The sequence below is a fragment of the Erpetoichthys calabaricus genome, chromosome 4, assembly GCF_900747795.2.
Source record: "Erpetoichthys calabaricus chromosome 4, fErpCal1.3, whole genome shotgun sequence".
In the NCBI taxonomy this organism is placed as follows: Eukaryota; Metazoa; Chordata; class Cladistia; order Polypteriformes; family Polypteridae; genus Erpetoichthys; species Erpetoichthys calabaricus.
In genome coordinates this window covers 111,524,767-111,596,855 of record NC_041397.2, presented here as the reverse complement: position 1 = coordinate 111,596,855, position 72,089 = coordinate 111,524,767, and positions in this window count along the sequence as shown.

Below are 72,089 nucleotides of genomic sequence, written 5' to 3'. Positions count from 1 at the left end.
TACCTCTCTGACCTTTTACATTTATACATTCCACGAGGTCACTCAGGTCTACCGATCAGTTGCTTCTGGTGGTTACTAAATCAAGACTAAAGGGTAGAGGAGATCGTGCCTTTGCAGTAGTAGCCCCCAGACTCTGGAATGGGTTACTACTTCATGTTGGGTTGGCCTGTACTTTGCCTATTTTTAAATCACTTCTTAATGTACATTTAAATTCCTTGCCTTTTAACGCTAGAATTACCAAAGCCTACGAAAAAACTCGTAAATCCGGCCCACCTTAAATCCGTTCGCACCACTCCGTCAGCGTCTTTTGTCCTGTAAATGTGCCGAAAAATAGCAAGCAGCCTGCTATTCCATCCCCCCACCGCCGCAGAATGTGCACAAAGTTCTTCCAGCTCATTCCTTGATTATCTGAGAGTGAGGTGCTGGAGTTTTAGAGTGGAAATAACAGATCTTTATTTGGAACAAATTAATTTCATGTGTGTTCCGTTTCTACAATAATCTGTGTAAAAACAGAGATGTGTTGTCTATATCATTGTCTTATTGCCTATTGTTTTTTGTACTGTATTATTCTTGGTTATACAGCACTTTAGTCAGCTATTGTTGTTTTTAAATTTGCTAAGTGAATAAATTTGATATTGTTAATTTGAATATAAACACATTTTGCAAAGCTTATATCAATATCATATTTCCCAAAATGTCTTCTCCATTCTCTTCATAAGAATTGTTGGTCTTGCCCAGTGATTTGTGCTTTTAATGAAGAAATACATAAAGAAATGGGAGCCATACTGAGGAGGCTAAAATGGAGCCATTGATTGATATTGGAATTAGAGTCAATACTGCTTTTGACAATCATGTGAATAAACATAATCACTGAATGGCATGAGTGGAACTCCTTAATGCAGAACTAATATCAGAGGTAATATCAGAGATTCTCAGTCCAGAAGCAGAATATTTCTGGTTTAATTTCAAAAGCATTGATTTATTCAATGTAGACAGATTTTGAGCATATAGTAGGCAACATGCCATACTAAACTCTGCTGCAAAGTATTTTGTCAGTTATATTTGATTTACTGTTTTTGAAAATATGACAAAAATAGATATATTTTTATTACACAAGAATTACCAATATAGAGGAATTCTCTGAAGAGACTTCATTTGAATCATTTGAATTAAAATAAGCAGGGTAAATGTGCTTGTGAATGTGACTCTACAAATCCGAAATGTATTTTTTACTATCATGTCAATATATTATATTATATTATATTATATTATATTATATTATATTATATTATATTATATTATATTATATTATATTATATTATATTATATTATATTATATTATTCCTTATATATAAATATCTACGCATGGAAGAGTGTGTGTGTGTGTCTGTCTGTCTGTCTGGTCCGGAAGTGTGAGGTGGCCCAGAAGTACGAGGCTACAGCATCAAGCTTAAAGAGCCGTCAAGGCGGCCCCAAGATAACCAGTTGGAGACAAACTCGCTTAACCGTTAATACACAAGAGAGGCAAGCACACCGGCAAAACAAAACCTTCGAGGAGAGAGAAACTCGCTTACCCACTGATCGACAAGGGGGACGAGCATGGCCGCAAAACGAAACTGCTGACTCGGCATTTCAATTTTTTTTTTGACAATTTCAATAGTTTCTAGGACAGGGATGGGCTAAGTTGTTCCTGGAGGGCTGCAGGGGCTGCAGGCATTTGTTCCAACCGAATTGCTTAATAAGAAGCATTTATTACTCAAGTAACACTTCTACTCCATTTTAGTTTTGGACCCCTATTGCTTATTTTAGTCTTTAACAGCCGTATTCTTGGTTTTTAATTGTTCCTTATTAGCAATAAGATGCAAATGACAAAAGAAACCAGCATTTATCCATTTAGCTTGTTTCCATTTATATCTGTGTGTATGAATCTTGCACTAATTGGTTTAATGAAATATTTGTAAGGAAAGCGAAGAGAAAAAAGTGAAGGACTGAGAATTACTCATCCGTTGTAGACTTCAAATTATTTGGATGATATCCTTAGAAAGGAAAAAAAAATCTTGGATATGAGAATGACCTGACATGGAAGAATTAAAGCATTAACAAGCCATGAAATTAAATTATTGATGAGGATTGTTTTTTAATTAAGCAACTGGGTTGGAACAAAAACCTGCAACCACTGTGGCCCTCCAGGACTGACTTTGCCCACCCCTGTTCTAGATGCCCGGGCTTACACAGCTAGTTATAATATAATATAATATAATATAATATAATATAATATAATATAATATAATATAATATAATATAATATAATATAATATAATATAATTGGGATGACGAAATTTGTACTTCTGTAAGTGTTATTCATCATGGCTTAAGCCATGCAAGGTGAAAGAGCGTCCACCTTGCCATTTAGCAAAACTCCTATTATAACAGAGTCAAATGTGTCAGAAACAGACAGTGATGCACATTCTCCCTGACTGAAAATCTTAACAGTGACCAGCATACATCTGTTGTAGATACCTTATACAGGCAAGCTCTCTGCCATTTCAAGCAGGACAAAAAATTCGTGACTTTTTCTTAAAATTTTAAGAACTTTATTACATTACTTATACAAAATAACAAATAATAAACCTAACCTAAATGGTTAACATTTTCTATGTACAATACAAATTAAACTAACCTGACAACCTTTCCTGCTGTAACAATAAATGTTACAGAGTTAAAGCTTGTTGCAGGATCAATGAAGCACAAATCAAATTCATTTAAAAGAATGACGAATCAGTCAATGAATCCTATACTTAATAGTCTTCCTACTTAAAAAAACTATACATTTATATTATTTAAACATATACACTACATACGATTCCGTTCATAATATAAACAATTATATACTATATATCTTAACACAAATGGCTCTTACATGCCTCTGGTTTTTGTCTGAGCTGTATTTTTTCATTTTATTAGTGTTGCTATTTTTGATGTGTATTATATGGATTGATTTGCAGTATTGTAATCTTATTGGGTCCCTATAGTGTATGCCGATTGTGCACGATGTTGCTGGTGCTATATAAAATACCATTGATTTATTAGTGACAAATCTGAATGACAGATTAGTCTCATTCTTGTCACTGCATAGCTTCTACTGCTGCAATGTTTTTATTGTGCTGTGGTGATTAGATTTTAACACTGTACTCCACATATGGTCTCATTTGCACATTATAGAATCTAAGTGAAATATTCTTTGATTTATGTTGATTAGATTTTATAACATAACATCTAGTTTGAGAATTATAACTGCTTACCTGAAGGATGAGAAAGCTGTCTCAATGTAAATATTCAAATCCTGTTTAGTTTGTTTCCTGTAGCTCATATTTTCCTATGTAACATTTGCAATTCATTTGCCTGTTGCCTGCATGTATCACTTTTCAATTGTCTATATTAAATTGGATTTTTCAAAGTATAATGCCCCTATTGGAATATTGTCCATGTAATTTTCAATACTTCTTGCTTCCCTCTCAGTACCTGCAAATTTGACAAGTTTATTAGAGAGACAGAGAGGGGGGGATTGGGAGCATGCACTGATACAGCATGTTGTTGCACTCACCACAAGTTTATTATCTATATAAAAATGATTGTGGTGACACCAGCAGTCCCATATAATTGTATTCAGAATGAAGGAAAAAAAATAAACAAAAAGAGTGTTTCATCTTCTGAAAGTCTGCATTATACCCCTCTGGGAATGTTGCTAGTACCATGTGTGTCTGCTGCACTGTTTGGTACAGATTGACACCATTGCCTTGTCAGATTGATGGATGAATAGTGCTGTAGGAGGGGCTTAGTGGCTTTATGGCTAATCTGATCGGTTGAGATCATGTGTACTACTTTAGTAGGAAAAGAGAGTGCTGTGCCACCTTAAATCTCTTCCCCCTTGTAGCCCCAGAAGAGACAGATCTTTCCTTCTTGTGTGACAATCACTATATACATAACAAAGTGTAACAATTCAAGTACTAGGGATACAATTATGAGCTCACCCCATGTTGAGGATTCTTCTCTTATCTACAGCATAGTCTTCTCTGATACATTATTAGTGAGTGCTGATAAGGGTTTTTGCAAATAGCCCAAAGTCTTTAATTTCTCGCACAAAAACCTCAAAAAATGCCCATCTGAGGATGGTTAGAATAAATTATCTTTAAAAATCTTTCTCAACTTCTCCTATGTTCTTTTATCTAATTTTTAATACGTTTCAAAAAATAACACAAAAGTGTTAACTTTAAGACAACAGTTCTCAAATTCAGTCCTGGTGACCCACTGTAGCTGCAGGTTTGTGTTGCAATCAACTTTTGTTTAAATCCCAGCCTAAGTATCTCCTAGTTTATTGTATGTCTGGGGTCATAAAAAATGACAAGAGTTGTTAGCTAATAGGGATAATTTAGTGCTTTTTAAAAACTCTGCTTTTAAGATTTTCATTCAGCTTTTCCAAATATTCTGGTTGTTTAATTCATTATTTACTGTTGAGAACCTCAGTGGGTCTGATGCTGAAGCATTTACAGCCTTTCAGCATTTAGTGACATTTGCCTGGGTGTCTACTCCTCTCATTGTTAATTGTCATTATTAGGGTATAATCAAGAGAGCAAACTACACAGAAAAAAATAACAATTAAATTAATAGGAGAACAACAAAAGAGGGTTAAGAATGTAATGCTATAGCAAAAATACAAATATTTGTAAATGTAAATGCTACACCGATCCCTCTCTCACTTGGACAGAGGAAGTGGTGCTGTAAGAATTATGTTTCTAGACTTCTCTAGCGCTTTCAACACAATCCAACCTCTGCTCCTTAGGGACAAGCTGACAGAGATGGGATTAGAGTCATACCTAGTGACATGGATCGTGGACTATCTTAAAGACAGACCTCAGTATGTGCATCTTGGGAACTGCACCTCTGACATTGTGGTCAGCAACACAGGAGCGCCACAGGGGACTGTACTTTCTCCGGTCCTGTTCAGCCTATATACATCAGACTTCCAATACAACTCGGAGTCCTGTCATGTGCAAAAGTTCGCTGATGACACTGCTATCGTGGGCTGCATCAGGAATGGGCTGGAGGAGGAGTATAGGGACCTAATCAATGACTTTGTTAAATGGTGCGACTCAAACTACCTACACCTGAACACCAGCAAAACCAAAGAGCTGGTGGTGGATTTTAGGAGGCCCAGACCCCTCATAGACCCAGTGATCACCAAAGGTGACTGTGTGCAGATGGTGCAGACCTATAAATATCTGGGAGTGCAGCTGGATGATAAATTAGACTGGACTGCCAATACTGATGCGCTGTGCAAGAAAGGACAGAGCCGGTTATACTTCCTTAGAAGGCTGGCTTCCTTCAACATCTGCAATAAGATGCTGCAGATGTTCTATCAAACAGTTGTGGCGAGCGCCCTCTTCTACGCAGTGGTGTGCTGGGGAGGCAGCATTAAGAGGAAAGACGCCTCACGCCTGGACAAACTGGTGAGGAAGGCAGGCTCTATTGTTGGCATGGAGCTGGACAGTTTAACATCTGTGGCAGAGCGAAGGGCGCTCAGCAGGCTCCTATCAATTATGGAGAATCCACTGCATCCACTAAATAGTATCATCTCCAGACAGAAGAGCAGCTTCAGCGACAGACTGCTGTCACGGTCCTGCTCCACAGACAGATTGAGGAGATCGTTCCTCTCCCAAACTATGCGACTCTTTAATTCCACCCGGGGGGGTAAACGTTAATATTTAACATTATACATAGTTATTGTCTGTTTTTCACCTGCATTATTATCATTCTTTAATTTAATATTATTTATTGTATCAGTATGCTGCTGCTGAAGAATGTGAATTTCCCATTGGGATTAATAAAGTATCTATCTATCTATCTATCTATCTATCTATCTATCTATCTATCTATCTATCTATCTATCTATCTATCTATCTATCTATCTATCTATCTATCTATCTATCTATCTATCTATCTATCTATCTATCTAAAAGTCACACTGCTGTGCATTTGTAAATGCAAAATAAAAAAGAGAAATAAGACCAGCTAATTAAATGAGATAAGTTAGAGTTAAAATGTCTCTCTGAAAACGAAACTGGCTGGAACAAAAACCTGTAGCCACACTGAGTCCCCAGGACTGATTATTAGGGCCACTGCTTTAAGATGATGTTAATTTATCCACAGACGGATGATGGAGAGGCACTTGAAAGTCTGTGCTGTGAGGAGTATATAGAGAGAATGAAATCAAACATAGATGTAGGCATCATATGGTAGGCATGGAAGAGAACAGAAGAGAGAAGATGGCTTGGCACAGTTCCTAGAGAAACATCTATAGAGAGCTTCAGATGACAGGACCAGTACACATGATTATTATTTTTACGAAAAGAAGAGATAGGCAGGAAGTAGTTAACACTTCATCAAATGAAAAGCTAAATAAAAGAAGGACAGGATAAATAAGAAGAAGATTGAAAAGAGACAAGAGCATTTGATTTTGAAGGTAGGAAGGTCTCAGTAAAATGAATACTGGTGTCCTATGTAAACCTCATAGCTTTTCCTTAACCTGCACATCTCTCATTATTTCTAATCTGAATATGATCTCTCAGCACTTGATATCAAGTCCAGTGCAATTAAATTAACCACACAGGGGAGGCTTATTGAATATTTCTAGGGTTTTTTTTTATAGTTTTTCACCTCTATAATGTAGAAAGCGAGTCAACATTACACACATTTAAAGGTACTTTGTGTTGTTTAGAAATCAGAACTCAAAAGGAAGAACAGTAACTAAGCAACAGTGTGTCAATGTCAGCTGGCCAGTCTCCTTATGTATAAAAGGCATTTATTCTTCTTTTTCTCTTGCTATATTTCAGTTTCAGACCAGTAATATGGGGCAAATGCATTATACATTCAAATTTGTCTTTCTCTTTAAATTCACATTTCAATTTGTTTTGCTGAATGGTTATGTTTTGAAAGAAATTTAATGTAATTGGCAGCTCAATGTTTAGATGCGTATCACTATAATGCAGAAAGGGATTAGAAATAACCATAGCATGAATCTAACAATAAAAGGCAAAAGCATATTGCACAGGTAAATGTCAATTTCACGTTTTTCTTCTAGGTTACAAACAGAAGTGGTATGATAACTCTCTATCTGCACAGCTGCTGATGTGCAAAATATATCAGAATATGAAATCTTAATGGTACATTACCTCAGCCTAAAATGCTAAAACTAATCCTAGAACTTGAATAAAATGTAAAATTTTTATACCTAGGTGCATTACATTCCCTGGTTAGATGAATGTTAAATTAGTCGAATCATATCTGAAATTCCTGTTGTGAATATTAAGAAAATGTAATTCTTACAACTATATTACATAGAAAATTCAGCTGAGGAATGTGTTTTTAATCTGCAATAAGAGGGTAAACATTTTTTTTACTTAATATTTGAAAATAAAAATAAAGTACATCCTATAAACAAAACAAGTAGTGTTCGTCAAACAGTAAGAAGCAAAAAAAGTGAACCGAATAGCATCTGTTAGAGATTCTTTTATTAAATACTAGGGGGCTTCGCTCGCCAACCCCCATGTTTGGTTTTCCGGATACACACTTTTAAGATTTTTTTTTCTTTGAATTGTTGCTATTTCATTAGTTTCACTTTTATTTCAGAACTTATGTAAAAACAATATTTGGAATCTTTTGAGTCCCAATATGCTGAATATTTTAAATGAGGTCAGTGAGACATGTGTTTAATGACTTTGTACCATAATTCAGGATAGGTTTCTCTGAATTATCATCAGCAGATAATAATTTTTTTGCAAAGTAACCAATAAATACATGTGAGGTAAACCCCGTTTTTGAAATTCTCTGACTTAAACTTCAAAACCTTACAATATTTACATACTTCTGACAGATCACCTGTGTCCATATATTTGATCTCTATTTGCCTTTTAGTTATTTCTCCAAGCAATAATTTCTCTTTTTTTGCGCTAATGTGATGTTTACTTTCTTTTTTTGACACTGTCGTTTTTTTCTGCTTTCATATTCTGAATCTCGCTCTGCATGCGTTTCGCGCCTATGTTTTTTTTGAGTCTTTTGAATTCCAGTTTTCATTATCTCTAACCTGCTCTGCATGTGTTTGGCCCCCTTGTTTTGCAACCTCTTTATGATGTTTTACTTTGTTTTCTACTGTCTTTTATTTCTGACCTCGCTTTGTCCTGCTTTTTTTTCCAATGACACCTGGTCTGTGGTGATTATTTTCCCTTTTTTGAATAATAATTTCCGTTTGTTTGCACTACTGTGATCTTTACTTTCTTTTTTTTATACTTTCTAATTTTCCTACTTTCATATTTTTTAACTTTCTCCACATTTGTATCGCACATACATTTTTTTTTTGGAGCCTTTCAAATTCCACTGCTTTCATAATCTGCTCTGTATGTGTAAAGCGGCAACGTTTGTGAACGTGTTTATGAAGTTGTACTTTGTCTTGTACTCTGTCTTTTAATTCTGAGCCCGATTGGACGTGCTTTGTTTCAATTCCACTTGTTACGAGCTGATAATTACTTTCCTTATTTTCTGAATTTGCACCTAGATTATTTTTTCTTTTTTGCTCTTTTTTCTCTCCAACGCTTTGGAGTCTCTTTTCTCCGTGCTGCTTTCTTCTTCGCTTATTCGTTGATGTTTCATTTATAACGTATTGTCCTTTGTAGCAGATATAGCGTGGAGCCACCTCTCGAACCCTCAGGTACCACTCTTGAGACCAGGTGAAAATATAACTACTATTATTTTTATTATTATACGGTGCACCAAGCACTCTCCACACTACACTCATATATCCAATAAACTCTTTTCTATAAACAATCCTCCTCGCCCAGACACATCGCCACCCTACCTCCCAGCTCAGCTCAGTGTTCTGGGCTTCCCCTAGTCCTTTTATAGCTTCTGACCCAGAAGTGGTTCCAAGCACAACCCACAAGTCCATTTCCTTCCGGGTCAGGGCAAACAGTCCTCTTCTTCATCCCGGGAGCACGTCGCTTCCTCCAGTCACGTGACTGTGACGCACTCCCGGGTTATAGGGCACGCAAGAGCCCACTAGCCCCCCTACATCGACTCCTGGCGGCCCCCAAGGTATCCAGCAGGGCTGTGTCACAACACTACAAAGTCCATCAGGCCCTGCTGGAACTCGGGGCATGAATATGCTGTCCGGAGGGCTCCTCCTAGCGGCCTGGGGGTGGCGACCAGAGTCCATAGCCGGTCGTCCATCACAGTCCCTCCCCCTTAGCGACGACCAGTGGGGCGGAGCGTTGATTCCCGCGAGGGACGTCCTCCTCCAGGAGGACGCGAGATCCGGGCCGTGGTTCCGCTGTCTAGATCCCCCAGCGAACCTTGGGGGAACGGTGTATCTGCTATCCCACCGCTCCCCTGTCCTCCGGGGACAACTACGCCACACGTGGCCCGGTTGCTGGCAGTTGTAGCACCGCCGACGTCCTCCTGTTGGCTTCTCTTCCCAAGACCTGAAACACCTCGGGAATTCAGTCAGCTCCAGCCTGTCCTCTGCCAAGGAGGGTTTAACAGCCGCTTTGCTGCTCTCCGCCCTTTTCTTTAATTTGTCAGGAGACCCTCGTTTTAATTCAGGGATCTCCTGCTTTCTCTGGGGCTTGTGCACAGCGTGAGGCTCTCTATGGAAAAGAGAGAGCCTCTTTGCTGTTTGCACGCCCGTTGTCCTATGCAAACTCGGAGGCGGCGTCATTAGTACCGTATCGCTCCGGATAACAGCACTATTCAGCTACACCGGGGTGATCGGTACTTCCCCCGCCCCTTCAGTAACAAGCGACAACCCCTTTATCACGCGGGTCGGGCTCTTAAGGTCCGCATCGGTCCAGAGCGGCGTCTGATACCGCCGCCCCGGTTCTATCGGACAATTGCCCGACCACTCCGTCATTGTGCCACACTCCAATGTCGGGTTCACAGCGCTTTGGCAACCGCTACTTTTTAAACGCGGTGCCGGTTCACACTGTGTCCCCTTATTATATACGGTACAGAGGGCACCTACCTGCACCGCCGCATTAATCGAGGCCGGGGCTTCATGGCCTAAGCGCCGAAGGTATTCTTCCAGTCTTATCAACGGCGCTTTGACTGTAGCTCCCAGCTCCTCCAGACGTTCTCTCAAGTCCGCAATCCCCTGCAAGAAAACCAGTACGGGCTCGAGTACCTCCTTGAGATCGCGTACCATATATTCAGTTAATTCGGCCGTAGGTATGTACATTTCGTTATTTTGATTACCTGCCGACCGGGAACCAATGAGCACGTCCACTCCTGGCACGTGCTCTGCTGGGCTTCGCAAGGTCTCCTGGGAGTTGGAGTCTTCTGAGGGACGGGTGGTTGCAACAAGCCGACTGAGGTCTGCCTTTTTACCATTAACGGCAGATCCTTCAGTCACATCCCGCCCCTCTTTCTCTTTATTTAATATTGGCGCTGCTTCGCTCGCCGCCCCCTTCCCCTTCAAGGAGCGCAGACGCGTTGGGGAATTATTTACCTCACTGACGGCTCCAAACAGACCTTCTTCCTGGTCGCCGTCGCGCGAGGTCACGTGGACATCATCCGCCAATGGGCTTCCTTTCCGCGGACGCCTAGACTGGCTTGCTTCCTTTCCTTCGCGGCCATCTTGTCTAGGTGTGAGTCGGGCGTGCTCTTTGTCTGCTTCGTGCAGACAAGCCTCTGCAAATAGAGAAAAACAAGCTCCCGGCGGTTCGCGTGCTTCCCCAGCTCTTACCTCAGAATGTATGCGGTCTCGCTCCAACTCCCTGTAATAATCTTCGGGAGTTGCAATCCTGCAACGTTCCGGCTGTCGTCCCGCTCGGGTTTGCTTAGCGTTGAGCTGCTCCCGATCTTCCTCACTGCCCGTCAGGTGAGTCCACAGCGTCTCCATCGGATCTGGGACAGAAGTCTTCTGGGCAATTCCAGCCTTCTTCCCAGTTTTCTTCCCCATAATTGTCTGCTGTAGAGGATGGCTCACAGCTGCAGCGCTCTTGGTCGCAGGTGGAGTTTTCACCTCCGCGGTTTCACGAGGGACCTTCGTAGGGTTCTCTGCCACAACGAAATTTATATTTAAATGCAGGTTTCTGCCAACGGACGGCCAGATAATCCTGCCGACTACGCCAGTGTAGCAGATATAGCGTGGAGCCACTCTCGAACCCTCAGGTACCACTCTTGAGACCAGGTGAAAGTATAACTACTATTATTTTTATTATTATACGGTGCACCAAGCACTCTCCACACTACACTCATATATCCAATAAACTCTTTTCTATAAACAATCCTCCTCGCCCAGACACGTCGCCACCCTACCTCCCAGCTCAGCTCAGTGTTCTGGGCTTCCCCTAGTCCTTTTATAGCTCCTGACCCGGAAGTGGTTCCAAGCACAACCCACAAGTCCATTTCCTTCCGGGTCAGGGCAAACAGTCCTCTTCTTCATCCCGGGAGCATGTCGCTTCCTCCAGTCACGTGACTGTGACGCACTCCCAGGTTATAGGGCACGCAAGAGCCCACTAGCCCCCCTACAGCGACTCCTGGCAGCCCCCAAGGTATCCAGCAGGGCTGTGTCACAACACTACAAAGTCCATCAGGCCCTGCTGGAACTCGGGGCATGAATATGCTGTCCGGAGGGCTCCTCCTAGCGGCCTGGGGGTGGCGACCGGAGTCCATAGCCGGTCGTCCATCACACCTTATATGCCTTATATGCACTGAGACCCTGGATCTGTGTGCGCTCAAATACTTCACAAGACTGAATGTTTTGCTGTCCCGTTGTCTTATTTGATAGATCGTAAGTAGGGCTGTGATGATGTGGGTTCGATACATGCTCCCATCATCTGTCCAGGAGCCCTTGAACCCTACACCATCGGTAATGTTACCGATGAGCTTAGCAGTGAGGCACAACGTAGCAAGGGGATGGTGCAAAAGTGCAAGATGCTTTTATTTAAAACAAAACAAAAACAAGATGTTCAAAATAAAGTGCAGTGCATTCAAAAAACATCTTCAAATAAATAATCCATAAAAACAATTGTGAAAACGTGGAGGTTAAAAACAAATAGAAAAAATTCTTAAAAACAACGAGGTTAAAATAACACAGGAAGCAATCCTTTAAAAACACAAAGCCTGGTGTCTTCTTTTTACTATGGCAGCTCCCCTGATACTCCCATCTAGGCTTCTCAACAGGAGAGTTGCCTACATGCAGGAACAGCTGCCTTTCACTCTGGTCCGGTAGCCCTCCGATCCCTGGCTACGTCGGGCTCCAAACCGGACCGAGACGGGTTATTTCCCCAGTGGCCAAGGCACTCACGCTGGGGCTAACTCAGCCCAAAGCCTCCTCGACTCCCGCTCCTTTCAATGGTCAGTCGTCTCCTCTACTGATCACTCCAGCTACTTAATCGCTCAGCTGGAGCGACCGCTTCCTTCAGCCCCACCGAGTGTCAGCCAAACACTCCCCTCGTGGGCTCACCTCCCAGCTGCCTGCTTTCTCTCATGCGAGCCTGCTCTTGCTCGCTCGCTCACTCTCCTTCTTCCTCACACCGGCTCTCTCCACTTGCTTCCTGCCTTCTCTTACTACCTCCCGTTCTCTTCTTTCTTTCCTTTTCTTCTCCTCTAGCTGACTCGTGCTTCTATATATCCAGAGGGCATAGCAGCTGCAGCAAATTAGCAGCCCAGGAACAATCACGGATGCGGGCAGTCTCTCACCTGTGCACTTAGGTGAGAAACGCTCACATCACAAATCGCCCTGAAAACTGCTGCAGCCACACAACCACCACATCCCCTCGCTAAGCCGCGAGCACGGTGATTATCTAAAACTGGCCTTAGAATGGGAGCTGGGAACCCGCTATACCACAAGGGTGTGTCTTGCAAGAATCTCATGTTCTACGTCATCGCGTCAATCTCTTGGCACAATGTCTCATGTTTAAGGTCCTTGCAGGTGTTTTAACTGTCTTCCGTGACCTTAACGTGAAGATCATATCTCAGTGCCACTACTTTTTCTCCCCAGGATTTTTTTTATAATAGAGAGATGTTTGTTTTAACATATTACATTACAATAAGTACATTACATATCTTTAAGACATATTCTTATTTAGAGATCTTTAAATTGATTTCTTTATATCTTAATTGATATACTGTTTAATGTTTGGATCAACAGCATTCCTGTTGTATTAAAAAATATTAGAGAATAATTTTTACTATGAGTAAATTTTGTGGGGTAATTAACCAAGCAATGAAACAAAAGGCTTAAGACATGGTTGAGTGTGCCAAGGAGAATGACAGAAATGACAAAAACAAGGGGCAAAAATGAATTTGAAATCAAAGAACAAAATCAAGTTTGAAGAAGAGATTGAGGATCCTAATGCTAGGCCTAACTGAAACAGAAAACTAAAACCGAGAAGATTTTTAATTGCAGAGTTCATCCACCAACGGATACTGACCACGTCAGGACCACCAAATTTATACAGCAGAACAGAATGACATCACTGATTGTGGTGGCCACAAGATGTGATTGGGTACAATGACAAAAACAGAATCCCATTAAGAATATAATTAAAATGTTAAAATGATTCAAAACAAAATGAGAGAAAAATAAATGATAAAAATATAATATATACATTCCAAAATCTGAAACTATAACAGAAAGACATACAAAAACCTATTTTAAGTAACAAAATAAACAGATAAAACAATACAATCAGAACAGCAACAAATCTTGTATAAGTAACTTATTTTTCTGTGTACTACAACTTTGTTGTCAAATGCATTGCTGATGTTTGCAATAGCATGTCTCTAAACTGCTTTCTTATATATTTACCAAACTATCACTTTGTTAGCCTTTTTCCATGTTCATAATAAGAATTTAATTATGTTTGCAAAGCCAGTGTTTTTTTGTAGAGCTCTTGCATTTTCATTGTCAGTTTTGTAGATGTGACCAAATAATTTTGTTTCCCTTCTGGTTTGAAATTTATATGAAATGTAAAAAACTACTAGTCTCTGCAAATATTATATTTATTAAAAAATTCTAGCAGATAGCACAGGAGGCACAGCAGTTTAAACAAAAAAATTCAGTTTGCATGAAGATATAGTGAATTTAGTAAAATATATATGCGCTAGAAGTAATGTATTAAATCACCAACTGTATGAAATAACAAAGTAAATATTTCATCTATTAGCACATTACTTCATTTTGGGCTACTTTTACTTTTACCCCACAATATTTTAGATCAAATATCTTACTTTTTACTTTCTCGTATACGAAGTGTGTGTATGTAAACACGATATCTTGACTACGCTTTCACTTAGGGCAACCAAATTTTACATACAAGTATTAGGTACAAAAACGAAGATTTCTAATAGAATATGAGTTCAGGGAAAGCAAAGAGATTACTGCCTTATTGACCAGAACCTACAGTACTAGAGTAACAATTACTAAGGAAAATATAGATGGCTTATTAAATGAATATTACAGTTTTGTATGTAAAGGTGAACTTTGAACAGTTATATATTGTGTCTTGATGAATTACAACACACCTATGTTTCTGTTTCTCCTGAATTGCAAAGTATGTGACTTTAAATTTCTCAGAGCTGTCCTTTTTAGTAGTCGTTTATGTGATTCAGCAGAAAGCATTTGGATATAACAGAAGTGATCCATGTCCAGAGCATTTTTCACGAGAACATTAACTCTCACATTTGTAATTGCCATTTTATTATGTTTTACTGAAGTTAAATTATTGTAGTGTAATATTAATGCAACATGGTGTGACATGTGAGTTCCTGTCTTACACCCCAAAACAGTAGGCTGACTATCAGTATTTTAGAAAAACCAGCTTTATTCAACTTGAAACAGGAACAGCACAGTTATTTATTGTATAGGGATCTACCACTCTCCTATACACAGACACAACAATCAGCAGGGTAATACTCTTCCCTGCATTTACAATATTCCTTGCATCAACTTTAAAAATAAAAATAAATTAACAAACAATGAAGACTCACTAATGTGCTTGTCTTGCGGTGTTGTATATATGTTATCATCCAGTTGATGCTCGGAACCAGCCAGCTCTATTTAATGTCAAAAGCAACAGGGGCGCGGTGGTGCTCAGACATAAAGAATGCTGGCAGTCACCTCCAGTTCGCCCTCTGGTGGTCATTCAGAGTGTCAACTGGATGATAATGTGCATACAAGACCGTAAGATTACCCCCACCCTGCCCAGAAGGGGGTGAGTTAGGGTTGATTTCACCCTACAGTATATATATATATATATATTGTAGCAGTAGAGGCGTGGAGCCACCTCTAACACCCTCAGGTACCACTCTAGACACCAGGTGAAAGTATAAGCAGTATTCTTTTTATTATTATAATGTGCACAAATCACCCTCCACTCCACACTCATAAACACAATAAACTCTTCTCTGTAAATCACCAATCCTCCTCACCCAGACACGTCGCCACCCTACCTCCCAGCTCAGCTCAGTGTTCTGGGCTTCCCATAGTCCTTTTATAGCCCCTGACCCGGAAGTGGTTCTTGGCCAAACCCACAAGTCCGTTTTGCTTCCGGGTCAGGGCAAACCGTCCTCTTCTTCATCCCGGGAGCACGTCGTTCCTTCCGGACATGTGATGCTGACGCACTCCCGGGTTATAGGGCATACAAGAGCCCACTTGCCCCCCTACAGCGACTCCCGGTGGCCCCCAAGGTATCCAGCAGGGCTGTGTGTATAAACTACAGAGTCCATGAGGCCCTGCTGGAAGTCGGGGCACCATCCTGCTGTCCGGAGGGCTCCTCCTAGCGGCCTGGGGGTGACGACCGGAGTCCATACCCGGGCGTCCATCACAATATATATACACACACACACATACACATACATATATATATACACACATCCACATATATATATATATATATATATATATACATATACACATCCACATATATATACATATATATATATATACACATATCAAAATATATATACACATACATATACACACATACATACACACACATATATATATACATATAAACATACATACACATACATATATATATATAGACACATACACACACATATATATATATATACAGACATACATATATACATACACTAGCAAAATACTCGCGCTTCGCAGCGGCGAAGTACTGCTTTAAAATTTTAAATAATAAACTGAGGGAAATTATACCAATAATTATTTGTTAAGGATCTCTTTGTATACCATGTTGTCAGTTCACCCCTCCGGTTGTAATATGACCAAGCTGTGCGCTGAGCTTACTCTTGAGCATGCAACATATAGTTGGCCATGTGAAAAGCAAATCAAGAACAGCAAGACCGCGCCAGCTGCGGAGCTCAGCTCGGAGCGAAATGAAGTGAATGAAATGAGGTGAATGGGAGGGGAGATGATCACGTGACTCCAACACCCGCCTTAACTCTCCATCCCTCCACAAACACACAAACACAGTCTCTCGGATCCCAACTCTCCTTTATATATATAGATAAATGTGTGTATGTATGTATGTATGTGTGTATATATATATGTATGTGTATGTATGTATGTGTATATGTATATATGTATGTGTGTGTGTATGTATGTGTGTATATGTATGTGTATATATATGTTGATATGTGTATATATATATATATGTATATATATGTGGATGTGTATATGTATATATATATATATATATATGTATATATATATGTATATGTAGATGTGGTGGGCTGGCACCCTGCCCAGGATTGGTTCCTGCCTTGTGCCCTGTGTTGGCTGGGATTGGCTCCAGCAGACCCCCGTGACCCTGTGTTCGGATTCAGTTGGTTGGAAAATGGATGGATGGATGTATATGTAGATATGTGTATATGTAGATATACAGTATATGTATATGTAGATATGTGTATATGTAGATATGTATATATATTTATATATGTTTATGTATATATATATATATGTTTACATAACCTCTTTAACACACTACTTCTCCGCTGCGAAGCGCGGGTATTTTGCTAGTATAGATATCTATCTATCTATCTATCTATCTATCTATCTATCTATCTATCTATCTATCTATCTATCTATCTATCTATCTATCTATCTATCTATCTATCTATCTATCTATCTATCTATATCTGTATGTATCTATTGTCAGTTCAGCACTCCGGTTGGAATATGACCAAGCCGTGCAAGCATACTGTTAAGAATGCAACATATTGTTGTACAGGAGAAAAGCAATCTTGCCTCAAATCAATGGCAACCTTTTGTAGGTCTATGAACTTAATTTAAACTTTAGGTTTACACGGTGCTCTGTTTCCATAGTACCTGCACTCATGAATATATCTGTATGTGTCAGTCGCTGAAATCACCGCGCTTGGCACCGGCGAAGTACTGCTTTTAAATTTTTATTAAGAAGAAAAGAAAACCTTTTTAAATTGAGGTAAAATATACCACTAACAATTTGTTAAGGATCTGTTTTTTTGTGTAGCTGACTTCACACAGCCTCTCCGCTGTTTTATAAACGAACATCATATAAGGTGTTCCTTTTTCGTTGCTTCGCCAACGGAAGCAGCCTTTTTATTTAATCCTGTTTTTACGATTGTTCTGTTTGTATACCAGTTTGTCAGTTCAGCACTCCGGTTGTAATATGACGAAGCTGTGCAAGCACACTCTTGAGAATGCAACGTATAGTTGTACAGGAGAAAAGCAATCTTGCCTGAAATCAATGGCAACCTTTTGTAGGTCTATGAACTTAATTTAAACTTTAGGTTTACACGGTGCTCTGTTTCCATAATACCTGCACTCATGAATATATCTGTATGTGTCAGTCGCTGAAATCCCCGCGGTTGGCACCGGCGAAGTTCTGCTTTTAAATTTTTATTAAGAAGAAAAGAAAACCTTTTAAAATTGAGGTAAAATATACCAATAACAGTTTGTTAAGGATCTGTTTTTTTGTGAAGCTGCCTTCACTCGAGTGATCACTTCGAGCTTTAAGCCTGAGAAATCACCCCGTAAATGCACACGTTTAATTGCACATCTGTTAATATGTATGCTTACACAGTATTAAAAGACACTCAACAATTACACAGTATTAAAAGACACTCAACAATTAATGTCATTTACCTTCGTTCCCGCGTTTGACTTGTGCTGTAAATCTCTTCCTTGTTTTCACTTCACGTGATTACGTAGGAGGCGTAATACGTGATGACGCGATACGTGACTCTGCCTCCTCCATTACAGTATATGGACAAAAAACAGGTTCTAGTTATGACCATTATGCGCAGAATTTCGAAATGAAACCTGCCTAACTTTTGTAAGTAAGCTGTAAGGAATGAGCCTGCCAAATTTCAGCCTTCCACCTACACGGGAAGTTGGAGAATTAGTGATGAGTGAGTCAGTCAGTCAGTCAGCCAGTCAGTGAGTCAGTGAGGGCTTTGCCTTTTATTAATTAGTATAGATATAGATTCAATAAACTGAATAAAAAGTAGCTAAATTATTCCTAAAATGTATTTACCCTCTGTATTTTATATGCAGGATAAAATACATTTTGATGAGTAATTTGATGAACTGTCCCTTTTTAAATGTTTAATGCTACCACCTGATATATTGCACGGAATGTCTACATGCTGCCTCAGTATTTTGATATTTTGTGGTGTTCTTAAAGATCTCAGTGCTCCTCCAAACATGTCCTTCACACTGCCAGATGACTGAAATTAATCTATGCAGTTTGGAAGAGTGTGATGAGTTGGTATTCTTCCTCATTTTGTCACATTAACCTTAATACAGAATCATCCTTACACTCCTGCATCAGATTTTCATTCAATGTATGCCTGAATTACAAGCACACAAAGAGCTATTGACCGTGGCCAGTGTAATTGCCTTTAGTATACAGTATATATACCCCAATCCTGTTTACTTGCCCTTCAACACTCCAAAAATTATCACATTCTTTTGCCGCATCAATTAATTTCATTTTGACATTTTAAACTAGATCCATGGTTCAGTCACCTTACAATCTCATTTGTTATTGCCTTCTCTTGTCCTCTTTCTTATTTTTATCTCTGCTTGTCAGTCATTTCAGTTTAATTGTTTCACTGGTTGTGACATTGAAGGTGGTGCCGTGCAGAATATTTTTTGTGCCATAGACACAAAAACTCTCTGTGATGAGTTAACAATGAAGTTTCACATGCTAAATACAGGAAAGTATGTAATTCACACTTGGACTAACTCGGCTAACTTTACTACATGGTTATATATATGTTTACATACCCAGGGAGAATTTGTAAGATGTGTACAATACTTTAAAGAAAAGATGACTGATCAGGCAAAATACATTTCATTTACTTTTAATGGATTCCAAATTAAACTATAAGGCATCACAGAATAGCACAACCATTAAACAAAACATAGTAATGTGAAACATAGTGAGAAGGTCCCTGTCCAAAAGTATGCATACACTTATTTCATATTACTTTTTATTGCCCCCTTTAGCATCAATGACATCATGCAGTCTTTCGTGATAGTTGTGGATGAGGCCAATGATTTTCTTAGGTGGTAGAGCTGCCCATTCTCCTTTGATGAAAACCCTCCCGGTCCTATAAATTCTAGGGCTGCCTTGCATGAACTGCACGTTTGAGATCTCACCAAAGTGGCTCGATGAAATTGAGGTCAGGAGACTGTGTTGGCCACTTCAGCACCTTCACTTTTTTCTGCTGTAGCCACTGAAGGGTCACCATGGCCTTGTGTTTTGGACCATCTGTCTTGTTGGTAGATCCAAGTGCATACCATGCGCAGCTTCCGGACTGATAAATGCAAGATGTCTTCCAATATTTTCTGGGCATTCATCTTGCCATTAATTTTCACTAGGTGACCTGTGCCGTAGTAGCTCAGACACTCCCAGAATATCAAAGATCCACCTGCATTCTTCAAAGTATGGATGGTGTACTTTTCATCATGGTCCTTGTTGTGTCCTCTTCAAACATAGCGTTTATGCTTGTGACCATAAAATTAAATTTTGGTCTCATCACTCCAAAGGATTTTGTTCCAGAAGTTTTGAGGCTTATCTAGATGCTGTTTGGCATATTACAAGAGGGCTGTTTTGTGGCTTATTTTTTCTTGCAGTCCAATTTTGTTTAAGTATCTCCTTATGGTGCATCTTGAGACAGCAACACCACTTATTTGCAGAGAAGCCTCTATCTCAGCTGAAGCAGCTTGTGGGTTTTTCTTGGCAGCTCAACAAATGATCCTGGCAGTTGTGGCTGAAATCTTGGTTGGTCTACCTGACTCTGGCCTGGTCACAACAGAACCCCTAACTTTGATAAAAGTGGTGTAAAAGGCGCTATATAGCGCCTGACCCGGCACAGACTCAGGCAGAGGCACGTACTTAAATACTTTTTTATTTCTCTTCAGCTGTGGGGCATGCCTTCCCCGTGTCCCACAGGCCCAACACAGTCCCAAATACACTCCCAAATAGCACAACAAACCACACTTCTTCTCTCCCACCACTCCACCACAAGCTTCGTCCTCCTTCCTCCCAACTCTGGCTCTCTGAGTGGTGGTGGCTGGCCCTTTTTATAGCCCACCCGGAAGCGGTCCAGGTGCTTGGCCACCTGGTCCTAATTGCCCTTCCGGGTGGGGCTGAAGGTATGACCAGCCAGGCTGCTGACTCCACGCAGCTCCCCCTGGCGGCCATCCGAGCCCCCAACCAGGCTGTGGAGGACTCCATCTCCCATGGAGCCATGCGCCGGGTTGGGGAATCATTGGCTGCCAGGGAGGCTGCCACCAAGCGTCCCGGGGGAGGTATTGAACAGTCCATGGCTGCTCCCCCGGAACAGATGTAGCAGAGGCGTCCCTGCCGGGCATGGGACCCGGCTGTCCTTTACAGTGGAGAGTTTGAACACTACTGACAGGCATTTTCAGAACTCCGGATATCTTTTCATATCTTTAACCTAATTTATACAGACTTTTCCGTATGTCTTTTGACAGTTCTTTTGCTTTCCCCATGGCTTGGTATCCAGCAAAGTCAGTGCAGCTCTGCATGAATTTAAATTGACTATTTATACACAGACACTGATTACAATGGAAGAGGTTACAAGTTTGGACTCTCTCCCTAAATTACCCTTAATTTGAACTTGTGTGTGTCAGCTTGTGTGTATATTATCAGCTCCAACATTCAAGGGTATGATAAGGCCAATTTGAGTGATTTCGGCTCTCATTATCATTTAAAAAGGGCACACACAATTATTATGCGATAATAAATTGACATGCCTGAGCACACTCCCTAATTAAAAGGAAAGCTTTCTGCATGATTACTTATATTTTCCAAACAATGGCCAGTATTTCACAAATTCTGTCAGGGTTTGTAAACTTATGAGCACAACTGTATATTATGAGACAACCAACTGGCATACATCTGGTTATGCTGAAAAGTTAATAATACAGTATGCCCTGAGTTTAATTGTGGTAAACTCTTTAGTTTACATGTGTGCTTGAGGAGGTCATTTTAAACATAAAATTGGATATCAAACTGAGCAAAAAAAAAAAACCCACAGGTTTCTTTAAAGAATTCTTCTTAAAGATTAACTATAATTGGGAAATTGTATTACTGTTTATTGTAATAATTGCCCTTCTAAACCCCATCTTTACTTTAGTGAAGTATAAAAAAATCCAATCTGTGTTGATTTCCACTCATGTTTTTGTATTGTATATGTATTCAAGTGACAAGGTTGAGAGATTTTTTATTCTTATTGTTATGTTTTATATTTTATTATTCTTCCCACTACAGTAGGGATGCCTCATTGACATCTGCCAGGTATCCTAATAAGCGAGGGCACACTCAATAGTACCACACTTGAGGTCATCACTATGATACACCGGCAGCAGTTTTGTACTGATTTAAGGAATGATTGTAGCAAAAATATTAGTGTTAGTTTTGTTTAAAAATAAATAAATGTATTGTGTTCTCTAGACAATGCCTTACACTTTGGTATGCGAATAATTTTACTCATGTATGCTTTCACTGAAATACTCCTTGCTTCAGTAACAGTAATATTTGACAAAGTTCTTTGATTTGTACTTAAGTATAATTTTTGAGTACATTTTACAACTCTGCAAACTGCATATTACTAGGGTTTAATATTCTACATTCTAGGATGTTGGGCACTGTCAAAATTAACAATGGTTTCATAATTTCAGGATTTATAAATTATTATTGATAAAGAATCAGGGAATTTATGAGCTATCATCAATCAGATATGAAGCACATTACTTTCACCTTTTCAAATAACACATACATTCTTTATAGAGGTAATTATATTGTTGATGATCTTATTACATATCTTTGTAGAGGAAGTATGGCTTTTATACTTTATTTTTTTTGCAGTCACAAATTTATTTCCTTCTTGCAGTTACTTGAAATAAACATAATCAAGGTAGACATAACACTTCAGGGCAAGTCTAATAATAATATTGCACAGTAATTGCAATTAATGCTACATGTATTTGCTTTTATAAATTTAATGCCCACTTTAAATTAATACTTCGCAAGACTTATCAGTAGTCCATGTTATTTCGGTATACATTCTGGAAATCTCCTCACCCACAAGTCTTTCATGTCACTAGATATTGCCTGCACTTGTGAAATATTCAGTAATTAAAGTAATATGCTGAGGCAGGAATTGACAGAATGGCCTCCCTATAAACCCAGCTAATTAATGATGTCATACTTGTCTGTATGAACAAACCATTATGATAACCTATGTACTCAATGTTCTATGCTTTACAGTAAAACCATGGAAGGAGAACAAATACTCAAAGACCCCAGATTACAATATTTAAAAGGGATTGCACAGAAATGGAACTTGAATGCAAAAACATTTGAAGCTATTGTTAGGCTGATTATAAAATAACTAAATAAAGAATCACTTAAAATGAAGGTGAAAGGAGGAAAACAACATACAAGGATACAAATCAATAAAAAAGTCTTTATAGAACTAGAAACAATGATATTTAAAGGATTGCTTTTTCATTAAATTGAAATGTAGAAAATTAAAATATAGTCATACCTTTGTTTCCCTGTGCTCAACTCACTGTGTGTGTAATCCTGAGTATAACGCTTAGTTTACATGTGCTCCAGTGGAAAAAATAGTAACTATAATGTGCTCTTCATTTACTTATAAGTCATTTTGGGTAGCAGGTGTCTATCAAATAAATGCTAACAACATATTGGATTCCTGATGTATTGTTTTATTACATTCTTTGATAAACAGTTATGGAAGTGTCCAAGGTGTACATTAATACAATGGATTCAGAAATTATTCAGACCCGTTCACTTTCTGCAAACTTTATTCTGTTGCAGATTTAGTTTTAAAAGGGCAAATTTGCAATTTTGCCCATCATTCTACACCCATAACGACAAAGTGAAAACATGTTTAGAGAAAAAGGTCTGTAAATTTATAAAAAATCAAAAACTGGAATTTCTTATTCATTTAAGTATTCAGACCCTTAATTCAGTACTTTGTTGAAGCCACTTTGACAGCAATTACACCGTGGAGTCTTCTTGAGTAAGTTTCTATAAGCTTGGCATACTTGAATTTGGGCAGTTTATCTAATTGTTTCTGGCAGATCCTCCCAAGCTCTGTTAGATTTAAGGGGAATTGTCTGAAAACTGTCATCTTAAGCTCTCTTCACACATGTTCAATGGGGTTGAAGTCTGAGTCAAGGCTGGACCACTCAAAGCTAGTCAGAGACTTGTCCATTTGCCACTCTAACATTATCATAGCTATATGTTTTAGGTCATTGTCATGGTGAAAGGTGAACTTTCACCCAGTCTGAGGTCATTTGCACTCTGGATCAGGTTTTGTTTAAGGATTTCCCTATATTTGATTTCATTCATCCCTCCCTTGATTTTGACCATTCTCACTGTTCCTGTGTCTGAGAAGCACCCAAATATCACAATGCTGCCAACAACATGGTTCACCAGAGGGATGGTATTAGGCAGTGCCTAGTCTTCACCAAATGCAGTGTTTGGAGTTCTGCTCCAAGAGTTCACTTTTTGTCTCATCAGACCAGTGCATCTTTTCCCTCATTGTCTTATGCTCTCTATATGCCTTATACTCAAGATTACAATTTTGTCTAGGCACTCCACCATGAACACTTGATTGATGGAGTGCTATTGTGATGATCATCCTTTTGCAAACTTCTCCCATCTCAGCAGAGGACTTATGAAGCTCTTTTGTAGTAATCATTGGGTTCTTCTTCACCTCTATGCCAAGGCCTTTCTTGCCCATTTAATCAGTTTGGCCTGACATCCAACTCTAAGAATAGTCCTGGTGGTTCCAAATGTCTTCCACTTTGCAGTTATTAAGGCCATTGTGCTTCTGGGAACACACAACACTTTACAAATGGTTTTATACTTTCGTCTTACTCTTTGCTTCACCACAATTTCATTGCAGAGGTTTACAGAGAGTTCCTTGGATTTAATGGCCTGTTTTTTGCTCTGACATGCAGTGGGAATTGTGGGACCTTATGTGTGTGCCTTTCTAAACTGCTGTATGTCCAATTAATTCAGTTTTCCACAGATGGACTCCAATCAAATTCTAGACACATCACAACGATAGTTAAAGCAACCAGGATGCACCTGATCACAATTTGGAGTGTCACCGCAAAGGGTGTGAATTCTTATACAAACAAAAGTTTTTAGGTCTTGATTGTTAATACATTTGCAAATCTTTCTGAACAAATACTTTCACTTTGTCATTTCTGGTTATTGAGTGTAGATTGATGGGGAAAATGGAAAATGTATCCATTTAAAATTAAACCTACGATGCAATGAGTGGGCAAAAAGTGAAGAGGTCTGAATACTTTCTGAATCCACTTGTATCAAACAATGTCAGAGATTTGTGATCTTGGGTAATTCTGGTTAATGGTTTTATGGGTCTGGAGAATGTTTTTTGGTTGTGTGATTTGTCTGTATCTTTCTTATTATAACATTTGAAACATTAATAAGCTTTCTTGTTGCTTTTGTATAACTTCAAGGGGGTCATTGTAGAGAGGTGGAAATGGCGAAGAACAGTGAGGATTCTGGCCTTTTCGATTCTTTTGCCTCAACCATTCCTTAACAGATCACCTTTCACAGGTGGCATTTGTTACAACCAAATTATAGGCAAAAGACAAAAGTTAAACTTCAATTGCAAAAAAAAGGATGATAGGAATAAATTCATGCATCCATGATCTAGGACAGCCAGAAAGTGCATGACATTGACCTTTATAACATCACAGTGCTGCCATCGTGCAGGTCACTTCCAGCTGTCCTCCATGTCAACATGGAGCAACCACAGACAAAACTCTCCAAGATGGCACTGCTGGTAAAAAAACCAAAATGGCATCACGAGGACATGAAATAATTTTATCTTTGAAAGTCTCTCTGTTACGAAAAACCATAAATAAAGACAAAATATAAATTTAATATAATCTATACTAATAAAAGGCAAAGCCCTCACTGACTCACTGACTGACTGACTCACTCACTCACTCACTCATCACTAATTCTCCAACTTCCCGTGTAGGTAGAAGGCTGAAATTTGGCAGGCTCATTCCTTACAGCTTACTTACAAAAGTTAGGCAGGTTTCATTTCGAAATTCTACGTGAAATGGTCATACCTGGAACCTGTTTTTTGTCCATATACTCTAATGGAGGAGGCGGAGTCACGTATCGAGTCATCACGTATTACGCCTCCTACGTAATCACGTGAAGTGAAAACAAGGAAGAGATTTACAGCACGAGTCAAACGCGGGAACGAAGGTAAATGACATTAATTGTTGAGTGTCTTTTAATACTGTGTAATTGTTGAGTGTCTTTTAATACTTTGTAAGCATACATATTAACAGATGTGCAATTAAACGTGTGCATTTACGGGGTGATTTCTCAGGCTTAAAGCTCGAAGTGATCACTCGAGTGAAGGCAGCTTCACAAAAAAAACAGATCCTTAACAAACTGTTATTGGTATATTTTACCTCAATTTTAAAAGGTTTTCTTTTCTTCTTAGTAAAAATTTAAAAGCAGAACTTCGCCGGTGCAAACCGCAGGGATTTGAGCGACTGACGCATACAGACATATTCATGAGTGCAGGTACTTCGGAAAGAAAGCACCGTGTAAACCTAAAGTTTAAATTAAGTTCACAGACCTACAAAAGGTTGCCATTGATTTCAGGCAAGATTGCTTTTCTCCTGTACAACTATACGTTGCATTCTCAAGAGTGTGCTTGCAAGGCTTGGTCATATTACAACTGGAGTGCTGAACTGACAACGTGATATACAAACAGAACAATCGTAAAAACAGGATTAAATAAAAAAGGCTGCTTCCGTTGGCAAAGCAACGAAAAAGGAACACCTTATATGATGTTCGTTTATAAAACAGCGGAGAGGCTGTGTGAAGTCAGTTTCACAAAAAAACAGATCCTTAACAAATTATTATTGGTAGATTTTCACTCAATTTAAAAAGGTTTTCTTCTTAATAAAAATTTAAAAGCAGTACTTCGCCGCTGCAAAGCACGGGGATGTATATATATAGATAGATAGATATATATATATATATAGATAGATAGATAGATAGATAGATAGATAGAGATAGATAGATAGATAGATAGATAGATAGATAGATAGATAGATAGATAGATAGATAGATAGATAGATAGATAGATAGATAGATAGATAGATAGATAGATAGATGTATGTAGATATGTATATACAGTGATCCCTCGCTATATTGCGCTTTGCCTTTCGCAGCTTCACTCTATCGCGGATTTTATATGTAAGCATATTTAAATATATATCGCGGATTTTTTGCTGGTTCGCGGATTTCTGCGGACAATGGGTCTTTTAATTTCTGGTACATGCTTCCTCAGTTGGTTTGCCCAGTTGATTTCATACAAGTGACGCTATTGGCAGATGGCTGAGAAGCTACCCAGCTTACTTTTCTCTCTCTCTCTCTCTCTTGCGCTGACTTTTTCTGATCCTGACGTAGGGGGAGTGAGCAGGGGGGCTGTTCGCACACCTAGACGATACGGACGCTCGTCTAAAAATGCTGAAAGATTATCTTCACATTGGCTACCTTCTGTGCAGCTGCTTCGTGAAGTGACATGCTGCACGGTGCTTCGCATACTTAAAAGCACGAAGGGCACGTATTGATTTTTTTATCTGTCTCTCTCTCTCTCTCTCTCTCTCTCTCTGCTCCTGACGGAGGGGGTGTGAGCTGCCGCCTTCAACAGCTTTGTGCCGCGGTGCTTCGCATACTTAAAAGCCAAACAGCCCAATTGATTTGTTTGCTCCTTTGAAGAGGAAGATATGTTTGCATTCTTTTAATTGTGAGACTGAACTGTCATCTCTGTCTTGTCATGGAGCACAGTTTAAACTTTTGAAAAAGAGACAAATGTTTGTTTGCAGTGTTTGAATAACGTTCCTGTCTCTCTACAACCTCCTGTGTTTCTGCGCAAATCTGTGACCCAAGCATGACAATATAAAAATAACCTTATAAACATATGGTTTCTACTTCGCGGATTTTCTTATTTCGCGGGTGGCTCTGGAACGCAACCCCCGCGATGGAGGAGGGATTACTGTATGTGTATATATATATATATGTGTCTGTATGTATATATATATATATATATATATATATATATATATATATATATATATAATATATATATGTGTGTGTGTGTATGTATGTATGTGTGTATATGTATGTGTATATATGTTGATATATGTATATATATATGTGGATGTGTATATGTATATATATATATGTATATATGTAGATATGTGTATATGTAGATATGTATATATAAGTATATATGTTTATGTATATATATGTTTACATAACCTCTTTAACACACTACTTCTCCGCTGCGAGGCGCGGGTATTTTGCTAGTACAAAATATAATAGACATTCAGTGCCTGCTTATAGGTATGTTATTTTGACCTTCAGAGTGAGTGGCTATGAGTTTGCAGTTACAACCTTAAAAAATTATGTCCTTTTGGGCACTTTTTCATCTGAAGGAGTTTCTGCAGACATTCTCGTTCATCCCTGAAAAATATTATGTGTTATCTGATCAAACACAAAACATGCTTACCCAATGTGGGCAGACCTGCCGTTTAGCCATTCATTTTAGTACTCACTCTGGATTGCAGGTTATGGAAGTTGGTGGGAGGTAGAGCTGGCTTTTTGCACCCCTGTTAGGTCAGATTTCTCTTAACCACAATTAGTAGGTCAAACAACCAAACACAGGTCTTGTATAGCTGTACACAGAAAAATATAAATGACATGCCTCACAAGAAATTAAATAAAAAAACAAACACAGTCTCTGTCTCCCATCAAAATACATACTATTAAATAACACATTTCATAAGAAATATAATGCAATATTACTATACAAATTTATAAAAGGGAATGGTAGTGATACATACAAACACACTGGTATATCATGCTGAGTCACGTGATAGAACATTAGAACACTCTAGACGAGAACAGGCTATTCAGCCCAACAAAGCTCACCAGTCCTATCCACTTATTTCTTCCAACAAAACATCAAGTTGAGTTTTGAAAGTCCCCAATGTCTTATTGTCCACCACACTACTTGGCAGCTTATTCCAAGTATCTATTGTTCTTTGTGTAAAGAAAAACTTCCAAATGTTTGTGTGAAATTTACCCTTAAAAAGTTTCCAACTGTGTCCCCATGTTCTTGATGAACTCATTTTAAAATAATAGTCTTAATCCACTGTACTAATTCCCTTCATAATTTTAAACACTTCAATCATGTCACCTCTTAATCTTCTTTTGCTTAACTGTATAGGCTCAGCTTTTTTAATCTTTCCTCATAATTCAACCCCTGTAGCCCTGGAATCAGCCTAGTCGCTCTTCTCTGGACCTTTTCTAGTGCTGCTATGTCCTCTTTGTAGCCTGGAGACCAAAACTGCACACAGTATGCAAGATGAGGCCTCACCAGTGCATTATAAAGGTTGAGCATAACCTCCTTGGACTTGTACTCCACACATCGTACTATATAACCTAACATTCTGTTAGCCTTCTTAATGGCTTCTGAACACTGTCGGGTCAATCTCAAATAAGCAAGCTAGCATCTGCAACTAAACAGTTGAACATAAATTATATCAAATGTTTAGACTGAACTAAAATGTTATATAATAATTTTTTCTTAAAACATTTACACAAAAGCACATTGTTTAAAATAAAGTTAAGAAACAAAGTTGAAGATAAATAGTGATTTTACTCTTACCCCATTTTTGTCCACCATGGGTCTGATCACTTAACAAAGAATGTGGATCCCGGCTGCTATTTTAATTGACATCCATATTATAACAACAACAATTATTTTTATAGCATCACGAAGAATGTAGCTCAAAATGCTTTAAAATATGTCAAAAAGTTGCAAGAAACGAAAAACAAAATGGAAATATATATATTACGAATATGAATGAATAAACATGATACCAAAAATAGTAAATAAAAATAAATCAATATCACTTATATAATGCAGATATCCAAGTAATAGATAAAGTAAAGTCCTTACTTACAGATTTGTTTTTAAGTCTCTGTTATTATGTCTGATTCTATTGTCAAATGGCCGGGGAGGACAGGGATCAAAAAAAAAACAAACTCCAGGAGCAAGATGTTGGACAAAAAAACAAAATCTGGATTCCAAGGCGAAAAGACCTCACAGCTCCCACTGGACATTCCACCTAACATAAATGGACTTAAATAGTCCAAACTGTTTTTAAGCTTTACCCTAGATGATTCAATACATTGTGTGTCCACTTTCATTCTGATATCACAGGCAGTTGCATAGTTTCTTTGTTTAGAAAAAATAGAAAAGAAAGCAGAGAAAAGTAGAGATTTATAATGATTGCAAATCAATGATGCATATGATATTTATAAGTATACATAATATATTACAAGTAGAACTAAAATGCAGGTATGAAAAAGACGATTACAAATAAATGTGTTTTAGGAATATTTAAAGTATTCCACTGTATTCTACCTTCAACTTATTCCAGATTTTTGGTGTATAACAGCAAAAGGCCAACCTCACCACTTCTTTGCAATAAATGCAAACCAGTGTTCAATGATCTAAAATTACAACTTGGAATATAACCATCAATAGTATTGTAAAATCAGTTTTAAAGGGCACAGGTAACCAATGTAATGATGCTAAAACTACTGGTCTGTGCTTGTATTTTCTTTTGCTGGTTACAATTAACCAGCTGGTTAAATGTCAACTATATACTGTATATAAGTGTCTTGAGCATGGGAAAGGTACTACATAAATAAAATGTATTATTATTATTATTATTATTATTATTATTATTATGTATAAAACAGTGACGGCCATAAAACTATCAAATAAACAATTCAAATAAATTCCTGGTACAAATACATAGCCTTGTGGGAGGTTAAATAGTGCTGGTGACAATGTCATTGGCAACATGATAAATAACAACAGAAAACTTAAATCTCTGACAAGTGTGAGGAATCCCTGATAGGAATCTTAGCATCATGGTGATTGTTTCATGGCTGCAACTCACTGTTTTGCAGATGCTGCTCTCCGACAAATACTCCTGCCCCAGCTATGCCAACATCTTTGTATTGAGGATTGCGATGTGTATCTCAATCAATTGACAACCAGACATCCCTGACAAATGATGAACCGGCTGGTGTCTGGCAGTTCAGGAGAACATGGCATGTGTTCATCTTTGCCATTACTTTGTCTTTTTTGCATTATTATCCTGACTCAAGCCTAACCGGGTTTACCACCACCTACCTGATTTCCCATAATGCTATATTAAGTTTCTCTCTCCTTGCAAGTATTGATCACTCTGATTTTTGCATTCTTCTTGATTTTACCCTGTCATGTGAAATTTAATTGACATTCTTGCTCCTGGCCACCTCTTGCTGGCTGAACTCTCTCTCTTTCTTGAATCAGACGTTTGTGATATCCTGTGCATGTCAGTCCAGAGAGCCTTGTTATTGCAGGGTATGCTCAAAATCATCAGAAGAGAGAGAGAGAGATAGAGAGACAGTTCCACTATAGAAGGAATCCTGTACCATTCTTCCTGATTAAAAAAGATTAAGGCTGCAGTAGTTGATTATGAAATGTGTCACTTGCAGAATACTGTAGATGCTGTACAGAAGTAGTCTGGTAGCTGCTTTATAGACCTGCCTTTATAAAAGCTGCACTGAGTTTAGAAGAGCAGTCTTACCAGTGACCTGCAGGTGATGCCAGAAAGCAGTTTGTATTTTTACTATACTTTATATCACTTTAAACATGAATGTAAACTCATTTAAATATTTTTGAAAATACCATCATTTAATATTACACCTGTACTGGGCATTGAAAGCAGCCAATAATCAGTAATAACCAATAACTGGTAACCAGTGTGATCTGGGCTTTTAATAGCTTTTCAGACACAGATATTCTAGTTTTGTTATATTTCAATACTTACATAAATTTAGCTTCTCCAAGGACTATCTTTAACTTGTGGTGCAACTACATAAAAGTATATTTCAAATGCAGTTTCTTGTCCAATGAAGAGGCTAGATCAGTCAGTACAGTATAGTTACTGCATACATAACTTTACAAATCATAGGCCTAACAGGGACGGCTATATCATATTAACTTTTAGCATTCCTGAAAAATGCAGAAGAACTTATTGAAGGTACTTTTTGATTATATTGCAACACTGAACAGCATTGTTTCTAGGATGCTTATCTCATTTACAGTATTTCAAAAATACTGTATTATAATATTGTACAATAAACTACAGACCAGGCAGTGCGACCATTAGAGCTGAAGAAAGGGCAAACCCGCCAGCTACCAAAAGCACTCCCCTAGAAGACCATAAAACCCACTTGACTTGCTTAAATGTGTTGCATTGGACTGCATCTTAGTGCTCTACCGTGTGCTTTTATCCTCTTAATGGAGGAAATGTTGACATTTTTTTAATTATTTTGATTTCTTCTTTTATCCAGAACAAAAGACCTAACTGATGAGCTGTTGAGATAAGCATCAGGAAATGCATATTTCTGATTAGCCTATTAATCTTTTTTTAATTATTTCAGCAGACATTCGATTCTCATTAAAACACTGTCTACTGTAAGATATGTGCAACATGCAGAGGGAAATGTTTGCATTTTATTATTCAGGATTTGTACTTCTTTCCTTCTACATTATTTATATTTTTTTTACTTTTAAGTGGTATAACTGATGCAACCTTCTGTTAACAAATCTGTAAACAGTGCAGAAAAGAATATATTTTAGCAAAGAGATTATTTATCTCAGTATGAAAAATCATCTCAAACTCTAAATTTACCTTGCAAAAATCTAAAGTGTTTTGTGAATATTTTTGTGCATCTTTCATAGTCTGAGCAATAAAATGATTACACTACAGAGCCATCCCTTGAGCCTTAGGTGAAAACATGTTTTTTTTTCAGATGAAATGCAAAGCTGTCCTCTGTGGATGAACTAGACAATATTTCACACAGAAGCATCTCATAATGAAGACTTTGGTCTGAAAAAACATTGCCTTTTTAATCCACAGCGGATGTATTCAGATGTGAGCTGTCTGCTCCTTTTGAAATCAGTGCTGAGAGCGACTTGCCAGGAATGTTTTCTATTTTTTGTGTGAAATGCTAATGTAATTGAATCACTCTAAACCACGTTTGGCAATTCAAAGAAGGGTTTGAAATGTTGATTTTGCTCTACAGTGATGTTTTACTGCTTAATTCAGAAAACAGACTGTACAAAATATATGAGTAAAATTATACTAAACAACACTTAAAGGAGGTGAGTGGGCATACTGACTATTGTTGTTCTCATTAACAAATTCACATCAATTAATTCTGATACTCACTCCACTATAACTTGCCCATCATGTATCTGTAAGCATTCATTAGAGTCATGATTCTTTTTCAGCCACATGTTTAATTGTTTACTAATAGAATTCATAAAGATTATACTCTTGGTGCAGAGGAGACTTTCATTCTATGTCTTCTAACAAGCCCTTTAGACCTTGAGTGCAAATTACTACATGTATCAGTTTTTTGAAATGACAGTAAAGGAATAGAATATTTTTGTACTTGTATCATATGGTAAGTAAAACTGAAACTCAGTCTGGAAAGCTGTCATTGTGTAAAAAGCCTAACACAACTTATCGGACAGACCTGAAAATTGAAAATGATATCAAGGAGGAGGAGGAAGAAGAGGAGGTTGGGAGCATGCATTGATACAGTGCCTTGCGGCACCCACCACATGGCGAACAACCTCAGCATCCCATGTTGTGCAACAGGTGACACCTCAGCACTACACTAGTTAGAGATATAAAGGAGATGCTAAAATTCTTCTGTACGGATGATAGAAGACAGTGAGTTCAGTATCTATAGGTGGCACTAGGTTGCAAAGCAGGGAAAAAACAATGCAGAAATTGAGGGTCAGGAGTAACCTGCCTAGAGGTCATCAGCATTCAGTCCTGCACTGTGGGCTAGGCACTCAAGTTCAGGCCTGTGGAAGAACTGTGGCTGCAGGTTTAGGGTGCGATCAACTTTAGAAATAATACAAATCAGAGGAGACCATCCAGTCCATCAAGCTTGTTTATTTAGCCATTAGCTAAGTTGTCCTAATATTGAATCCAACTCTCTCTATTATAAAAAAGAATCCTGGGAGGGGGACTAGGGAGACGAGACGTGATCTTCTCAGAAGACAATTTGACAACCCGCAAGAGACATTTTAGCGTCACGTGAAGACAATTTGACGTCCCGCGAGAGACACTTTAATGGCACACAAGTCAAGGCAGTGAGACAACATTTAAACCAAGTTCACGGACATTTAACCAAGCAGTTGTTGGAATTGTTTTGGCAGACAGACATCATGTGCTCCCAGCTCTTAAAACAATAACAAGCGACAAGCAGAACATGCAGCTTGCCAGCAGGAGGAAGCCAGCAGATGATCTGACCGCTTTTCCGTAGCATGCGTTCAGCCCCCCCCATTCACAACGTGAGTGGCAGAGACGCGAAGTGGCAAGAGGACAGCTGCTCTACAGGCTTTGAACTGATCGACGTGCCGCTCAACAAAAAGAACATGCAGCTTGTCAGCAGCAGAAAGACAGCAGATGATCCGATGGCATCTCTTTAGCGTGTGTTCTGCCCCCCCTTCACAACACGAGCAGCGTTATACGTCCTGCGAGAAAGATTGAACCACACCTGGAAATAAAGGACAAGTATTGTTTTTACAAAAGTTTTAAAGTAAAAGTAAAAATAATGCATATGTAACAATTCCCATGAAAAAAACAATAAATAATCTCTTTAAATTGTATATCCGGTAAACCAAACCTGGGGGTGGGCAAGCAAAGCGAGCAGGGGGCGGAGCCCCCTAGTACTTCTTAAAGATTGTCACGGTTTCTGCATTAACTAACCTGTCTAGGTCATTTGTTCCCAATTTCCACAACTCTTTGAGTAAACAAATGCTGCCTGACTTCAGTTCTAAATGTGCTTCCCCTTAATTGCTACTGGCGTCATTGAGTACGTGATTCACCATTAAGTTGAAAGAATTCAGCTGGATCTACGTTTTTCAATGCCTCTGAGAAATTTGAAGACCTGGATTAGGTTCTCATGCAGTCACTTTTACTTGAGACTAAACAGGTTTACTTTTCTGACTCTGTCAGAGTAGGACATGTGCTAAAGTCTGGGGATGCACTTGATTGTTCCCCTCTTCACAGCCTCCAATATTTTCTGTGTCATTCTTATAGCATGGTGACCAGAACTGCACACAGTGCTCTAAATGTGGCTTCACTAGTGCACTAGTGCATTATATAGTCTACGCATAACATTCCTTGATTTATATTCAACAGTTTTTACTTTATAAACTAACCTTTGATTTACCTTTTAATTGCTTCAGCACATTGCTTAGATAATGACAATGTGTGTCAACATAAACCCATAAATCCTTTTCAGAGGTTGCTTCCTGTAGGGCAGTGGCTTCCATCTTGTATTTATAATTGACATTCCTTTCACCCACATGTAGCACTTTAAGCTTTTCTATATTATGCCAATGGCCCATTTTGCTGTACTGGTGCTGTCAGCTGAATGCTTTAGTGCTACAAAATCTGGAAACATGAAAAAAAAAACATTATCTTAAAAAATGTAGAAAAGAAGCATCACATAATTTGCCCTTGTTGTGTTCAACTGCCTGCTGTAAGACTGTTCTTTTCTTGCGTGATCCTGTCTGATCCACCCTGTCAGACAAAAAGTTACGCACACCATCTTCCAGAACACAGAGGAGTTGAATCTTCTGAGCTGTCATGGCATTATAAGAGAAGTCTAACTACAGTGCCCTGTAGCTATTGCTGTTTTAAATGAGCAATCAAAATGTCCTTTTCTCCTTCGCAGCTTTTATATTCTTATATTCCGACTGCCTGAGGCTTACACTGTACAGATTAACGGTAGCAGAAACACATTAACTATCATCCACTGTAGATCCAGGTAAGACAAAGACAATGTGAAAGTCACCTTGGGTGCATACTGGTTTAGGTTGTGAAGTGTCCCATCAGCCTAGGACAACCAGATTTGCATTATATGAGTACATTTTCTAATCTGTTTAGTTCTCAAAGAGTGTAGATCTGGAGCTAACTCCTTGTCATATTTTTTGTTCTGTTGTTTTCCTTATTCGAATGACACTTATTTGTACTCTCATTCTTTTAATCCACACTCCATACATGGCACTATATAAAATAAAGATAGATGTAAAGACATTGCATGGCTTCTAAACTGTGTAAAATAACAACGGGGAAAACATAAGTACCCTCTACCGTGTCACACAAAAATCTCAGATTAAATTTGGTGCCCTCTACAATTAGCTTTGTTCAATTTATGATTTCCCTGTATTCACATTGAGCCTCATCAAATAGCTATAATTAACCCATTACCGCCCCTAACTAGTTCACCTAATGATCAATTAAGAAGTGTGCCTGAAAATCTCTAATTACACGAATTTCATAAACGCCCTGTAAATGAGTTTTTATAATGAAATAAAGAAGTCACATCTGAGAAATGAAGCGATCTGGAGTTTTTTTTTTCATTGCATACCAAAAAGTAACAGATCAATGCTGAGAAAAGCCCTTGCTGTGTAGAGTCCCTGAAGATGTCATTATTAAACAAACTGAAAATGAGAACAGATCAGAGGTTTTACAGCATTGGCAAGAACACCATTTAACAAGCTACATTTTTCAGTACTTTGGCCAGCACTTCAATACTGAGGTTGGCTTACTCCTCCACTACAAAAAAAAAATGATGTGAAAATGTCTTTCATTGCCAAAACAATCCATTAAAATTTAAACGTAATGAATAATCAAGTTTTACTCCGTAGGATTTTATAGTTTAACACATGAGTGTTACGAGACAATAGGACTCCATTGCCTCATAACAGTCCATATAAAGAGCTACCTACACTATGTGCGACTGCATGTGAAGACTCATATGATCCTGCTGTGATCCTATATTTGTGCTTTTAAGAGCCAAGCAAGAAAGCAATCCTGCATGTTGCAAAAGTAAATCCATTAATTTAGAAACACATTGAGGTACAAACTTAAAAGTTTTCTAACCTTACAAATCCTTAAAAGGAACCATTCCTGAAGGTTCATTTTTAGAGTTTAAAATATCCCAACTTAGTTACCAGTTGCTTGACTTTAATAAACAATGTGGCCTTATTCCACATGTTTGGTTCACATTGCTGTAATGGTCTTGCATTTTGTTTTTTTTGAACGCTAAAGACTAATTTTTGCACATTTTTTAAAATATATTTTTTAGTTGCTTATATTTCAAGACATTTTTATGACTTTGTTGTACTATCATTATCTTTTTACCTTTAGTCACAGCCCTGTGATAGTATACCTCTGTCATTCACAGTTGCAGCCATATTGTTTATGGTTACTTTGCCCGTTGCTTGTCACATGACATAGAAGTCATGTAACATATTGCAACATTGCTCTAAATAAGATGTGAATGTTTCTGGAAAGATCTTTCATGGCAGCTTTGTTTTGAAAAACTTTTTAGTTTGGTTCATTCCTTTTGTTACTTATTTTTAGACCTTTTTTCTTGACTCCTCAATTTAGCTGTGTTACTTGTACTTTCTGATCTCCTGATTTTCTGACCTCTTACTTGTATTCTGACTTGTCAGGCCCTGTCACCTTTGTCACCTGGCTAAAAAAAAAGAAAAACCTAGATTTCATAGTTTTTACCAACTGATACTGTTTCATAGTCAAATACAGCAATTGCTTCAAGTGAAAAATTTGATTTTCTGCCTAACTGCTAAGTCCAACTATTATGGGACACTCTGCATATAGTGCCAGTTTTGCGCCTAAGGTTTAGTAACCCTGGAAGCCACATTTGGCCCTGAACTGTAGGCACACAGTAGATGCATGCATTTTAACAGAATTTGAGTGTAATTATCTCCAGTCAACAAGTAGATAATCCATCCATCCATCCATTTTCCAACCCGCTGAATCCGAACACAGGGTCACGGGGGTCTACTGGAGCCAATCCCAGCCAACACAGGGAACAAGGCAGGAACCAATCCTGGACAGGGTGCCAACCCTCCACAGACAAGTAGATAATGTTGACTTAAATCAGAATTCCACTTATATATTGGTCTCTTTGTTTGGCAGTTTAAGGCAGAAAGCACATTATTTACACAGGTGGAGAAAAGCAACCCTAGAACTCTATGGAGGAAATCTCACTGTTGACTTTAATCCTATCAAACGGGACAAACAGGACATCAGGCATTTTCTGTTTGTGAAAGACTTTATCCGTATACAGTATGCATAATTCTTGACTTGAAAGAGAATGAACACAATGACGAATTGCACCATGTACATTGATGATTATTGTTAAAACTATTAATAGGTTTTAATACACTTGCACACTTGTACAGAATCTGAATAGCCAAACACCTTAAAGTGCAGGGGGCAGAGGTATCTGCTGAATGACAGAGTTGAGAGGGTGGCTTACACGGGTGCTTGGGGAGAGTTTTAAGTGGCAATATGACGGCAGGTAGTCAGTCACAGAGCATGGACCAAATCGATCACTAACCACCTCTTCTCTCTTTCTCGAAGAGCAGAGGACAAATCCTGAGATGGACCATAACATCACTTCTGGTATAACCCTGGAACTCCTGCTTCTTTTGCCCCGGGAGCCATTTAAACCATGAATGCAACAGAAGTTGTGGCTCATTCAGATCACGCTCTCTTAGCGTGATAGCGTGAGACTTGCAAGGACCCGAGACATCCTTATTGTTCCTTTTTTTCCTTTCAGCTCTTCACAATATTCTGTTTATTACAGAATTACAAGGAATACACACTGAATTGTGTGGAATTTATGTGGCTGCCTCAATGGATTACCAAGCAGAAAATACTGCTTAATGTGGTCTAAAGTGGGCAGACAGGCTGTAATCCTTTGTGTGTTCATGAGCTTTTGTTCACAGTCTCTCTATTTTGTAAAATTAACTTATATTTTTCATGGTCTTACTGAAGTTGTATGCTTTACTGTGGTCAATAAGAGCAAAACAAAAATATTCAGGATCCTGGAATGAAAATCTATAATACAAACCTATAGGAGATGAATGATTATTCTACTGTTTCAGCTTCATCATTTTAAGTAAAATGTATACAATTAATTTGTTTAAAATAAACATTTTGAAATACTGACCATAAGCAATTTTTAGCAAAGTAAAAATTTTGCTCCATATATTTTCGCTCACTACAATAATAAGGTTACAATTTTTGTAACTGAAAGATTGAAACAAATTTAAAGATATTGTGAAAAAAGCTGTGACCGCATTACCCATATGAAAGCAGAGTGGCTGTTAACAATTTATGTGGCGGTTTTATTGGACTCTTTTCCTCTTAATTCTCACAAAGGCTGTTTGAAAAGCATTTTTCAGAAATCTTCCAATCAAATGCACCAGTCTATAGTTATATGAAACCATTAATCTCATGTCATGTAAAACATAGTCAAATGAGTTTAAAAAGTGTCTCAGTCTGAGGACGTAAATTAACTTCAGGGATTTTATAGAAGTGAAATGCAGCTTGTAATTTTTCCAAGAAGTGCTTATCATGAAATATGGCCTTTGAGCTATTTACTACATTCTATTGCCATGTCAGCCCTTGACCCCACTGAGTATCCTAAAGCCAAAAAGCATTCAGAAAAAATATATTTAAAGTAACATTGGTTGTAAAGAGGAAAACAAGCACCAAACAGTGTTCAGTGTAGAGCTTTAAATGCGAAGTGGGAATAATCTACTTGATTTCTAAAAACTTGAGGACCTGAATATACTACAGGCATCACTTTACAGCTTTGTGTGTCAGCTTCAGTTGGCAAGAGCTTTTATGCTTACTGCATTACTAAAGGGGGTTTTAACTTTTAGTACTTCAGCATTGGGTGCCATATTTTTGCTTAAATAAATATCAGTGGTAAAGGCAAGAAAAAAAGTAGACTGCTATCCACTTCCAAACTCAAGTTTTTTTGTTCATAGTGTTTCTTTGTTTGGGGAAGAATTAACTATTTTGAATGATGTGAGTAGTGGTGAACATGAACAAATAAATAAGAGAATAGAAGATAAGATGTCTGCCAAAAGGGGAGTAGTTGGAGATCAGGACCTAAGAGACAAAGGGAAATAAAGCACAGTGATTGTAGTGGCCCTGAATTCATTGTCATGAAGTCAACAGGCAACCAAATTTGAAACAGAACACAAAGTCAAAATAATGTTAGTCAGGAGTCCTAAACCAAATTATTATTATTTTTTCTTTTTGGCCCTAACCATACAAAGAAATGCTTCTTGAATTTATTGATTTTTTTTGTTTATCACCAGAAGCGAGGATAATGTGAGCTGTATGTTGCCATTTTAAATAGCAACAGCATTAGTAATATTACACTTGTTGTAAGGTGAATCACCCAATAACAACTGGGACGGCAACAGTAAACTGCATTGGTCAACCCATGGAAAAACAACATAAAATGGTGGAACCCATGAAAAATAAACAATAAAACATTAAACAATAAAAATTATTTCAAACAGGAGCATGTTACATAATAAACAGTGCAGGTTAGCTGGACCTACCAGTCAATAAATGTTCTCACCTGCTGGTTACTTACTAAATTAGCAATAATTTTGCCTGTCACCAACTTTATTTTTTCAGGTGCTTATGTGGTTAAATCAATTTTATTTTTATCTATTATTTACTAGACTAGACAAAAAAGGCCTGTTTTTTCTCGGCATTGGTGCATGTGCATTTGACACTCACCTTACATGCGCACTCAGACTGACCAAGGAGCCTTAATTGCTTGCGACCCAACCAGCCAGCCTTTATTGAACATGAATAATAATAACGACGTAGTAGCGTAACAACTCGAGATTAACATCAAACTATGTAACATCAACATTCAATAGCAATTGTCTGAAAAGCACACTTAATGCAGAAAACCTAACAATGAAATACACAAAATTTCACAATTCTCTTATGAAACAGAGTAAGAAAAAAGTAATTTGCAGAGACATTGGGTCAAAGTGACTCAGTTCAGGCTCTTGAGGGTAAAAATTTGTCCATGATTTAAATTTCATAATAGCCCAGAATCCTGTCGAGGATTTTAAAAATTCTAAACATCCATGCCGGGCTTGCGGGCCGGCTTTTAGTTTTACCTTTACAGATAACCATTTAAATAGCCATTGATTTTTACTGTTCAACTAACTTTCAAGGTGAAAAACTTACCGAACAATAATAAAGTGGCAAGAATCTCCAAGATATTGCAAAAAACGCATCTAAATTACTAAGTAAACTGTTTAACGTAAAATTGATAGCATTAACTTGAAATCTTCGGTTAACAATAAACACAACGACGTTATAGTTACGTCACAGTGCAAAGAACAATAGTAACTGTATAATAAGTAACGCTGTGTCTAGGTGTCTGAAAGTTGGACTCCAAATTTCATTCTAAGAATTATTTTGAGGTTAACATAGCAAAGGAAAACTGTTCAGCTTCCAGAAAATTCTCGTCTGTTTTCATCTGGGCCTATTTCAGGAATGGGCCTAATGCTGCAGCATTAATAGCACCCACCTTAATCCGGCCATGCCCCTGCTTGTTTCGCTATGCAACCCCCAGCGGCACCCGCTATCTCGCAGTTGCACTACTCCTCTGTTAGAGAAAGCGATTGTATTTCAAGAGATGGCATATAGAAGAGTATGCAGGATGCGGGAGAAGACGTGTTGGTCCTAAGTTATTGTAGGTAGAAAATCAGTTACTTGAGTATTTCACTACAACTATTTTAAATACCAATGAATAATAAAACATAATTAAAAGTAGAAGTAAAAAAGTAAAACATAAAAAAATTTAATAAAAAGTGAATTAAAAAATAAATTAAATTAAAGCCTCATCAAAAAGATTATTATGAATTACTTTATCCTCTAACTAACATTCTATAAACGCTGCTTTGCATTTCTGTTCACATAGTGTTTGGGGTATTTTTACCTTTCTCATTTATTGGACGATTCTCTTTGTTCTTGATTATTATTATGTGCAGCTCTTTTTTGTTCATTTTTTTTTTGATGTTTATTATCAGCTATTGCCGTTGTAATTCTATCACAATGTAAAATTAGATGTTCTTGAATAGATAATTTGCTTTTCTGCCTTGCCATTATATCCAACCGCGTTAAAGGGCAAGTCAGCGCTGAGAGTGTCATGGGGTGGTATGGAGAGAGGATGTGCACAGCAGAAGTAACGACTGGGCGAGCAGTGAGGAGGGGAGTGGTCAAGGCTGAATAACACGGACACAACGGAAAACCTCTTTTAATATAATAGAGAGATTTTTATTTATGTGAACTAGTTTGGCTTTAAGTCATGTAGTTTACTTGTTTAACTGTTGAATTCACATTCCTTCTTATTAGTTACTTCCCCATATTAAAATACTGAAATACATTTGGGTGCCATCCTTGTATATTTTCACTGGTATTTATTTATGTGGGTTTAGAGACTAACGTAAAGCAATGTAATTAGTAAGGGTTACTTTGTCCAGGACATAATGAGAAAAGTAATCCAGGTTTCAATTTGAGATTACTACATAGTAATTTGTAAAGGAAAACCTTTTTAGACTAACTACCCCAACTGTGATCATTCCCTTGGAGTTATACTGCATGGAGTGAAACTGTTCAGTCTGATATCCTGATGACCACAGATGTATTTACTTGTTTATCCAATTACATGGACAAAAAAGATGTAGTAAAACCATATCTTCTTTATAGTCAAGTCCAGCCCTCTATCTCTGAGAAGAAGATAATACAGTATCCAGTTGTAAGATTCAGATTAGATAGAACACCATTCCTTACAATAAAGAAGCAGTTCATCAGTGTATTTAGAAAAGAAAGATTGTAAATCACTGATACGTAGGAGCTACTGTTTTTTGTTTTGGAGCTATAGTGATACGGTGCCTAAATAAAAAAGTGGCAACTAACAAAGGCTCTTATTTTGCAACACACCCCCTCCATATCCTCTTTCAGGTGAGCTTTTATTGAGGAAATTTAAAAAAACAAGCTGAGATGCAATTGTTCATTTCTGCTGTAACTACTGTAAGTTTTGCAATACACAACTGTGCAGGTGTGCATTTGAAGAATACAATCACTTTTACTCTCTCACACTGTGACTATGACCACTAAAAACCTAAAAAGAAAACATTGATTAAGTGCAAACTGTGAGTGGTCAAAAATTTACTCTGCAATGGGGACACAAAGAAAACCGTATGTGGTTTAAAAAGTTCTGATAGGCCATGTCACTAATCTGAAAAGTGGGGTTAATTACTATGTCATGCCCCAATAAATGAAGGCCACCTGTAAGGTTAAGCTTGAACAACTGCTCAACCTAGACTACAAATCCACAGCATGTCTTACTATAAGATCACCTACACTACTAGGAAATGTTGAACTTAAATGAGTGATAAGTAATAAAGGCCATAGCTTAATTAAAGAGTTTGAAGAAAGGAATATAGGAACTTTAGAATATGAAACACTACTTGCTATAATATCTTTAGTAATATATTTAAGTCTATATACAGTAACACAGGGCGGCACGGTGGCGCTGTGGGTAGCGCTGCTGCCTCGCAGTTGGGAGACCTAGGGACCTGGGTTCGCTTCCCGGGTCCTCCCTGCGTGGAGTTTGCATGTTCTCCCCGTGTCTGCGTGGGTTTCCTCCGGGTGCTCCGGTTTCCTCCCACAGACCAAAGACATGCAGGTTGGGTGGACTGGCGATTCTAAATTGGCCGCTTGGTGTGTGGGTGTGTTTGTGTGTGTCCTGCGGTGGGTTGGCACCCTGCCCGAGATTGGTTCCTGCCTTGTGCCCTGTGTTGGCTGGGATTGGCTCCAGCAGACCCCTGTGACCCTGTGTTTGGATTCAGCGGGTTGGAAAATGGATGGATGGACACAGTAACACTACCTTATATGTTGAATAGAACAGTTAGCATTAGAATGGTGCCTTTTCTGTATTTGGAATTTAGTATGTTATTTCAAAAAGCAGTATTTTCACTGCATTGAATTAGTGAAAAATACTATAACTATGCAACATATATAGTACAGGCTATTGTGCTATAGGTGAAAGATGCTTCACGGTGTCAGAGTAAATTAAAAAAGATTAGAATTTTTTTACAGATATCCCCAGAGTCCATATAACACAGATGTACTGGGATACAAGCAACATTCTCTAGTCCTTGTGCAACTTCAGTTCGCATACAGATGTGGTCAAGACAAGAAATGTCTAAAAATGCTGCAATGGAAATGGTCGAACCAATCTTGAATAAAACAGTCAAAGAGTACACATGATATCAAAGATTGTTATTTTAGTTGTAATAGATAGAAATAAATTTTCTTTTAAGGATAACAATGTTCAGACAGACCTAGGCCAGGTACAGATCTTTTCAATTGGACTCAATATGCCTGGCACCAGTTTTCAAGCTTGATCTGGCACTATCACAGGAACCACTTTCCTTTGAAAGTCTTAGACCCTCACCTTAGTAGCACCTTTTCCTGTGAGTCAGGATGTCCATGCCCTTCCACTATTTTATTCTTGAATAAAGAGCAATGTTCCTCGGAATTTTCAGTAAACAGTTTGGTCCAACATAATCAAGATGATAATATTTAGCTGCAACTTCCCTATGTAAGAGGATTTCTGTTGGCTATGTGCCTGCAATCCACATCCTATAGTATATCAATTCAAAGTCTTTGTGGACTTCTTGTAAAATTATTGACTTATAGTAATACACAATGGTGCCACCAATCAGGGTATTTTCAATAGTGTCTTTATTAATGTTATAACTTGTGATTTATATTTCTATGTAAAGTTTCTTATTTAAGAATAAAAAAACAAAATTGGTACTGTAGGCCTTAGCTTACAACCCCCTGATAGGATGCGATTACATCAAAGGGCATGCTGACTTACTTAGAGTACTAATTAACCAAACATTCACATTTTAGAGATCAGAGGGGAAAAATGCTCCTGACAAAAATAAGAAGAACATGCAGGATTCAAAGCAGCGTTCCTTGGGCCATCAGCAGGAAGCACCAACCAAAGCATCACCATGCCAGCCAATCATTTCAAATGTATGCCATTAATTCAGCCACACATTTCTGTCTATGTATTTCCTGCAATGTTATCTTATGTCCTGATTTTGTTTTTATTTTTATTTATTAGGTGCCTTATTTAGGTAAGTAAGGCGGGTGGCATTTCAATAAAAAAAAAACATTCATTCAACATAAATACAACATTCTCTAGGTATCATGAATATTCATTATTTGACATGAGGCAAGCAATTTTAAATGCTATGTATTCAATATACAATTACTTCATTTCTGTTTGAATTACCTTATTATGTTTTTTTTATTGCTTAAAATATATAATATACTTATTCTAAATTTCTTTTTTTTACAATGTGTTGATATAGCGGGTTGAATAATGGATGGATGGATGAAATAAGTAGATTTACAAAATAAATACATTTCAGCTTAAATATCAATGCTTGTGTGCTTACTCTTATACGCAAACAATATGCAACAAAAACTATAATGGTTCAGTATATGCTAAGAAACACTAATACATTAGTAAAAGTTTCTTTAAGTGTTAAAGTTTTTTGTCACCAGTTGCGATAGATCATTGTGTGAGCTACAATTAAAGCTACCATGAAACTCTTGATGGTGGTTGTCATGATCTGGGGTTTATTTTCAAATTTTATACAGTTTCTCCATGGCAAATAAAAACAAACTAAATTTTGGGGGTTTTAAAGGTCAAGGAATCTGGTTACTGGTTGGTTTTTGAATTACATGAATTTCTAATGGAGATTAAAGTAAATCGTGTTCTCTCTCTGTTCACTGTCATTTTGTGATTTGTGTTTGTGTGGTTGCCACGAGGTTGTTTGGTAGAGAGTGACACGTGAGGTCATTACTGCAACATTATAAAGGTCAGCTCGTTACATTGTTTGTGGACATAGATTTACATCTAATGTTTTTGCTTATGCTTTAATCGCTGTTTTGGCTTCTGACACTATCATTGCGTTTCTCTGCTTATGATTTTTGTCTTACATCCTGGGGTATGTTTACTAAATTTTGCTGCCATGTGTAGTCACTATAATGGGTTTGTCTTTGGCCAAGAATTCCAAGGTACACCAAGTGCTAATGCATGTTGCAGAGATTAGGAAGAAAATGACAGGAACTTAATTAAAAAACAAAACTGCAAAATGATTGCAATTAAAAAAACATGGAAAATCAGTATGAAAATTCTCAGAAAAAATTGTCTGAAATAATTATGTAAATAAATTTATTTTGCTTATGAAGGCAGGAAAGAAATCTAGGCAACTTAGACCTGAAAATGAAGCCAAAATTGTAATTTAAATGTACTAGAGACTGAAGAAATCAAAGTGAAACCTAACATGACCAGAGGTTGAACTTGGAAACAGGCAGTAATATTAACTCCTTAAGTGCCTTTAAAGCCAAGTACAGGAGCTACAAAGATTTGCTTTAATATCCAGAAACATGGATGAAATGCCCATCTTAAATAGTGATGCCACGTGTCACCACTTTTTGTGGTCACAAGATATCAGTACCACATACTGCCTGCTGACATAAAACATGAACTATTTTGGTGTCTGCAATCCAAAAATACTCAATGGCAATGCCCAAACATTACAATAACAAAATAATTATTTAAATCAATACAACAAAGCACAAAGTAAAAAAAAAAAAAAAAAACTCATGCAAGGGCTCAACAGGTCACCATCCTGACAGTTACATCTGAAATTTCTTTTCTAACATTTGTAGGCAGATCATTCCAGACGCACAAACCGTTTTTTCAAGGTAAGGGCAGTCTAAACCATGTGTGACTTTTTGTCTCTGAAGGATGATTTTAACATCGGCTTTAAACCTAAATGGAAGCCAATGAAATGGGGTAGGACTGAAGATACAGTATATGAGCATACGTCTTAGTTGTAGTTGTGATTCTCAATTCAATGTTTTGAATTAACTGTTGGCCTCAGAACCCCTGCAGATTTTGTTTTTCTCCAGCCTTCTGGAGTTTTTTTTTTTGTTTTTTCTGTCCTCCTGGCCATTGGACCTTACTTTATTTTATGTTACTTAGTATTGACTAATCTTACTTTTCTTTCTTTATCTTGAAAAGCACTTTGAGCTACATCATTTGTATGAAAATATGCTATATAAATGAATGTTGTTGTAGTAGTAGAATCCCAAGGACAACCTAATATTGAACATAATCTCCAAAAGTGAATGTTTAAAAAAAATTATTTTATAAAATCATACTACTAGCTAATTGTAAATTGTCTGTTTTGATATTTCCATTGTGAAAGAAGCCCGGACGCAGACAGACACTGAGACAGCCAGAAGTCCAAAATACACACACTATTAATTTCTTCCTTCCTTTTACAGCACCACACAATGCTCCCGATGCTCCTTTCTTTTCTCTTCTCGTTACTGCCACCCTCATTCCTCCACTAACAAGCTCCATCCTCTGCCTCCCGACTCCGGCTCTCCAAATGGAGTGAGGTGGCCCCTTTTATGTTGCACCTGGATGTGTTCTGTTGCACCCTGATGAACTTCCTGCAGCACTTCCTGGTATGGCAGAAGTGCTGCATGGGCACCCGGAAACACTCCAGGTGCGTTTGGTTCCTCTTCCGGCAGCATTTCCTGGTGTGGCAGAAGTGCTGACATCCAGGGCTCTGGGATTGTCCAGGCTTCCCCTGGCGGTGGCCATGGACCCCAACAGGATTGAGCTTCTAAGCTCCCCATCCGTGGCCCTGATGTAATCCAGAGGGGCTGCCCTCTTACACCATGGGGAAGATATTGTCCCTTTCCCGGTCCTTCCCTTCTCCAGGCGTCCCGGTGGGGCAAGGTCCCCGGTTTTCTGCCACACCATGTAGGCAATAGAAAACTCTTTATACAATGTTTAAACAAAAAGTGAAAAATATTATTTGATATGAAAATGTAAATTAAAAGTGTAGAGAAACATATTACATTAAGTAAAATAAATCCATACTTTTACATGTGATTTTCACACAGTAATGAAGCTTTATATCTTCAAAAGAAGGAATAAAAATGAAAGGGTGAATTTGTGGATGGATGGATGGGTTTTCTCCTGTAATTAGACAACAAATTCTGCAAATGTCAAGCCAGCACTGAACTCCTTCGATGCCTCATGTAAATGAGAGGACTGCATCTGTTCTTTAATTCAGAGCTTTTAGAGGGATTGTTGAATCAGGAACAGCATATATCTAGATGAAGTTTTCACTATGTTTTGCTCTCCACACATTGTAGGAAAAATAATATTCTTTTGTATTTTATTTACTTTGTTAGGGCAGTTCATAAAGCTGGGGGTTTCTAAACAGGGGTGAGATTGCCATAAAACAAATATATTAGGTTTTTAAATAGTTTATTTATAGTATATATTTCAGAGAGGCTTTTATGCCCTACTCTTCATTACTTATGATGTTTCACATATAATTCTGTATTATTGCCTTTATAATTATCATAGAGCAAGCTAATGAATGCATGCAATGTCCCTATGGCATGCTAAGAGACAAAATGTAAGAAGACGCAGCTTCTTACATGATAATTATGAAAGAAATCATTTTGAAGTGACAAAAGGTTGTTGATAAAACAACACTTGTATCTTTTACACATGAACTGTATTAAAAATTAACAGTGTAAATAGCAGTTATAATTAATTCTATTTAGATATTAAACAAGTATGCTTATTAAGGCATTAAGTCATAATTCTTATCACTTCAAAATAGCTGTGTCAGTACTCGTCCAGAAAGGTGTTTTAACAACAAAATGAACTGATTGATATTGTCAGTTGTAAAACGCAGACACTTGTCTCTTTTTTATTACTTTTAGTTTTTGGCTATTCTTTGTAAGCATCTGCTTTCCAGGATCTGAGTTACGAGGGTAGTCTACAAGAATTACATCTTGGCAGAAGGACAGGTGATGCTTGATTTTATAGGCAGCTCTTAAAATTCTTAAGAGGGTCATAAAGAAGATGTGAAACTGTACTTTAATACTAATGTAGAAACAAGAAGCAGGCTTAGTGTCCTATGTGGAAACTTAAAAAAGAGTCCTGCTCTACTTTTCAGAATGATGAACAGCGCTGTATGAGGTGTCACAAAGAAAAGAACTTATAAAATAGAAATTGATTATCTGATAGACAAAAACATGTTTTGTATGCAGAAAGCATTCAGATTTCAAACTGAGAGCAGTAAATACCTGGAATATCAGAATTTTTATAAGGGGGATTCCAAAAGACTGAAGGGTGTACCTTTTAAAAATCAGAGGCGAGTGTTCCAGCCTGGGAAGATTTAATTATCATTAAAAAATAGCTTAAAAAGGTCAAATGTACAGTATCTATCCTTTCCTTCAAATTTATTTACTAAAATGTCTACAGCCCTGAATTTATCATATCTCAAAATAAAATTTGCCAGCTGTAACTCAGCATGTTACAATTATCCAGAGATTCCAGAAATGAAATTACAGGCTGAGAATAATAAGTAGTGGTACACTAAATAGTTATGATTTTTTTTAAAAAAAGAGAACAAAGATACAGATTAATGCCAACTTATAATGTTGAAGAGGTGTAGAGTGCCTCTGAAACAGGTTCCAGAACTCTGATTAAGTTAAAAGGTCAGGGAAATGGAATTGTGAATAAAGGACAGAATCTACAAGCTAAGGAATTCAAGGAAACAGACATTTTTAAAAGATGCCTGTATACACTGGTGTCAAGCTTGGTTTAGGTGTGCTATAAAAGAAAACATATAAAGATAAGGTTTTGTTAAATAAAAAATAAAGCTGTTATCAAGTTCAAGCTGTGCTACCATATATCAATTCATTTGACTTTTGCACTTTTTTATTCAGTAGTATCTGACCCAACTGAAAATGGAATACCAGCCTATTTAGAATACACAATCAGAAGGCAAATACTTTACAGCATTGTGGATACAGATAAATGGAAAACAACTACAAAACATGTCAATTCATGAATACCTGATAGAAATCATAAGTGAAGACGGACAGATAAATGATAAAATCAGAAGCTGAATAAAGAAGTTAAATAAAGTATACTATCAAATTAACAACACTTTAGTTGGAAAGAAAAAGTATAAAGGCAAAGGTACATCTATATAAAACCATATATTTACTAACAATATTATGTGATGCAGAATTTTGGGCAATATGGGATAAACAAAGATCTAAAATAACAGCAGTTGAAATTAAGTATTTAAGATAAGTAGTAGACAAAACAAAAAGAGACAGGATAAGAAATAAAAGAATCCATGAAGAACTGGCAATACATTCTCATGGAAATATAGAAATACAGCTACATGTGCATATAATAAGGATGAGTGAAACAAGTTATCCCAAAAAGCTGTTTGAAAACAAAGGTGAAGGAAAAAAACAGACGACCTGGAAAGAAAATGTCAAAGAGGCAGCCAGGAAGAGGGGGTTGACCATGGAACAAGTGAACATCCTGACAACAGATGGGGAAAAGACAATCAAGAGAAAGTAAGTAAGTACTTTGCAGTTCATTGAATAAGGCATATAGATGAAATGGGTAGAATAATCGCACAAAACAAAAATAAAGATTTGGGGAATAGCCCAGAATATTGTCTGGCAGAGTAGTCAAAAAAGATTGAAACCAGTCTTGAAACCTGTAAACAATGAAAAAGACAAATGATAAATAAAAAGACTGAGAATTTATATCAGGCAGCAGGAAGCAGGCAGAGGTCATCAAGGTGGGACGGAAGTGAGGTCATTCAGGTGGGGCAGAAGTGAGGTCATCTGGAAGGGAAGAAAGTTACTTAATCTTCCGTGGTTCTGTGGGAAGAAAGAGAGAAGGCTTTAGTATCCTTTACTAACCCTTTTCCCGGTGTTTTCATGCCCTGAATTGGACCCTTTGGCTGTCCCCTAATCACACATGTGTGACAAAGGCATATAGATGAAATGGCTCATTTTTATGCATAAACCACACTTTTTAAAGAAATGAATCACAGCCTGTCTTGCAGACTTTTGGAATATAAGAAGATTGTCAAGGAATAGGTTGTCAAATAACATATAACCCTTTTAATTTAAACCAAACCATCTTTGAAATGCGTGTGCTGGTAGAGAGCACATGACAAATGAGGAAAAAGAAAACATGAACATGTGCAAAAATTCTTGGAATTTGCACCTACCAGATATTCTAGGTAAGATTTCAAAAGTACAGCTTGGCTTAATCTAATTAATTTGTGTATAACAAAGAAAACCTCATAAACACCATTCTTTTCTATTTGATCCTGGACTATTTTTCACAATGATTGGGTCTTAGTTTCCAATATGTTTTTATATTTCAGACATTTAATACCAGGAATCAGATAGGTTGCTCTTCAATAATCTGTACTGTTCAACTGTTCAATAATAGTGGAAAAAAGTAATTTTACAAATAAAGCTTTTATGACATTTGGTCTAAATTAGAACATACTGTTTGAAAACTAGTAGTGTTTTTCTACTATACTGAAGATAGAAGCTGAAAAAATACACCAGAAACTGAAACCTAAAAAAAAATATTCATGACTGCTTAATTTGGGAGCCTGAAATGCTTAATGAAATGTTGGGTTATTTTAGCACTTGCCCTTTAATATGTTGATGTCCAATGCATCACAGTGTAGTAGCACTGTAGCTAGAAATCTTTCCCAGGAATAAGTAGACAATTGGGTCCAGCACCTTGGGCTGACACAGGATTGCAGCATCCAGCACCAAGACAATTTAAACATACCACAAGAAGCAACATTTTTCTAGACAATTAATTACCTTGAACATATGATAGGAAATTGGAAAACAAATTGCTTAAGAAGACAAACCTGAGGGTTATTATAAACATTTTAATGAATACATTATTATTATAATGATAATAGTTATAAAATAGTGTGGCTTAGACATGAGTGTGTGGATTTACATGTGTTATGAGCAGCCACAGAGTGCTTTAAAGGAGAGTTGATTGATTAGGCATTCAATACACAGAAGACCTATCAGCTCAGCCATCCCTCCTTGCACCTGCACTCACAAAGAATATAAAAGGTCTGAGTAGGAGAGAAAAATGAGGAAGAGAATAATTACAGTAATTCAAGAAAAAGAGAGTAGAATTGGGAGGCAGGAGTCAGTGTAGTTTTGAGGAAGCGAAGGAGTTGGTGATGTCACACTGTGGAGTGAGAGTAACGGCCCTCCAGGGCTGGACCATTCTTGTTTATCTGAAGAGAAGAAGTGATTGGAATATTCCAGGAGTCCTGCAGGTACCATCAGAAGTGGTAGGATGAGGGAGCCGGGCTCATCGTGTCCCAGCCAACACTGACATAAGGTGGTAGCACTAGATGACAAAATTAAAATGTAGTGAAAAAAATGTGAAAAGTAAGTAATTTTTACTTTCATTTTTAAAAATATTTTATTGAATTTATTAAAAGAAAGTAACATTCCATTCAAGCATGTCAAACTTGAAAAAACTAAGTTCAAATCAACCCCTACCCATGAGAAAGAGAGCAAGGCCAATAGCCAGAGTAAAACTTTAAGAGTAGGAAAAAAAGGGGGAAGAAAATCCTTTTCCCAAATTTAAATGCTTATTCTATAATGTTATTGGTTAGATCCTGCCAGGTTATAAAAACGTATTGCACAGATCCTCTAAGTGAGAATTAGATTTTTTCCAATTTCAAATAATATATAACATCAGTTGCCTGCTGAATTAAAAGAGGTGGGTTAGGATTGTTCCAGTTGAGCAAGACAAGTCTATGTGCCAGTAGTGAAGTAAAGGCAATTACAGTTTGTTTGTCCTTCTCCACTTTAAGCCCATCTGAGAGTACACCAAACACAGCTGGATTAGGAGTGACTGCGACACTAAGGCTATCTGAAAAGCGTTTAAAGATTTTGGTCCAGAATTATGATAATTTGGTGCATGCCAAAAACATATGGCCCAATGAGGCTGGAGCTCGATTGCAACGTTCACAGATTAGATCTTGCCCTGGAAACATTTTTGAAAATTTTAAACAAGATGTGCTTGATAAAAGATTTTAAATTGAATAATTGTATGCTTTGCATATATAGAACTCGAGTGAATTCTGTGCATGGCTGCCTTTCACTCCTTTTCTGAAATGTTGAGTAAGAGATCATTTTCCCACCATACTCTGGGATCTTTGCAAGGGAGGGACTTTAAAATGTTTTATATATTACAGAAATACCGAGTCCTCAAAACATCAATATTTCTTATGGAATACACGTAGGTGGGAGGTGAGGAAAATTGGGAAGGATTTGTTTATCACAGTTTCTAATTTGGAGGTAGTGAAAGAATTGTATTGATGAAAAGTAAAATTTGAAGTGTAATTGTTCATGGGATGCTAAGACGTTACCTATGTACAAATCTCTAAGTTATTTAATCCTGTATGTTTTCCAAACATTAAAAATTATGTACATTTGAAAGGATGGAAAAAGGTGGTTATCGTGCAGAGGTGCCGCAGATAAAAGCTTCTCTATCTTGAAGTACTTCCTACATTCGTTCCATATTCTGAGTTAATGAAGCACAATTGAGTTGTTAGTATATTGACAATAACTCGTATTTACTGGGGTACAAAGCAAGAAATATAAAGAAGTACTGCAGGATTTTATTTCTATTGCGGACCAAGCCTGGGTGTGTTCATCTATTTGTGTCAATGTCCAGGTTTTTATAACTGTATATATGCCGCCCAGTAATAAAACTGAAAGTTAGGTAGGGCCATGCCACCTTCTACCATAGGTCTTTGTAGGGTTGCCCTTTGGATGAGTGGATGTTTTGAATTCCAAATAAATGAGGTTATGATTTAATCTCACTTCTTAAAAAATTATTTATTAATGTATATTGATATGCTTTGAAATAGAAAAAGAAGCTTAGGAAGGATATTCATCTTGACAGTGTTAATTCTCCCTGCTAAAGTGAGATGGAGGGTAGACCATCTATGCAAGTCTTTCTACACAGAGAGCAAAATCTTGTTGATAAAGAGCTTTATGTTTACTTGTGATGTTTACCCCTAGGTATTTAAACTGATCTGTGATGATAAAAGGGTAGGTGTCCAATCTAATATTATGTGCTAGAGAGTTCACTGGAAAGAGCACACTTTTATTCAAATTAATTTTGAGTCCAGAAATCTTTTGAAATTCTACTAGTGCTATTAGGAATGCAGGCACAATATTTTGTGGATCTGATATATATAGTACCATATCATCTGCATATAGTGATATTTTCTGTTCAAGTCCTTCTTTGATAATCCCCTTTGTCTCATAAGCATTCCGAAAGTGAACTGCCAGTGGCTCAGTGACAATTGCAAAAAGCAGTGGTGACAGGGGGCATCCTTGTCTAGGTAAGGTTTGCTTTCAAAAACACAAAAATAAATATAAAAAATAATGCAAAATAAGATATTGTAGTATTTAAGGTTAACACTTAAGGAAACAAATTGTTGCCGATATGCATCTTTGGGATATGAGGAAAATGAGATTTTCCTAATTATTGAATATTCTTCACATTGGCTATTAGCAGATCCTTAACTAAAATCTCATAATAAATAAATGCATCACTTTAATAAACATATCACAATTTTTTAATTTATTTCACTTCTATTTAAAATAAACATGTGCAATATCTGTGGTCGTGAGTGAAAAAGTGTTCATTGTACCCTGGAGGATTTCTGGCTCACTAGCCAAACTACTTCAAGCTCATTTGCTGTTTTTTAAGTATGAACAGCTAGCATGTCAGGTTCTACCACTATACTGTATCTCAAAGAGGTTTAGGTGTAAGCTTTATGGCCCATGATGGCCAGAGTGTTCAACTTTTCACTTGTCTGTCGAAACAGAATTGTTTCATAATTTGTTTGATTGAGTTGTGCACTCATGTTCTTATTAGTTACCGGTGACTGTTCTGTGCCATACTGTATATCACAATTTTGCAAAATTTATTTATGATGGTGGAGTCATGAATACTGAATTAGACCAGGGCAACAGAGACTTGAGATGACTAGATGAAATTAAAGGTATATTTGTGACTGAAAGGAAAGTTGTATATTTTTATCTCTGATATATTTTGACAGGATGGGCACTACTTGAAGACTTACCCAGACTTTCACCTCCTTCAAAAATGAATCTGATGGAAGCTTGGGGCCACAGAGGCTTTGAAGTAACTGCAACACTTCCTAGACTGACAAATCTCAAAAGCATTTTTTATTATATTTGTAGGAATTACTCTTCATTATGATATGATAAAATTCTAGATCCTGTGTACTGATGGCCAGTCTTAAACATACTCATATTGGACAGTGCTGCCATAAGATAGATCTATTTGTTTGTAGCAGTGCTTCTTAGATGGACTACAAATCCCAGAAGCCAAGGAAGTACTTTGCCATTGGGCAGCCTTGGGCAACAGCTGTGTGTGTTCCTAGGGTGCCAGTATTAAAATAAAAAAGTCACCATTTTTGGTACTAGGGGTCACTATCCGGGTGCCATATCCTTCATTTGATGAACTGTGTGTCACAGGAGAATACACAATACACAATGCAGCAAGTTTACCGACACAAGAAGAGGCAACCCCTAACGAACATGACTAGGACCTCATACTTCCATCGTTAGAACATGGTATGCCTTCTTTAATGCTCTAGCTGGCACTGCTTCGCTTTCCATTCCAGCACTCATGTGATAGCAGAGTACGCACTACCTCACTTGGCACATGCTGTTGACAAATTTTATGCCTAACAGTTTTCCTTTCACTGATATTGGCTCTCAGTGTCCATCTTCACCTCACATATTGCCTGTTGCATTCCCACCTCCCAAATGTTCAGACATATTCCTAGTGGGGCCCTGCTTCCTTGCCCTAATTTGCTCTTTTTCTCTCAGTGTTTGTAAGCCCATTAACAAACACAAATCTGTCTTCCATTTTTCCCTGATCGTGGTCTTTCAATCCCACAACCACACCTTATTCTTAACAAAACTGTCTCTTTTCCAAAAGCAGACCCTCACTCAACTGCATCTGCTATTCTTAAAAGTGCTTTCAACCTCATTACCCCTGCCAGCTCCTCCTGCTCCTGTCACACAGTAGTTATTTAATTATTCATCTAATCTGAAAGTGGTAGGGGCATTGCACCTGTGGCACAACACACACTCCAATAAAAACACGGTTAAAAATCACGTTGAGGTCCGTGACGAGCCTGACCAAATTCAAACAGTGTAAATCTTAGCCTCACACAACCACTTCATGTTAATTGAGATCATTTTTGAAAAATTTCCTTTCTTTGGGTTGAGTTCTCTAGAACAACAACTTTTTCACACCTGAAGAGTACGTGCACATTAAAAGAACAATAAGAGCACCAAACGTTTGGTATAATGTTTTCAACTCTGTTTACTATTACCACTTGCAAAAAGATCAGACCTAATTTTTTGTGGAAGATATGAAAAAAATCCAGAAATGACGTAAATACTTTATCACTTTAGTGCATGCAGTATTTTTTCAGTGGTAGAGAAAAAACAGTGTTTTTATCTATAGGTGAAAGACAGCAAAGTTGAAACTCTCTTCTGGTTATTAGATCACATTTTACAAATTACCATTTAGATTTTTCACTACAATTGTACATGGGACTTTAAAGCAGGATGCACAGTATTTCACTTCTATGAACACTGATAGGCTTAACCAATTTTTCATTCATTTCATGGAAAACATACAATAATCCAGTTCTAAGGCTGTAATAAGTTATCATGTACACAAGGATCCTCAGACATGTCTGCACTTAATTAAGGTGGAGGTTTTTACTAAGTGTGCCTTTTCTTAATGTTTGTTGTGTTTGCATGTGCCTACTCCACTGACCTTTTAAGCAGTGATCCGTCAAACAGCAGTCTGTACCTGTTAACAATGTATTGTACGCAGTTTGTAAGCCACCAAGTTGATTAAAGCAAATGATGCACACAAGCCAAATTTTCATTAATGCAATAAAAGGTCACTACTGGCACCAGGAAATAGAAGTCTAATTTTCTTTGTACGATTCCCTGCCATGTGAAAATGTAAACAATAATTTTTCATAGGAAAATACAAAGCATGTATTGTTATATTGTACAAGCAAATTAATCATTTGCAGGGTGTTTTTTTGAAAACCTCATAAGGCAAACTAAATGAAGTCTTACACATTATATAGTTTTATTCAATCTACTTTATTACTTTTTATTAGTGTCTTATTTTTTGTGGAGCCTCTTATTCAGGGTTGAGCATCTCTTAGTTTTTGGTAGGATGCCTCCTACCAGTCATGACCTTCAATGGAGAACAACATTGAAATTCCATTTTGTTGAGTGAAGGAATTCAAAGCTAGAATTAATAGCTGGGTGCTTGCATTAAATAAAAATGGGGAAGCTGACATTATTCTGAATCACCAAAATTCCATATAGTGTATGGAAGGAGAAAAATAAGCATTGCCTTGGAAAACATTGGCTGCTCTACAAACAAAGAATAGCCTAACACTGTGTTCGGATTCAGCGGGTTGGAAAATGGATGGATGGATGGATGGATGTTGCACTTTGTTGACACAATGAGGTTCCTTTTCCACTTAAGGGGTACTAGGGGCCAACAGCTCATCTTGCCAGCAATGGATGTAAGGCAGGAGCCAACCCTGGACAATTCATTGATCAATCCCAAGGCCCACATACAAACACATACATGAAATATGCTTCATTTATATTTAGCAGCAAAAGGAAAATTTTAAAATTAGATGAGTTCTTCCAGAAAAAGTCTTGTTAACTAGGCAAGGCTGAGATGGTTGAATGGTCAGAGTGAAAGAAAGTGAATCAAGATGATGAGGGTAAGCAGGTTCTTGTTTTACTTGTGAACTGACCTTTCCATAAGTGATAACTGGTTATGAATTGTGGCCAATAGAATGAAATGGCATTAACAAATGGCTCAAATGAGGTTGTTCTACGTACTTACAGTATCCACTCCACATGGTAAAGGATTTTCTGGCATGAAATTGGAGTGGAGACGTTTCACCTTAGAACTGAGAGGAAGTAATTGTAGTGGTATCAGCATCTAAGAAGGATGTTACATTATGTGCCTGGGTGATGACCTGGGGCAGGTGGGAGAACATATACCCTTTAGCAGTGAGGGTAGCCAATGGGAATTTTCTCTGTAATAACTGGGGATAAGGAAATCAAGCTCTTTGCATCTCAGACAGATGCCTCTTTAACCTTCACCATAAAGATGTACAGCAGAGTTAAAGACAATCAGAAAGAACTCAGAGGGAAATATAATGAACACATCCATTAATTCCATATCTTGCAACAGAATTTCAAGATAAGATGGAATTCACATGTCCAAAGAATGGAAATTTAGGGTTTTTGTGTTATTAATTTTGTAGTTATTGAATTTTTAAAACGTTATTTTGCAATTTTCTACTATTATGTTTTGCTGTTTTTGATGAGGTCATATTCTTTTGGGTGGCCGTCTTGGTCGTGGCTTGATCTACTTTTTTGGTCCAAGTGAACCCTGATTTAGGGCACACATGACTCATGATGTCATGGCTTTAGGCATATAAAAGAAGTTGGCTACAACGTTCTGAGTAACCCAGTATTAGGATAATTCTAATGACTTCTTGTTCCTTCATGCTTTATTTGCTACTTTTCCTCTTGGATGTTTGATCCTTGTTTTCTGACCTTGATTTTTTATCTGACATTTTGTGCTTTATTCTTCTTGATCTTTACTTTTTTGGGTATTGAAATATGCCTGCTTTTTTAGATACCCTTTTGCCTTACTGTTTATCTAATTGCATTTCTGAAATTTTCTATTAAGGACAAGCATTTGCCTACTGTCCTTTCAAGATCATTCTTTCTCCATCTGCCCTTTTAAGGACAAGCTTGTCATTTCCTGTACTTGCAGTATAAGGACAACCTTTCTTGTGAAACATAACAACATAGACCAATGATGATGTTGCCATTAACAAGAAAAATCCAAGTTCAGTACAGTGGTGCCTGGCAAGGTAACCAAATGCAAAATAGCACCATGATGATGTCATAATCATAAAGTTAAATAAGAATAAGAAATACAAGGCTAATGGCAGAAACAGCAGCCCAGATCTATTTTAGGAGCTCAAAAATAGGATTTGTTACAGTGAGACCCTATCCCCAAGTCATTAGATATGAAACAAGAATCAAACCTAGTTGGAAATCATAGTTGATACTTGCTGATGCACCCATTGCCACTCACACCAGGCATATTTAGAATTGTTAGATGAAAGCCCAATATGTGCATTAAATTCAAAAGAGGTGTGGTGGGGTGATGATGTAATTGCTATCCGGTGCCCAGACTATAGGCCAAGCATTAAATATTAGTGACTCAAGGAAGAGAGAGACAGCAGAAAAAAAATATTTCTTTCTGCTGGTCAAAAAAGAAATATTAAAATTTTTTTTAGTATAAATGTATTATTATATAACTGAAAAATTAAAGTGCTGTATTTTTTTACATTAATTTACACTCCATAAGTAAATCATTAGTGTGAAGGTGGAAAACATTGTTATATGAGAAGAAAATCTCAGCATTTTAACCAATTTTGAGTCAACTATTTAATTGAACAATTATTTGCCAGCATAATTACAAAAATAAAGTGAACAAAATAGCAAATTGTCAGCCATCAACAGACTGCCCCTTTCTGACTCTTTGTTCCAGTATCCCAGCTCCAAATAATGCAATGTTTATTGCCTTCTTAGTTATCTAAACTGGTTGGTGCCTATCTCTCTCACTGTTGCTCTCACTGTAAGACAGTTTTTAATTGAGCAGTTCTTCAAATTCTTTTCAAATTCAAATTCACCCCTTTATAACAGTGACTTTCTCACAAACCCATTGTGATAATAATGACACTGAATGTGGTGAAAATATGGAAATGATGTAAACCCACACAATAGTGTCAGTCTTTTGATTAGGGCGCTAATCATCTTTTCTGAAAATCTCAAAGAGGTACATATTCAAACAAACAAGAACATTCTGCATATTATGGTCAGCTACCCCTATGTGAAGAGTGAATGCACAGCCGAGGTAATCAGTCCTTAGTGAAAAGATTAAGGGATCCTTTTTCAACCTCATTTGGATTTAATTCCAGTCAGTGGCTATAAAAAAAGAACTATGGCATTGTCTGTATAAAAATTTAGGTTGCCATACCAGAATTTTCCAATATGTGTGCTGAATTCTCAAAAATAAACATTAACTTACCTAACGAACAATATCCGTCCTTAATAACTAATTAAACAAGCAAGTCAGTTCACTTTTCACATAGCAAAACAAAAACAAACAATGAGATGCTGGAGTCTGGTCTTTCTCATTTGGCATCAGGTTATTGGAATACCCCTGACATTGTCATCTTCTGTAAAAACAGAAATAGATTTACATGCTATTACTGTATAAAAAAGTGGGAGCCTTGTAAGCACTTGCTGCTCTAGTTAATCTGTTGGATAGGAAAGTGATGAAATGGCAACACTTCAAGTTTAGAAACAAATGATTTTGAAGTGGACAAGCTACGTGGAAAGAACATGCAGACTACAAACACGGTATAACCAGAATGGCACACCAGTAACTCTGTTAGCTACTGTGCAAAAAGGTGTTTGCTGGTCAATCTGAGGCTAGAAAATAATTGAAAGAACAATTGTCTATATAAATACCTGTAGTCTACTCTCCAGAATTCTGAGTTTCTTTGAAACAGGAGCATCATACAAGTGGCAGCTATTCCCATAACGTGGAAGGAAGACATATGGGGGCTTTATCAAATTTAGCGAGGCACTACTCAGCGGTGATAATCAAGATACACGGTCATGTTTTGTGAACAATTATTATATGAACGGATGTTAATCTCCTTTCTTTTTTTTTACAAATTGCTCTGGTTACCTTTAAAGGAGCAAGTGGTACTGGACTTTTTCCAGGAAAACCTGGAAATACAAATACGCAATTAAATAAACTACAACAACAAGTAGTCCTCATTTTAATATGTACAATGACCTTCAAGTCCAATTGCTAAATTGAAAAGTTCAGTTTCAACAAGCACAGACACACACACACACTCAAGGATAATGAAAACACTGCATGGACAATTGGTCCATCCCCTCAGGCTGAAACAGGGTTGCAAAATTCAGACAATTTTTACATATTACAAAAAGCAACATTTTTTCCTGATAAGCAATTAGTTTGAGCATGTGATAGAGAATTGTGAAAAAATTGCTAAAGAAGACAAAGCTGAGGGTTGTTACAAACAATTTAATAAATAAGTAAGAGAAGCTTATTACTTATTTTCTACAACATCTGATAGGGCTATGCTTATCCATGGTAAATCAGAACGGGTGCAAAATAGTAATAAAAACAGTGTGGCTCAGATGTTGTGAGTGTTGTTGTGACGAGTGGATGCATAGCATTTAATGGGGGAATAGACTGACTATGCATTTACATACCGAAGACAAATTGGCTCTGTCATCTCTCATTGGGGCTCCATAGTTTGTTTATTATACCTACACTCACGAGGAGTATAAAAGGTGTGAGTAGGAGAGAAAGAGAAGGAAGAGAAAAATAGAGAGGATTCAAGGAAAGGAGAGAAGAAGCAACAGCCATTGCACTTGCGAAGAGGGGGTGCAGTTGGGGATACCCCATGATGGAGCGAGGGGAACATTGTGCTCTAGGGGTAGATTGCTCCTATTCAACCAAGAGCAATCAGAATACTCTAGGGGTACTGAAGATACTAACAGAGGTAGAATTATGAAGGAGCCAGGCTCTGTGTGTCCCAGTGGACACCAATAGAAGGAGGTTAGGATAGGAACCAGTTTGAGGACTGGTTTTGCTAGTGTCTCAGCCATGCTGTGCATGCCTGATGCATGAACATGGTAATATGGAAGAGAAAGAGAGCAATGAGAATGAAGGGAAAGGAAGACAATGTTAACAGATTTTATCCTTGATTTTTTCCGATTATTTGTTGACTTTAATTATTTATTAGATTTTCAACTTCCTGCACTGCACAATTTTTTAAAGATTATTAATTGAAGTTTTTTTTTTTTTTGCACTACACTTTATTAATTTTTAATAAATGCACTTTCTGTGCCCTCACTTGCCCTATTCCATCTCAGTTATCACTATCGATGTAACAGGAAAAGGAAGAGGCCCATGGCTGCGGGCACCCTGGGGTTCACACCAACTAGCCCCTTAAAGCAGAAATGCTTAATAAAGAAGGCTTTGTAAAGATTTGTTGGATCAGTAGGTACAGATCATTCAGATTTATTAAAAAAACGTATTCAATTTCTGACAAACTTCTTTTTAAAGGTCTTTGTCCAATTTTATATAGATCTTTATAACGAATCTTTACAGGGCACTTTTGAAATACAGTGATCCCTCACTATATCACGCTTCGACTTTCGCGGCTTCACTCTGTCGCGATTTTTTCTCATACACGCTTACGTCACTATGCATGCGCTTTCTGAGAACTTTTATCTAAGCCCCACGATGGCTCCTAAACGTGCTGCTTTTTCTAAGCCTTCTGACAATGAAACTAAGCACCGGAGGAAGATCCTTACCATCCAGGAGAAGGTGAAACTCTTGGATATGATCAAAGATGGCAATACCCTACAAAAGCCTCCTCACGCATATGAAAAGACAGCGCCAGCAACTGCCTATCAAGATGTTCTTCAGCCGCGCACCCAGACACCCACTGCCTACTCCTAGTACTCCTTCAGCGGAAGAAGACCATGACGCCCCTGCTGAAGATACTTCAACACCTTGTCACGCATGGGTCGCAGATTTGCACAGAGACACAAGAGGTTGTAGGAAAAAAATGAACTTTATTCAAAGCACTGCAAACAAACATTTGTCTGTCTCTTTTCAAAAGTTTAAACGTGCTCCATGACAAGTCAGAGATGACAGTTCCGCCAGGAGCAGAGAATGTCTGAGAGAGAGAGAAACAAAACAACCAATTCCAAAGCTGAGAGGCGCTGCACAATACTTTTAAGTAAGCGGAGTACCGCGTGAGAGGTTTATCGCGCATTATAGCGCAAGTAAGAAGGGTAAGGAGCAATGTGAAGGTAGACTGTCACCTGTTTCAGGGGTTTTCCCAGGGGCGCTTGTGTCCTCTGAGGGTGCTATCAGCGCTCCAGCTTACAACCTGAAGACTCTCCTACTGAGCTCGTGCCTTCATAGGTTAGTGGTTGTGTGTAAGAACTGTGTGTGTGTGTAATTAAATGTACAGTACGATAATAATAATATAATATTTGTAACGTCTAATATGTCTTATTTTCTCTTATTTTGTCTAATATATTGGGTAATACGAGTGTAATGGTGACTAAAAGGTGTTATTTCATGTCTAGAGGGCTCTAATAATGTTAAAAAACGTATTTAGAAGGTCGTAAACAGGTTTTCTATACTCTAACTGCGAAAATATTTGATTTATAAATAAAGAATGCTACTTCGCGAAAATCATTTATCGCGGTAGAGTCTGGAATGGATTAACCGTGATAAACAAGGGTTCACTGTAGTGTCAATTATATTCATATTTTTGACCAAAATTAATTTTAGTTGATGTCTACTAATCTCATCAACCCTACAGGAAAGAAAGTCAAGTGAAGATATTTTAAATATGACCGCAATCAGTTTTCTTTCAAGGTGGTCTTCAGTTCTACACTGACATGGTTTGCTGATGCTGGTAAATGATTAAATATATCTCTACAACAATTGCACAATTAAAAATGAATGGGAGATGAAAAATGATGTAGGCAAAAACCAAGAAGTCTTTCTGACTGGAATTGGGTATGAAAACGATCACTGGTGGCACTGTATCTAGCAGAAAAAAGTACTAGTTCAGCTGCATACACTTTGGTCTTCATTTATCTTCATTACAGACTCTTTATTTTACAAAAGTCTTTTTGATTGATTTCCTGTATGTTTTGGTATGAATAGTTATTTTTTGTTGATCTTTATGAATGATACTGCTGACAGAAACATAACTCATTCAGTTCAAATTCTGAAAGACAAACTTTATATGAGCTCATTTGAACAAGATGTACCCACATTTGTGTGAAAATTCCAGTGTTAACTGATGATTTTAGAGTGTCGATGAAATGATACAATATCATTTAGAGTTTTGAAAAAAGAGCTCAATGAAATCAAACCATAAAATATTGAATTCTGATGTTAGTCAAGCTGAAACATTCTTGGGGTATATCATTTATGATTTATTCATAGCATGAGTGAGTCATTTATTTGCAGCAATTTTCTCTTTGTCAGATGTAAGATCTGTTGCATGAATTCTCATGCCATTTCAGGCCCTCTGGAAGTGCTGGAAAACTATGATGAATGCCAAATAGCTCTGAGTGCAGCTGTGTTGTTTAGCTGAGATTGATACATTGATAATAAAGAAATGTTCAAACCTAGCACGGAAATTTGTGCAATAATAAGAAAAAAGGAGCCCATCTCAAATTTTTGAGTTGAAGCCTTTCCAAAAACTTTACTCATTACCACAATTTGCTAGAGTTTATAAGGTGATGCTGCTGACTGTGAAAAATCTTTCATTCTTACAGTAGATATTGTCATTAATGAGAGAAGACGCCAGCCTCAGACTCCTCTGTCTGTTAGGCTTCTGTCAAAATTTTACTCTTCTGACTCCATGCAGCCTTTTCAATTTTGAGTCTGAGGTTCTTTTTCAAAGAAGTATTCCTTTTCTAAGTAGTTTAAAAAAAAATCTCTTTGCTTCTGTCATACGTCAATCACAGAGCTCAAGTTTTATTGTGCTAGCATTCATTACAAAGATCTTTTTTTGTCTCAGATATGCATTGTCACATACTACTGATGGTGGGCTCTACGCATTAAACTTTGAAGTACTGCATATTTGACTATGATGGGCAACAAGACTTATACTCATTGGTAAGCTTTTTCATTACCTGGCTAAAATTTCTGGTTGTTTTATTTTTATGCAAGAAAACATATTTGCTTAAGAAAATGCTGTGTCTTAATTCACTCTGAATGAGAGATTTGTTGGTGAGTAAACAGCAGCTTTGTATTCGTTAAACCGCTAATTTTGAGAGTGCCAAATGAATGCACATATGTATGGATTTGTCTTTTGCAAGCCAGCCTCCCCACAAATAACATATCATGACATTTTCCCACTTATCTAATTGAGGTTTGCAGGTAATCACATCGGCTTAATCAGGTGGGCTGGAGGATGGGTTGGCAACACTTGCAAAGCTGGAAACAGCCCAAGGCAGTGTGCCAGTCATACATACACCCACACTCACAAGGGGCCAATTTTGGAACTGACAATTATCCTCGCCAACACATCTTTGGAGATATTGAAGGAAAACTGGATTACCTGGAAACTTTAAGAAACACCACACAGAAATGTGTGTGAATAAGTGAATTAATAGGAATTAATAGGACAATTAAAAAAATAGAGTCAAAGGGTAAGTATATTATTTTTCAAATCAAAGTTACTTCTTCACAAACACAGTTTATATGCATTTTCTATACATTTTCAAAAATACACAGCCTGTTGTAGCAATGGGACACAAAGCCCAACTAGAAAACAAAAGCCTAAAAACTTGCCAAACATGTCCACTTTTAAGTGGCAAAAGTTTCAGTCTAAGAAAATATGCCTTCTGTGTTTCCAATGCATGTTTATGACAACAAAAGGGATCTGGAAATAAACCTTTTATTGCATATTCCTTGTACTAATTGTTCTTGTGGTAAGGATATGTTTTCTGTTCACTTGTGTGATAGCAGTGGTCTTCATGTTAGGAGGTCTCATTTAAATACTGAAGTAAATAAACATAATACCAAGCATGTGGCATGAATGGTTTAGTGTGATTTTTGTCTTTCGAGAGAAGCCATGCTCCTGGGGTCAAAGGTTGTTGCGCAGGAAGACAAACACTGGGGTAGAGCACACAGCTGGTCTTCTTTTCAAATGGCTGAATCTCATAATATTTTTTGCAAATGACACATAAAGTACCGGTATAAGCTATTTTTACGATGTATGTGTCATCTCAAAATGTGGACCAATGCTTGATTACTTTCTTGGCTTGAAAAATGTACATATTCAGTACGTTTTTAGGCTTTTCTTTTTCAGTTAGGCTCTTACATTATAAAATGACAGGACATTTTTAAATTTATAGAAAATGCTTAACTTTAGAACACAATTTTGCATGGCAAATGCATACACACCATGAAAAATACCGCATTTTCCTTTTAGAGCTTGAAATGATAAAATGAACATGCAATGATGAAATGATGGCTAAATATTTCTATATTTCTCATGAACGTAAATACAGTATAACACTCCTGTGTTTTTGTTTTTTCTAAATGAAAATGAGATCAATTACAGATCAAATGACTTAGTAATGACTTAGTAATTGTGCAACTGGTTAAAACAAAAAAAAATCTCTATGAGATCTTATTATGGAAATGTGCTGATTAGAAGAGAGAGATTTAAAAGAGTTCTCTAAAAACACAGACATCATCATTAAGAGGAGGAAATATGATGACACACAAAGACGAGGGCATCTCTCAAAAATTGGTGCTTGAGCAAAGAAACCTCACCAGCTGTGCTCCAAAGTTAAACGGGCTGCACAAATGTATGTAAGTAGCTGGTCTTTTGAGGAACGTTACAGCCATTTTACATGTTATACACAAGTGTAGGGTGGTAGTGATAAAATCCACTTATCAAAAACAAAATCATTAATTTTACGAAAAGTCGCATCTAGTTTTTCAACACCATATGGGAGAATTTTTCATGATTTGATGAGACCCAGATAAAACTTTTTGGCACTAATTTTAAATTGAATGTTTGACACAAAGCCAGCACAACTCCTCTCCCAAAGAACACATGCTATGAAACTGCATGTTATTAGTGGGAATAGTGACTGTGGTTGAAAATAGCTCCAAATATAAAGGCATTTTGACACACAACCTGATGCCCTCTGTTATAGAGGTGAGGTTTGACCATGACACCAATAAGAAGCACACAATCAAATCAACCAAGAATGGCTTTAAAAAAGAAGACTGATGTACCAGAATACCCTGGTAAGGACCTAAAACTTATTGGGGAAAATATGCAATTTGAAGTTCATGTTAAGGTAACATATTAATTATTGATAATTCTTCATCAGTTCCTGCATTTTTGTGAGACTTGAAATATTTAGAAATATATTGTGTTTGTGTATATACTGTAGGTTTAGAAAAATCTTACTGCTGTACAATGTAAGATTTAACTGTATTAAATGTGAGGAACACCGTGCAGAAAGTTCAACGCTCAATAATTTTCCTCTGTCAGACTGTTGCACCAAGAGATATCTAACAATTTCATTAGAGTAAAATTGCTTCTACCACAAATATATTTTGCATTTTTTTCTGCTAGAGATAATTTAATAATGCCAGAGATACATTTTTCATTTGCATCATACCAAACCGAGAAAAGATTCCTTCCTCTCCAAGATATAATCAAAAGATACTGTATTCCCGCTCACCTCTTTCTAAAGGTGATGTTTCACTTTTCTCTTATCGTGCTTGGTTAGCTAGTTGCCTTCTAGTTCTTAAATCAGCAAAAGAAGACCACCTAAAAATCCGTCACCAAGGGAATGAAGTAATTGTTTATTTTAAAAATAGATGTACAACTAGATAACAATTATGGGGCAATCTGGGACTTAACCACTTTCATCAAGTACTGTTGTTTTAAAGTAGGTACGATTACATTTAAAAAATGTAATAGTGTTCACCTTCACATTATTATGTCCAGTCAAGAGAAAAACTAACAAATGAAATAGTACCTCGAAGAACACTTGAAAGAATAATCCAAGACAGGCCAACTTTAGTTTGCTAAAAGGGCAAAACAAAAACAATCATAAAAATCTGCAAGGAATGCAAGACTAAAATTCTAGTACAAAAATACAGACTAAATGAGACTAGCAGAATTTTTGTCCCAAAATAAAGCTAACTCATGTAGAGGTTCTTTTTTTTTGTTAAACTCATCCAAAAGCTTAGACAAGGCTGTGTGTGCGCCACTGTTATGTAACAGTCAGAATTTATGTGTATTTTATGTTTTTGTTGTTTTTGATCATTTTTATTTATTATTTTTATGTTATTTGTGTTCTGACCTCTTAAATGTGTCTCAATTCCCTGTGTTTTGTGGGTGGAGCCCCTGCAGATGAGGGATGCATTATGGTGTCATGGCTGCTGGCTCCTCTTTCTGACTATTCATTTTAGTCAGAAGTGAGAACCAGCATTCAAGTATTGCAGTTGTTGGAGTCTAACTGTAAGTGTTCCTTTACCGCTGGATTTTTTTTTTCTGTTCATTTTTTGCTCTCTTACTGGATTCCTCTACTGGGTTTTTTGTATGTATTTTGCTCTTTTGAGCATTTTACTTGTATTTTTCTACTCTTTCTAATACTGTAACTCTTTTACTTAGAAAAATTTGCTACCTTTTTTGGGTACACGTGGAAGGTTAATGGTCATCCTTCGCTTTGTGCAGCTTTTGTCCAGATTTTAATACATTGAAATTTGTGTTGAGGGTAAAATCCATTTTGGGCCTTCAAAGGCTGAGGCAGGTTACTGGAGTTGGGATTAAGCCCCAATGGACGAGGCCTTTTCCAGGTAGGCACAGCCATTTGTGGAGTTCAGTATTTGGAAGCCTCACACCCTTTTGTTGGGTAGGTACTTTTTAGTAAATTTTCTGATTTGAAAATTGTGGAAAAAATTGTTTTGCTGGGAAGTTAAATTTGAAGCGCAATTGTTCATAACATATAAAAAATTATCTATGTACAGTTGTTTGTTTGTTTTAATCCTGGTATTTTCCAAAGATTAAATACTGTGTGAGTTTGAGAGGGTTGAAAAAAGAGATTATCATGTAGAGGTGCAATAGATAAAAACTTCTCTGCCTTGAAGAGCAACCTATATTGATTCCATATTCTGAGTGATTGATGGACAACTGGATTATTGGTATATTGACGATAATTTGTATTTACTGGAGCACAGACCAGACTTGTGTATAATCATCAATTTATGTCAATCTCCAAGGGCCTCATGCATAACGCTGTGCGTAGAATTCGCACTATAACATGACGTAAGCACAAAAGCCGAAATGTGCTTACGCACAGAAAAATCCAAATGCAGGAATCTATGTGTTCGCCAACTTCCGCTACATAAATCCTGCTCAGCGTGGAAATAAACACACGTGCACGTGCTTTCTGTCCCGCCCCAACTCCTCCCAGAATTACTCCTCTTTGAATATGCAAATCAATATAAATAGCCCTTAAGCCCAGCGTTCTGTGAAAAGGCAATGGCAAAAGTACGAGGAAAAATAGAAGAATTTCAGCGAATACCAAATGGAGGCAAAGAAAAATGTACTATTTGTTGGTTTAAACAGTTATATAAGCAACAAAAGGAAGTTTATCGAGTGACATAGCGTGTCGGAGAAACTCGAAAGCTCAAGTTCACAAAGTCGCACAGTGCCGAAATAAAAAAGTTGTCACATATCAAAGTCGGCGTGAAAAGGCGACTCATAGCCTACAGTCTGAGGGTCATATGAAAACTTATTAGGGTACAGTGAAAAAAAAAGGCACACAGTGTGAAAAAAGCACGAAATGTCAACTTTAATCTCGAAATTTCCACTTTAATCACATAGTTTATTTTGTCATTAAAGTAGAACATCATAAACTTCATCTTAAAATCGTTTAATTTACTAGTTTCTCAAACCCCATTGTAACAAAAGTAGCACGTTAAATGCTTTGTTTTGTATTTGATCTTATATGTGCCCAAATAACTACGTGCTCTTCCTCCGACAGGACACAGAATCCATTACGTTCGTAATATTTCAGGTCTCTGAGTAATTAAAATACTGAGAAGTATACGTGATATCATTTTCATGATGGTATGAGTTAAAGCATGGAACACGGTGGCGCAGTGATTGTTCATGTCTTACAGCAAGATGCTTGCTGCGCGACCTTCAATGAAATGCTTTATTGCAGCAGTACTGTATTTTTCAAACGTACTAACCCCCAATTCCTGTCCTTACTTTTCTTTCTCCAAGTACCCAATCGCCACACAATCAGCTCTGTAATAGATGTTAAGTCATCTGTAAGCGTAGAACACCGATTCTTCAAAACTTTTAAGGAACATTGAAATATCTTCGTAATGTTTAATTATTCTATCCATCTATCCTTCCAGTGTCGCGCCAGCTATAGCATGAATACAGCGCGAGGCAGGAACAAACCGTGAACGAAGCTCAAGCTCGCTAGTGCTGCGGCACCGTGTAGTTAAAGTTAAAGTTTTATCTGTATAATATAATCAACATATTTTGCTGCATTTCATCTTAAAAATGATATCGTCATCATATGTAAATACGCGCTTTATAAAGTGGCGCAGGTTGTGCAATATTATAACTGTATCATAAGTACAATTACCTCATGGTAACTTGCAAGTACAAACAGTTCTACAAGGAGCACTTGATGGACTGATTGAGTGCGTGTATAGTTCTTGGGATGAAATTGTTTGTGAACCGCGAGGTCCGAACAGGAAAGGCTGTGAAGCATTGGTCTGATGAGAGCTGTTCAAATAGCGAATGGCTGAGGCAGTTAGTGCTTGATGCTGTATACCGATAATTCTCTTTCCGATCGCTGTAGATCTGTGATTCACACTCAGATACAGTGATATAAATACTCCTATTGGTGCAGTGCGAGTAATATGGAAAAAGATGATCTGCTGTGGCAACCCCTAACGAGAGCAGCTGACAGAAGAAGAAGAAGGCTTTATGCCAAGTGTAGGTTTTATACATCGCGATTTGAACGTGGAAACATTCTTACGCAACATTTCTGTGCGTACGCACCATTTATACATGAAGCCCCAGGTCTTTATAGCTTGTATATTTGACTCTCAGTAATAAAATTGAAAGTTTGGTAGTGCCATCTCACCTTCTGCATTAGGTCTTTGTAGTTTCACCTTTTGAATGTGTGGACATTTCAAAATCCAGGTAAATGAGGTTATAATTGAGTTATAATTAATTTGTTAATATATATAGAGATGCTCTGAAATAGTAAAAGAAGCTTGGGATGGATATTCATCTTGACAGTATACATTCTCCCTGCTAATGTGAGATGGAGGGTAGACCATTTATTCACATCTAGTTTGATTTTGTTCATGCTTATAGTGTTGTTCAGAATGGGCTCACTCTCCCTTCGAAATAAACAATCTTGAGTCTTGAGATGGACAAGCTGAATGGACATTATTTCTCAGTTCAATGAAGTGAGCACCCTTTGCTGAACGAATCTTACATTTATTACAATTCTCCATAAACACAGCTCCTTCATTCCTAAAATGTATCCATATCACCAATATTTTCTAATGCTTTATCAGAAATAATTGCCTATCTGTCCCCTTACTTTGCCACCATTATTCTTAAAACCAAAACACAGTTGCCACCCATCCCTAGGAGTGACTTTCCCTCTGTGCCCACTAAATCATTTCTCACATTCCTGACCTAGGGCTGGCAGATAAAGGGGACTTCATAGTATATTATTAATAAATTATTATGAAATTGAAATAATCAATTATTGGAGTTTGGATTTAAGAATCTCCATGGATCCCATAAGTTATGACCCTTTACAAACTGTGTGATTGTCTTTGTTGTGTTAGATATTATCACCACTATAGTTGATAATCTATCCATGTCTGGATTTAAAATACGATTGAGGTCTCCACCTATTAAAATTTTATGAGTGCTCACATTGAGAATTGATGCAAAAACATTTTGGAAAAAATCTCTTATCATCCTCATTAGGTGCATAAATATCGATCAAAATTACTTTAGAGTTGAATAAATTACCCTTCACCATGACATAACACACTTCAGAATCAGATAGTACATCAGATGAGATTGTTTTATGTATTAAGATTCCCACACCTCTGGTCTTCTTTATATAGATAGCTAGAGTGAAAAACTTGGCCAACCTAGTTGCTTTGCAATCAAAACAGGTCCTTACTTGGTAAATGAATCACCTTTAAAAATACTCTTAGCATTTAGGCATGTTAGGTGAGAAAATATTTTTTTTCTTTTTAGATCATAATTGAGACCTTTGACATTCCAGCTTACAAAGTTCACTGTTTAGTTAGGGAAATTTTGCTTCTAAACTTTTGAGGACATTTTGTAATCTTAAGTAAAAGCATTACATTGTTTCATATACTATCTCTATCCTTGATTTCACATTATTGCCATGGCAAAGGAACTATATAAATAAAATGTCTAGTAAAAGTATAACTATGAAGTAACTTGCTCTGTTTCTAAACACTGACCCAAACCTCCCCAAGCGAGGCTAGACCTCTGACATACCAAGAGACAGGGCATTTCCAAAAACAGAAAAAAAAAAAAAAAACAGCAGTAGTGCGGTAAGGATTAAAACTGAG